Source organism: Salvia miltiorrhiza, chromosome 6 (assembly GCF_028751815.1).
Source record: "Salvia miltiorrhiza cultivar Shanhuang (shh) chromosome 6, IMPLAD_Smil_shh, whole genome shotgun sequence".
In the NCBI taxonomy this organism is placed as follows: Eukaryota; Viridiplantae; Streptophyta; class Magnoliopsida; order Lamiales; family Lamiaceae; genus Salvia; species Salvia miltiorrhiza.
The window spans coordinates 4,329,176-4,401,264 of NC_080392.1; the positions used below are offsets into that span (position 1 = coordinate 4,329,176).

The 72,089-nt window shown below is 37.2% G+C and overlaps 5 protein-coding genes and 3 long non-coding RNA genes across 8 annotated transcripts in view; 1 reads left to right on the forward strand and 7 right to left on the reverse strand.

Annotated features, from left to right (window-relative positions):
- Window positions 1–4,884: 4,884 nt before the first annotated feature.
- Window positions 4,885–6,053, reverse strand: LOC130990069 (uncharacterized). Its single transcript, XM_057914269.1, has 4 exons — window positions 5,934–6,053; window positions 5,715–5,822; window positions 5,458–5,628; window positions 4,885–5,359 (listed from the first exon to the last, which is right to left on the reverse strand). Exons 1-4 carry the CDS (start codon window positions 6,051–6,053, stop codon window positions 4,943–4,945), a joined length of 816 nt encoding a protein of 271 aa, XP_057770252.1. The 3' UTR covers window positions 4,885–4,942.
- On the reverse strand, window positions 5,881–7,052 carry LOC130988072 (uncharacterized). The gene is made up of 2 exons (XM_057911831.1): window positions 6,851–7,052; window positions 5,881–6,494 (listed from the first exon to the last, which is right to left on the reverse strand). The coding sequence occupies exon 2, from the start codon at window positions 6,444–6,446 to the stop codon at window positions 6,054–6,056; it is 393 nt and encodes a 130-aa protein (XP_057767814.1). The 5' UTR covers window positions 6,447–6,494; window positions 6,851–7,052; the 3' UTR covers window positions 5,881–6,053.
- A 15-nt stretch (window positions 7,053–7,067) lies between these two features.
- On the reverse strand, window positions 7,068–8,679 carry LOC130990070 (uncharacterized). Its single transcript, XM_057914270.1, has 2 exons — window positions 8,342–8,679; window positions 7,068–7,670 (listed from the first exon to the last, which is right to left on the reverse strand). The coding sequence occupies exons 1-2, from the start codon at window positions 8,357–8,359 to the stop codon at window positions 7,068–7,070; spliced, it is 621 nt and encodes a 206-aa protein (XP_057770253.1). The 5' UTR covers window positions 8,360–8,679.
- A 241-nt stretch (window positions 8,680–8,920) lies between these two features.
- Window positions 8,921–11,846, forward strand: LOC130988073 (uncharacterized). Its single transcript, XM_057911832.1, has 4 exons — window positions 8,921–9,024; window positions 9,114–9,289; window positions 10,501–10,565; window positions 11,534–11,846. The coding sequence occupies exons 2-4, from the start codon at window positions 9,145–9,147 to the stop codon at window positions 11,585–11,587; spliced, it is 264 nt and encodes an 87-aa protein (XP_057767815.1). The 5' UTR covers window positions 8,921–9,024; window positions 9,114–9,144; the 3' UTR covers window positions 11,588–11,846.
- Window positions 11,847–34,783: 22,937 nt separating this feature from the next.
- LOC130988075 (uncharacterized) lies at window positions 34,784–37,334 on the reverse strand. The gene is made up of 3 exons (XR_009089967.1): window positions 37,007–37,334; window positions 35,633–35,690; window positions 34,784–35,031 (listed from the first exon to the last, which is right to left on the reverse strand). It is a non-coding gene; the product is annotated as an uncharacterized LOC130988075 (long non-coding RNA).
- A 7,179-nt stretch (window positions 37,335–44,513) lies between these two features.
- LOC130988074 (uncharacterized) lies at window positions 44,514–46,889 on the reverse strand. Its single transcript, XR_009089966.1, has 3 exons — window positions 46,737–46,889; window positions 45,363–45,420; window positions 44,514–44,761 (listed from the first exon to the last, which is right to left on the reverse strand). It is a non-coding gene; the product is annotated as an uncharacterized LOC130988074 (long non-coding RNA).
- Window positions 46,890–70,725: 23,836 nt separating this feature from the next.
- Window positions 70,726–71,533, reverse strand: LOC130988076 (uncharacterized). The gene is made up of 3 exons (XR_009089968.1): window positions 71,426–71,533; window positions 71,169–71,339; window positions 70,726–71,070 (listed from the first exon to the last, which is right to left on the reverse strand). It is a non-coding gene; the product is annotated as an uncharacterized LOC130988076 (long non-coding RNA).
- A 287-nt stretch (window positions 71,534–71,820) lies between these two features.
- Window positions 71,821–72,089, reverse strand: part of LOC130990071 (uncharacterized) — a 2,144-nt gene continuing 1,875 nt past the window's right edge. Inside the window, exon 2 of the mRNA XM_057914271.1 lies at window positions 71,821–72,089. This exon is cut by the window's right edge and continues 115 nt beyond it. Coding sequence (XP_057770254.1) covers window positions 71,821–72,089 — 269 coding nt within the window.

Here is a 72,089-nt window from a genome sequence, read left to right on the forward strand (position 1 = left end):
GTCGATCGCGGGCCAGCCAGCGGCGACTCCGGGCAAGCCAACGGCGGCGGGAACTCCGAGCAAGACGAACGACCGAAGGCCAGATCCGTCGACCCCAGGCGAACAGCAGCAGCTCCAGCGGCTTCCAGTCGACGGTGCTCGCCGAGATCCAGTTGCAGCGGCGGCGGATCTGCCATGGAGGAGAGGCGGAGGCGACGGAGCGGCGGCGTGGTTGCGCTGCTGCGCCTGGTTCCAGCGGCCGAGGGAGCGAGGGAGTCGAGGGTGGCGACACCTGGTGGCTGGTCGCGGTGGCCGAAGGAGAGGAGGGGAGGAGGCGACGGCGAGGCGGCGCGCCGGAGGCGGCGCCGCCCTCAGCCGAACAGAGAGGGAAAGGCGAGAGAGAGAGGTCCGAGAGTTAGAGAGAGAGAGAAGCTTGAATGTGTGTGTTTGAGTGTTTGTGTGTGTATATTTAGGTTAGAAAAGGGAGCCGGGTTTGGGCCGGGTTTCAGCCGGGTTTGGGCCGGGTTTGAGCCGGGTTTGGGCCGAAAATATTGGGCTCCTTCTTGGGCCGATTTAATTAATTGTTTGGGGCTTATTCAAAGAAAAACATGATAGACTTAATTTATCTAATTAATTTGGGCTTATATCTATTTAAATTATTTGAGCTCTTAATTATTAATTTAAATTGAGCTTGATTAATTTAATTATATATATTGACCTTTAAATTAATTATTTAAATGGAGTTCTTTATTTCAAGTATTTATAAAGGGATTATAAAATAAAATATTTTGAGTTAAACTCTCATTTAAATTAATTCTTTTCAAACGACTTATTAATATGGATTATTTGAAAAGGATTAAATTGTTTTATGTATGAGAAAGCATGATCTATGATGATATAATTTATCTATGTAATATTATAGGTTTTGTTTTTAAATGACGGAATATTTGACTTGATGACATAAATAGAACGAGTTATGATTAATGCGCATGTTGATGTTCGAATAAATAGTTTCGAACCTAAATGATAGTTATGTGATAATGTTTTGAGTCTAAGGTTTTGACGAGATAAGATTAATATTAAAATTTACTAATTACTTTAAGGGTGATGATGGGCTCACTTATTGGGCTTCATGATTTTATTATCTTGGGCCTCATTTGTTGGGCTCTAGAATTTAATTGATGTTGGGCCTAATATTATTAATGCACTGGGCTTCGAATTTGTTCATTTGGGCTCGAATTAAATTCCTTTTGGGCCTAGTTTATTTTATTGGGCCGGAGATTAATTCAATTGGGCTTTGCTTATTTTATTTCCATTGGGCTAATATATATATTGTTTGGACTCTATTATTTTTATAAATGGGCTCTTATTATTTATTTTGATTGGGCTTCTATTAATTGTTAATAATGGATTTATTATTTTTATTAATTGAACTCCTACTATTTTAATTGATTAAGTTCAATGAAATTTATTAGTTAAGACCAATGAGATTTATTAATTTAGGCCCATTATTTAATCCTAATTATTTTAATTAGTGATAAATTTTAAGACTTACTAATTATTAATTAGTAAGTGAATTAGATTATTTTAAGATGAGTAGATTATTAAAGATTTATAATCCGACCTCATAAGACGAGATTTAATTCCTTAAATAGGATTAGCATCTCATAATTTAATTAAAGGAATATGAGTCATGCATAATCATTTCACGCATCCTCATTTATTGAGATTTTTCGAGAATTAGAATCTTATTTTATTTTCTCGGATTAAAGGTCAAGCACCAGAGTTAGAGCTAAACCGTGAGTCTGCTATTCAGGTAGGCTTTCTATGTATAAACTAAAATTATATATTAGAATTGTTAAGACTTTATGCTTATGAATTTAAATGATATTGTCAATGCCTAAATGCTTTATGTTTTATTATTAATTGCCTATCTGATGTTAATCGAATTCGGATTCTGGATGGGACCGCAAATCCCTTCAGAATTAGTGTACACCTTGTGATCGTGAGTCATCTAGCGGGTTGGCCGATCATAGTGTCCGTAGAGGGAGGCCTCCCTCTCGGCACGAGTTACTGATATGGTGATTAATGATATAAAATACCTGCGCGGGTTATTGATGAAAGAAATGATATTATGTTTGGTAAATACGAGTCTTTAAAGGAAAACCCTCGTATTTTACTACTGTTGAAAGGCTTGACAATAAAATATTATGCATATATGTAAATTTCGGCAAGTGTCCACTAAGTACTTTTGTACTTAGCCCTGCATGTATTTTTAAATGTGCAGGTTGAGCGGTGATCGAGGATGTAGTGTGCAAGCGGAGCTTTGTCAAACTAGGATGATTACCTCAGAGTAGAGTATATGTCTTCATACATATACTCAAATTGTTATTCCGCTGCGAACACTGATTATGTTAAGATATTATGTCAAACAATATGTATTATTTAATAATGTACTAAAACTATTGAGTACCCCGTTTTGGGATAATATTATGTACGGTCCCCTTGTGGCCTTCATTGATATCTAGATATTTCGATTGATTTCCTTATACAAGTCGAGTCATCAAGAAACCGAATATGCCCCTTTCTTACTCCCGTTCCTAAATTCCCTCCCTTAGTCGCGGTTTCCCCGAATTTGCTATCCTTAGCAAGTGCGGTCGTGACAGCTGAAGAAGCTAACTGTTGAATTGGAGAAATCAAGGAGATATGAGGTCGTTGCCATGTCACCAATTACTTTCAAGGTTAAGTATTCGAACAAAACATTCAAAATGAATCTAGAAACGCAGTCATGCAGTTGTGTGTAGTGGAATATGAACTTGTTACCATGCTCGCATGCAGTTGCCGCAATAAGGTAGTACATTAGTTTTTATATTTCATTGATCTAATAATGTCAAAAGTATAACTTATATATTGTCTCCAATTTTTCTATCTATCTATTTAGGTATGTAGGTGATGATATATCTAAGCACGTTGGGGATTATTATCAAGCTACAAAACTGTCAGGCGTACTCCTATCGAGTAAATTCAGTGCCGCCACTTACTTCATGGATGATTCCAGCTAATCTTCAAGGGCTAGCCATTGATCCTCCTAAAATCGGTCGACAATCTGGACGACCGAAGACTACGCGTCATCGAGGCCTAACTGAAAGAAGTGCACAAGCACCCAGAGCTACTGGATCTGAAAATGTTCCTTCAACTAGCACCAGTCGTGCCTCAAGTGCCAATCGTGCTCCAAGAACCTGTAGTTTGTGTGGATCCGAATCACACGTTAGAGACACATGTCCTTATTTGGTCAGCAACTACTGATATGTTGTTGGATGGTTGTTGTCATGAATTTCGAACAAGTTATCTGCATTTCACGTATTCGTAATATTGACATTTCTATATGACACTATGCTCAAATTTGAAACTATGCGCCTATATGACACTATGCGCATTTGCGCATTGAGCATTCATTTTAATGTAAAATTATGAAATTACTAGAACATTTATTATTTAGATATTTAGTCTATAATTATATAATGATATACTCCCTCCGTCCCGCTAAAGTTGGCAACATTCGTTTCGGCACGAAGATTAAGAAATTGAGTGTTATATGTTTTAATAGAGTGTGGCCTACAATTGTTGACTAAATTAGTGAGTAAATGTTGACTTAATTAAAGTAATTTTGACATTTTTAGAAAGTGGCCTACAATTGTTGACCAAATTAGTGAGTAATTGTTGACTTAATTAAAGTAAACTTTTGCCATTTTTAGAAAGTGGCCAACTTTAGTGGGACACCCAAAATAGAAATGTTGCCAACTTTAATGGGACGGAGGGAGTATTTCTTTTGCTCGTTTTTATAAATATATTTTTTTGTGCTCATTTATATATTTTTATAAATATATTTTTATAAATATATAATTATAAAAAATTATTGCTCATTTAGTTTAAAAATCTCTGCGCATTGAGCAATGCTTTTTTGTTGGAATATTTATACAACTATGCGCAAATTTGAAACTATGCGCCTATATGACACTATGCGCATTTGCGCATTGAGCATTCATTTTAATGTAAAATTATGAAATTACTAGAACATTTATTATTTAGATATTTAGTCTATAATTATATAATGATTTATTTCTTTTGCTCATTTTTATAAATATATTTTTTTGTGCTCATTTATATATTTTTATAAATATATAATTATAAAAAATTATTGCTCATTTAGTTTAAAAATCTCTGCGCATTGAGCAATGCTTGTTTGTTGGAATATTTATACAACTATGCGCAAATTTGAAACTATGCGCCTATATGACACTATGCGCATTTGCGCATTGAGCATTCATTTTAATGGAAAATTATGAAATTACTAGAACATTTATTATTTAGATATTTAGTCTGTAATTATATAATGATTTATTTCTTTTGCTCGTTTTTATAAATATATTTTTTTGTGCTCATTTATATATTTTTATAAATATATAATTATAAAAAATTATTGCTCATTTAGTTTAAAAATCTCTGCGCATTGAGCAATGCTTTTTTGTTGAAATTGATTTAATAAAATAAAGACTTGTAAAGAATTTTCGCATTGAAATTTAATGAAATTGATTTAAAGTAGAAAATTGTAATATTTATTTGAAATTACAAATATATGTATTTTTTAGATATTTAATAGTTATTAAATATATACAATTTATATAATGTTTTTTAGATTTTTAGTGATTTCTAGATATAGAAATTAGAAATAGGCCATGCGCATAGCATCAATACTATGGTTTTGCAAAATTTGACACTATGCGCCTAAATGCAGCTATGCGCAAATTTGCGCATATAGTAGGCAATGCACAATACTGCTCATAAATTACTAATAAATTGGAATCAAACCATTTGTAAAGCTCATTTAAAACTGTCCATGCACATCACAACAAATTTAGTTGACAAGTTCGTCATAATCCAAACAAAATCTCACATACAACATCTATTCAACTCCGCACATACTAAAAGCACTAGCAGCAATAATCTCCCTGTATTTTTTCACTCGTGTGTTGCCCCAAGTAATATTAGGAGCACCAGAGATTATGCGCTCCATCACCATGCAAGCAAAAGGACCACATGAACTATAATCCTTCTGACTAAATTGCTCGTCCGGTGCAGGGATATAGAGTGTCAATGGATGCATCTTCCTTTCCCATCCACACACATTCGACGTCCAATAGCCGGCATCTTCCAAAATCTTCCCGAATAAACTCAACAATGGTTGGATCTCGGCTCCATGCTTTGCTTTCGCGGCTTCATCCAAACCATAATATAGTGGATCGTGTAGCTTGGCCTCCAAACGTCCGAGGTATATTCTAACAACCACGTAATGTCCTTTAATCCAACATGGAACAACAACCTACATAGATAATTTATAATAGAACAATATTAGACCTTCAAATATGTCTACCTAGATAATTATAATCTACAACTATTCTAATATTAGAGATATAAGACCTGTGTGGCACTAAACCAATTTTGTGCCATTGACGACCCGCTCTCTCCTTTAACCATGGATAAGACGGATTTAGGGACATTCCAATCATGAAAGGAGTCATATGATCCAGGAATAGTATGGTTCAACTTTGTACTAAAGAAGCAGCAACTCCAATATTGATCACAAACTCGCTGTTCAAAAAAACAAAATAAATTTCATGACATATGCAAATGAAAACTACATGTGCACAATATTGAAGTTGCACAAAAGAACTTACATATAGATCAAAAGAGGCTACCACCGTGTTCTCAAATGTAACAAATGGAAGAATTGAAACCCGACGTATCAGCTTCGATTGACAGCTCAATATGAACAAATCAAGAACCTATGGCGATGGTGTAACATTATCAACACGAGGAAAATCGCCTTCCTCGGTGCCCTTGTCGGGTATATCATCACTCTGTCTTGCATCGGGTGCCGGTGTAGGTCGATGAACAGGAGAACGAACAACCGTAGCTCGGACACTCTTACAACTAAAAAAACCCTTCAACTCCTCGAAAAACCCCTTCAATGTCCCCTTGACCCGTTCATGTAAAGCATCGATGTGCCTTTTCATTCACTCCTCGTGTGCCTCATCCATCCTCCTCACAACTGTCTCCATAAATTCACGGTCTACACGCCGGTTAGCATGATCGCCGCTACTAGATGATGAAGATGTAGTAGGTGGCCGAACACGCTTTTCCCTAGCTCGTCTACGACGACCCTCTTCATGGGAAGATGAACTCCGCGCCCGTGTGTCCATCACTGTCGCAGCCAAATCATGCGCAGAAATAGGTATATCATGCAGAGCTCCTCCTTCCTCTTGTTCTTGCTCTTCAACATGAATGTCGTGTGAAGGCCCATGTGGGAAATCCTGATTAGGAGCTTCATCATGTTGTGCCCCCATATACACACGAGCTTCATCATGCTGTGCCCCCATATACACACCAATGGTAGATAAGTAGTACATAGTGCTGACTTCAAATTCGTCTGCGACCAACTCCAATATCTCTTGCTCCTACATAAAAATGAAAATATAAAGAATCATTTCTGTTTAAAAATTAAAAATAACTCCTAATTTAATTTGTAAATGGACTTGGTAATACATCATGACATTAAAATAAATCTCTAATTCAATTTCTTGAGTAATTTCGAATTTCTTATTTTAATTTCTAAACGAGGAATTCGCATTTCAAACATGAAATTTCAAGAATTTAAATGCCTCACATATTGCAAACATTATAATGGCCTTTTCTGTCAACTAAACAAAATAAATGTATTTATAAGAAAAATTAGTGTAATAAAATTCTATCTACAAATATTTAATCGCACAACAAATGATTACATAAATTAATAAAGAAAACATCTAAGTACCTCTTTCTCGAAGAAGGGCCGTAAATCCTTCGTAGTCGGTCTACTACGAAACTTCCACTTCAAACATCTAGGGTGCGCAAACTCAGCAACACAATTACCGACCACATTACCTAAATTGGGCACAATCTCAAGCGACCACACATGCAACGCCCAAACAGGTCCATACAATTTATACTGTTTTTTAGACTTGCAATTTGTCGTATAGTAACACAACAAATTATACGTATACGCCCCCCCACAGAAATTGGTTAAATGCATCAAGATCATCTACCAATGCCCAAACCCAATGCTCAATTGTTTTATCAGTCTCATAACCTACAAGCATGCCATATAGGACTATAATGTAGGCAATCCTCAAGTATAAACTACCATCCTCATCATCAATTTCAAAATTCTCAAAAAGATCAATGAGGGTTGATAGTTTCACATGAGACTCACCACAATTAAATTTATTAAACACTTCCACTCCACTCAAATCATGATTACGCGACATATCTACATTAAAATCACCAAAATTAAGACCAGTCACTAAAGCATAACCCCTCTTCGAAAAATGAACTCTCGTATTATTCAATAAAAAGAAAAGACCATCACGGCTTGACTTTATTTGGCGAGAGACTACTTGATGAACGGCCATTGCACATTTCGGACCAGGATTCCAATCCAATAAATGTCCAAAACAACCCCGTAAAAATCTATTTAACAATTGTTCACCACCTTTATCCTTTAAATTTTTCTTCACTTTGTCTAAATACTTGATTTTATAATAAGTGCCAACGTCCGAAGTTACATTAATAGTGCTTGGTCTCAATAGAGCCCCCTGTTACAAGCAAAAAAATATTTCAATAACAAAAATAACTTCGAAAACATTTCCAAAACAGAATTCAAAATAATGCGCAGACAATACTATTATGCGGAAACAAACAATGCGCATAAATTATTAACTATGCGGAAAAATTATTAACTATGCGGAAAAATTATTAACTATGCGGAAAAATTCGCAAAAATTATTACAGGGTTATGCGCATACAATCAATGCGGAAAAATGATTAACTATGCGAATTATGCGCATACAATCAATGCAGAAAAATTCAAAATAAATCAATTATTAACTATGCGCAATCTTCAAAACAAATCAAACTATGCGGTAAAATTAAAAACAAATAAATTATTTAACATTTATGCGCAAACAATCTTCGCCAAATTTGTTATAATAAAATCCCACAATTTAGCCAAACAATACGCAAAATGGCAAGGATTTGGGAATGGCTAAAAAGGTATTGACTAAAAAGAAAACAAAATCACAAACAATACGTAAAAAAATCACAATCTTCAACCCATTAGTAAAAAATTCACATTTTTTAATTGTTTAAAAATTCACAACACCCACTTGCGGAAATCATATACAATTTCTTTTGCCCATTTTTTCCTATGTAAAATTATAAAAAGAAAAAAAAATTCACAAAATAAGCATTCAACTAATTCACAAACCTCTTCAACTGCGGCCATAATCTCCAACGTCGTCTGAAATGAAAATAAGTCCGTTGCTCTAGGTTTCAAGGAAGCAAGAAATGAAATGGCAAGGATTTGGGAATGAAAGGGAAATTAAATCGCGCAAAACACCACAACTATGCGGACGAAATGGAATGAGCAATTTAGGGGCAATTCAAATTCAGACATAGTAATGACAAATCTATCTACCAACTACTGTTCCCAATAAAGCAGTCAAATGAGAATCAATATGTGTCAGTGTATTTCGTCCAGAAGGTGAATATAATTACATAAGTTGCGCAGTAATTGAAATTATGCGCAAATTCACAATGTATGCGCAAATTACATAAGTTCAAATTCAATGTATGCGCAAATTCACAATGTATGCGCAAATAAAAAAGTGTATGTGCATACTTTACTTATTATTTGATGGTCTTTGCGCAAATTCAATGTATGCGCAGTAGATTTGAGAAAAAATCAATCTATGCGCATAGTTCAAATTCAATGCTTGAGAAAAACTCAATCTATATATGCGCAAAAAAAGCAAATAAACAAGACAAAACTAACAATGATACCGGTAATCGGTTCCGATTAACCGATAAACCGGTTCGGTAATACCAATGATACATTTATTCCCTGAGCCATTTCTCCGCTTACAATAGTGGCGTCGTCTTTTAGCTCAAGTAAAATTTCTCTCAGATTTTCACTGCAATTCTTAGTCAATTTTGCGTAAACTGTAACCAATTAATCAAAATTTTGTTTACCGATGCAGAAATTCGACGGAAGGAAGCTGAAAATAACAAATGGCGTTAGGGCTGATATTGGGGATTGGGAGGACGTTCAGGAAGAAGCGAGCGTCGTCGCTAGATATTCTGACGTCGAAGAGGAGTCATAAAGGCTATTACAAGGGCAAAAATTGCAAGCCCACCGGTTTCCACACTCGAAAAGGTCAGCTTCTTCCACTTTATGCAAAATTACTCGTTGAGAATTTCATATCTTGTAGAGCTCAATTCTGAGTTTGAGGGTGTTGGTATAGGCAATTTCTACCTGTCTTTGTATGTCTATTGAGAATCGCACTAATCACTCTGTTTGGTAGGTGATGCTAATTGCTAGAGCCAGGAGAATACACTGGGCCACACTGGCTGCATTTGCATATATTAATATGTGTGTGTTTGTGTGTAATTGTGTGCAAAAGATGGTATACTGCAAATGCCTTGTTCTGGTGCTATAATTGTGTTTTATTTGGATGGGAATGGTAACCTATTATGGCTTATAGCTTGTTTGTCTATGTTTGTTGAAAGAGACTAGTTTTTATCGCTTGATCTGAAAATTGTCCATTGTGGCTTGGTCTATGACTCTGTGATGTGAGTGTTTGGAGATGATTTCTAGTGTGTTTCTGAAAAGGTTTGCGGAGTAACTTCTGCACTAATTTCAAATAATGTGCACAATTTTTCTTGTTTAAAATCTCAGGAGGCAAGCTCAGTGCGGTCTTTTTCTATATGTTAGTATTTGTTTAAATTGATTAACAAATGTTACCTTTATAAGTGAAGGTGAGATGCAAAGCTAAACTCAACATATATATTTGAAAATTTGATTCCCTGATTCCTCCAAACTTAAAAGTGGCCTCTATAAAATTTTCAAGCTCTTTGAACGTGTAACCAGATGTATGTGCTTCACCAAGAAAGTGTTGAGTTTACATCTTTTTATATGATGTATTATTAGACAATAAAGTTTCCATTAGAGCATATTTTATGCTTATGGGATCGGGATGTGCTTACTTTGATTATATTGGATGACTAGATTTTGTGTTATATTAGGCTAACTGGTAGGACTAAAAATGCTGGTTATTTTTATTGCAAACATAGTGAAAACTTGGGAATGGTTGATAGGTCATGAATTAAGAGTGTTCTGGAGATATAAGAATCTAACAGTATTTGTATCTCAGGATTGTTTCTAATCTACATCTAACTATGTGAAAGGAATATTTCAACTTAAAAGCAACAGTTACTTCGACATGTATGAACTTGTATTCTAAGCCAGGTTGCCTTATATCCTCATCCTCAAAAGTATAAATGCTAGATGCTCTGGGTTCTGATTTGTCGAGTTAAAGTTACAAGAGCCTATCTGAGCTAAAAATCTGGCTTGATATTTGTATGCAGGTGGTTATGTTGTGGTTCCTGAAAAGATACCAAACTACGTGGTGCCAGATTTGACGGGATTCAAGGTAAAGAAATTGATTTATTTCCTAAAGGTTTATCCAAAATATAAAAATTGCGACCGACCATGCATGCTGCTACTCTATATCTGGTGAAAGTACTAGACTTTAATATATTGCACTTGAAACCCTTAGGGTGTGTTTGCTTTGAGGTATAAGGATGGGATAAGCTACATTTACCACCTTATACCTCGTTTGCGTATGAAAAATCCGGGCAGATTGTATAATTTTTCGGGCAGCTCCTTATCCCTTGGAAAAAGGGATAATTTTATACCTAAGAAAGGGTGGTATAATTTTATACCACCTTATAAGGATTAAGGAGTGGATAAATATATTATCCTTTAAACCAAACAAGATATGAAAAATGTGGTCGCCACTTTAAGTGATAAATTTATACCTCATTATATTATCCCTACATTTAGAGGGATAAAAAGCAAACACACCCTTAAAGTTTAAGTATTATGAATGCAATATGCCAATAGATTATTAGTCTAGTTTGGGGTGAGTGTATTGGTAAGTTGTAATATAATGAGCTACCCACAAATGATGGGGCCAAAATTTGATGCATTCCATATGTAAATTAGCTGATATAGAATTTTGTTTCCTGATTTTTAGGTAGATTAGGCTAGGGGACTGACGACTGTCTATGAACAATTAGAGAAAATAGCCATCAAACAATAAGGTTGTCTACTTCAAATTTAAGGAGTGATATAGAAAAATATTCTTGTGTTTGCTAACAAAAGATATCATGTAACATGTTTGTGCACATTAATGATATGTGCTTCATTGGAAAATAGTAGCATTGTGACGGACATTTACTTTGGTTGATAGATTAGATTGACAATACAGATGATCGAGTATTTGAAGGATCAAACGATCAATCAAGCTCAATATTGTTCAGTCCATATAAATACGTGGTGGATTTAGACTGTACTGTTTTTTGATTGTTCATGTTCTTGTTTTTCTCTTGTTTTCAGCTAAAGCCGTACGTATCACAGTGTGGAATACAGGCTTTCGAGTCATCTAAATGAACGTGCTCGGCTTAGTCTCCTTGCGATGCTGCTGCTCAGTCTGATATGTTTAAACTAATAACTGAAAAAAAAATATTTCATTTTCCCTCCGAAAGTACACCTTTATGATTTAAACTGAAATGGACTAAATGGTGATATTTTCACTTTCAGATATTACTTTTCATGGATTATAGACTAGTGAAAGTTTGAGTTTGGTATAGTTTAGATTTATTGTGGCCCATTTTGTTTTAATTGCAAAGGATTTTGTTTAGGAATACAATTGTTGGGAAAAACTTGAGGACGAAGGTTTAAAACTACCAGACCCTTCGTCCTCATAAAAAGCATCCCGTCCTTATAAAGTAGTTGAATTTGTTGTCAGTAGAATAAGGTTTCACTTTATTGTGAGTAGAAGTAAAAAATAGATTGGATATATTTTATATGAACGGACGAAAATGTAATTGGATACATTTTATGAGAACTGAGGGAGTAATATTTTTATTCAAAAGTGCATAAATAGAAACACTAATTGGTAATAAATAAATTTATCTTAGTTGATTTCTTTGTATTATATACTAGGAGAGGGCTAGAAGTGTAGTTTAGTGAAAATTTTTGACATCGTAAAGCACAACATGAGATAACCAACATTTGAATAAGTTGACATCGTAAACTAACGAACTTTTAAGTAAATGCTAGAAATTGGTAAACCACCATCAAAATATATTCTAGAAGCATTTCCGCTTGAGCATAAAAAAAATTATATGTGCATTAATTGTAAGGGTTAATGGCATGTAAATTACTAAACTATAGTCCAATTCTGATCTGTGTACCGCAATTCAAAGTGTATCATGAAAATTCCTACACTATTAATTTGATCTGATTTAGTTACTCCGGCCAATTTCCGGCAAGGGTATTTTGGGTATTCTACATACGTGTCTATTTAAAGTTGTGTTGGAATCATGTTGGCGTCCATGTGTCATCCAACTGGATCAAAGCTACACATGGCGTCCATGTGTTTATTTCAGCCCAACTTTTTCTCTCTCTAGCTAGCACGCCACCCCACTCACCCGCTGCCTGGCACAAACTCCGCTGCGCCGCCGCCCAAGAATCCCAACTCCACGCTAATCAACGGCGGCAGAAAATCCCCGCCGTCCGTCTATGAAGAAACAGTCAAAGAAGTCCTTTCCGAGACCCCGTCATCCCCAAACAACGATTACTGCATATTCCAAGATTCCATGAGAGTGACAGGATGCTCCACCAAAACGACCTTGCCGCAAAGAAGCCCTCCGACTACGGGGTCTCTCTTCTCTTATACGAAAAATTCACAAGTCATAAATTTTACTGCCTCAAGAACTCAAGGCAGCTAAGAACAACAGATTTTGTACCAGCCGCACACCTCAACTTCCAAAGGTTCATTCTCTTTTTTTTTGTATAATAGAGGTACTTCTTCATACATTCCTTTACGGGAAGTGGGTGTTAGGATGTTGAATGTGTTGGCTTTGAAAAGTTGAGGGCGACGGACGGTGGTTGAGATAACTTGGGGAAGAGAGACCTCGTCGTCTTTAGCCGGAGTACGGAGAGAACTTGGGGAAGAGGGGGGGAGAAAGACCAGTGGCGGCGGTGAGCTGTTGTCGCTGGAGATCAGAGAGAAACATGGGAATCAGGGGTGTCGTGAGTAGAGGGAGGCGGCGGCGTCTTTGCCGTCGCCGAGGAAAGAGGCGGCGCTTCGTGGGGCGGCGCCTTCACCCAGATCTGAGAGTTGCAGGACAGAGGGTGTTCAGGCGGCGCCGCTGGTGTTGGGTGCGATTCAGAGAGGGAGAGAGTCGAGCGGACTCTGTTCATATGAGGGTCTCGCGCTTGGGGTTGAGTCGGGGAGTGAGTTGGTGGCGGCGGTTCGCCGCTGCTGTAGTCCCCGGAGAAGCGAGCCGAGAAGGAAGAGAGTGATAAGTGTGGACAGCGTGAACGTGGAGAGAGAGAGAGAGATACTTGAGAGGCGACAGGGAGGAGAGCCGACGCCGTCCGGCCTCGCCGGAGATTGAGGGGCGGCGGCGATTGGTTGAGGAAAGAGGCATCTGAGAAGTGTGCGTGAGTGTTGAAGGAAGAGAGAGAGAGAGAGTAATGGAGGTAGGGCTGAGAACGATAACTGCAAATTAAATAAAAAACGACAACGTTTTTATTTGGGGCGAATTCTATTCTACCCACCTTCCTCAAACCACATTTTAAAAATACCCACTTTTTGAGATACATTCAAGCCATAACCATTTCATTATTTTAATATTTGTTTGGTTCCCAAAAGATGTGCAGGCAATCATTAGGAGTCAGGTAATGATTGAGATCGAGTGTACCCGCTTTTGTTTTCCGTGTTAAATATAAGTTCTATTTCTTGTACTTTGTTTCAGGTTTTTCAAAATACGGAAATTGCGCATAATGTGCGCATTGTATATGTTAATTACCGCATTTATCTCCTAATGTGCGCATTTTATTGGATCCCCGAATTTGCGCATTGTATATGTTCTTAATTCCATAATTTGCGCATTGTATGTCCTTATGTGCGCATTTTATTTAATTTCCTACTTTGCGCATTCTATTTCCTATGAATTAAATGCACATTTTATAAGATTAAGAGTAATATTGTATATTAAATGCGAATTAAATGCGCATTCTATTTCATATTTCCTATGAATTAAATGCTCATTTTATAGAATTGGCTCCTTCTATTAATAGCTTAAGCGAAGGTTCTATTTGTGAAATAGGAAATAGAATGCCCACTTTATTTAAGCGCATTTTATTAAACCTTATAGAACCCCACTTTATTAAACCTTATAGAACCCCACAATTTTTTACATGAATGCGCATTTTATAAGGTTCTATTAAACCCCACTTTATTAAACCTTATAGAATCCCACAGCTATCCAAGGTTCTATTAAATGCGCACTTTATTTTATTTCCTTATTTCCTATTAAATGCGCATTCTATGTACCTTGCTTTTGATTTTCTTTACTCGTGAAGATGTACTATAGCTTACACTATTTATCTTGTGAATGAATTGTCCACATCAACAAGTACACTTATCTCACGGGTGAGGTATTTCATGCTTTCATATATTGGTTTGGTGGTGGGTATGGGAGACAACCTCGTTCTTTTGAAACATAATAAATGATCTGAACTTTTGTCCGAAACGTTCGAAACACAACAAATTTGAAGTTTCTACCTTTGACGAAGTGAAGAGATTTGGTGAAGAGGTGACTGTAATTTAATTTAGTGGTTATTAAGCAAGCAAATGTTGTTTTTTAAATGACGCTCGTTTCATTTATTTTTATTTGATTTTACCATGCTCGTTTTTTTTTATGTGCGATGAGGATACATGTTTTTATTTTTCACATAGTGTGGATACATGTTTTGCATGTGGATAAATGTTCCTTGCCAAGTAAAAATGTTATTAGAATTTTTGTAAATAATTTGGACACAATTTAATCGATTTGAAATCAGTCTACGAATTTGCGCAGTCATTTGTATAAAACTATGCGCAAGTAGAAAATACAATGCTTTTAGAACCAATCTCCGGCAATTTGAGCATTTGAATCTAAATATCTCAACCAATTTGCGCAATCATTGTAGTTTATGTTTGTTAAATTTGTGCACTATTTGATTGTAGTAGATTTTAGATAAAACTTTGCTATATTTAATTTTGTACCTTTTAATGCGCATAAATGTTGTAGTACATTTTAATTATTCGCATAATCAATTTTGATGGTAATTGTCATGTTATTTTCGTAGATGACGGAGTGGAAGAATATTATTGTGAATTATGGAGGATATTGGAATGATATTCTTTATAATGGTGGGAGTGCGACCTATTGCTATGTTCGAGCTGATAATATAAATCTTTTGGAGTTAAGACAAAGTATCAATTATTATTTGGTTGCGAACTTGTCACGACCGGACTTAATTAAGGATAATTAACCCAGGAAACCATGACTAAGGAAGGGAGATAAGAAGCGGGAGTAGAAAAGGGGAGTGAATAAATAGAGAAGGATCGTACTTTTCATTAATAATGAAGGAAACATCTAATATATATAACGAAGGTTTAGTTGCAATGATTCGATTGAACTAGTGAGTTCGGATATCTCCGACTTAGCCAAAATAACATAAGACTTCTTTGAGTACGCAGCGGAAGTAATAAGGTTTCTGATTACATGTATGAAGACATGTACCCAAGAGTTTTTCAAAACATATAACATCGAGACAAAAGAAGATCCTGCTCGTCACTTCATCACCATCGGCTACTGCTCAACCTGCACATTTATAAATACATGCAGGGCTGAGTACAAAGGTACTCAGTGGGCACATAAGCCTATAATGAAATATAACATGCTTCGTAAAGTTGTAAATTGTCATGCCATCATAAACAGTACAGCAAGGGGGTTTTTCGCTAAAAGGCCCAAGCTTACTAAATTCATTTGTGATTCTTAAAGTTCGTCTGATCAGACTAAGTTCTCTTGTAATCTATCATATCTGGAATTTAGTGCCGGAGAGGTGGCCACCTCTCACGGACACTTGACCGGCCAACCCGCTCGATGACTCACGGTCACACGTGTACACTAGCCCTGGCAGGATAGCTATCAACTGCTCAGGACCCGAATTCGATTACATATCACATCAGATAGATATCATACTAAAATTTAAACATTTATAGCAAGACAATAATTGAATTAATTTACAGTTCAAATATTTGTAACGAAATAACTGTTCAAATGCAACATTAAACTCATTTTGATATATATGAAAGTAAACCCACCTGATAGAAACTTTCTGTGGTACAGTAGCTCCTTGACTGATTATTAATCTCGTGCCTGACCTTTATTACGAGAATATAAATAAGATACTGCTCGAGCAAAATCCTCAAATAATGAGAATACGGAATTAACGATGCATGATCCTTTTATGCATGAATTATTATTCTAAAATAATAATCAGGGAAATTCTATTGTTAATCCAGGCTATCGGATTTAAACAAAAGCTAAGTCTCGTCTTATGAAGCCGGATAATTAACTAAAATTTATCCGTTCTCTGCAGGGTGTTCTAATCCGCCGATTAAATAAACCCCGCTCCTCGTAGTCGATAGAAAAGAACAAATAAATACTTCGACTTACTCGCCTTAACCTCGTAAAACTCAATCGGGCTTAATAAATAGGAACAAGTAATACTATAAGTTTAAATAATTAAAAGGCTCAACATAAGGCAGCCTAATAATTAATTAAGTAGAAGTAGGCTTGAATGATTAATATGAAATGCTCAATTGAAATAATTTATTAGGCCCAACTGAATCTCTCTCTCTTAATCAGTCGAGCTCTCGCTCCCTCTCTCTCTCAGAACAGTCGAGCTCTCTCTCTCAAACATCAGTCGACTTCTCGCTTTCAGTCGAGGTTGCAGCCGCCGCCTCTGCTCCGACCGGCGTCGGCTACCGCCGATCCTAGGTCCGGCGCGACCGCACCCGTCTCTCTCTCCTCTCTCCTGCTGACAGTTCGTCCGGGGCGAGAGGGCGTGCCCTAATTTCCCTTTTCTGATTTCGATCCGCCTCCCTCTGCTCGGCGCCGCGGCGTTCTGTAAACCCGGCGATTTACAGTCGCCGTCCAGTTCTCCATCCATTAACCGGTGAATCGACGTCGTCTCGCCCTCTCCTCCGAAATTGCCGCTGTCGTCGCCTCTCAAAATCAGGGGAGGTCGCCCCAAGATTTGAGCCCTAATCCTCTTTCTCTGTCCGTCGAACTCCGGCAAGCAGCTGGGTCCTGCCCCGTCGGGCCATCGTCTGTGAGTTGCCGGTTAGCGTGTCGTCTCGATCCTGGTGTCCGGTAGTCCGCCACCACTCAACCTAAAGCTAAGTTAAAACTCGACCCTCTTTCTATCGGCTCTCAACGCGAATTAACTACAAGGCGTAATCTCTTGTTGTTTGTATAAACTCAGTTATGCACATCTAAACTACATATAAACTGTCATTTGCTCATGAGAGTATATTTGGTGATTCTGCTAAGTTCTAGAGCGTGAAGTAACCATGAATGAATCATGATGTAGTTGGTGTTTGTACTATAAAGAATGCAGCTTTTGCTAAGTCCATTATGTCTACAATGGTTTTCTATCATTAGAAACTGATCATGCTTTGGTATGCTAGATGCGTATGTTAAGAGGGTGACTGAGATAGTGTAAATACCTTGATGTATAAAGGTTGGTTGGCTGTTGTTGCTGAGTTAAAAGAACTGGAACTGCTGAACTGAAATAAATTGAACTTGTTCCTTTAAAACTGTAAGTTGCAAGTGGAAGGTGATGATGAATCAAGGCTACTCTTACCTTAAAGTGTGGCAGAGAAATGAATGAATGTTTTAACTTGCTTTTCGGATACAGCGTGTCGAATGAACTGGAACTGAAAATTGGTGTTGTTGTTTCAGTAATTGCAGGTGATCAATGGAAGAAGGTAGGGCATTAAAGCAAGGCTTACCTTGAGAACTTGGCTGAACGAAGTGGACGCTTCTATGCTCTTTGGAGAAAGCTCTTGGTGGCAGCAAAGTGATAGAGAATGTGGTGTTGTTTGGCTGGAGTCGAGACTAAGAGAATGGGGAGTTGTTGCTGCACACTTGAGTATGCTAGCTAAGAGGGTGTAGAGATAGGGTGGCTGAGTATGGGGTGGATTGGATGGGGCAGACATAGGGAAGGTGGCTGAATGACTGCACACTTGAGTGTGCTAGCCAAAAGGTGCAAAATAGGCGGCTGGAGCAGGAGGAAGGAGTGCAGTGGGGAGGCAGCCCACGTTTCCTTTCCTTTTCTTTTCTTCCCTTTGTTTACTTGTTAGCTCATGGTGTAGTTAGGAATATAGAAATGAGAGTTGATTGTGAGTAGAAAGTTTGTAAAATATGATAATGAGATTGTGGTGAATAAATGAAGTATATATATATTCCTATGTCTCGGTGATTCTGTAACTGTAACATGAATCGCGTGCTCGTATCTGCTTGATACTGTTTATTTAAATAAATCTCGTGTTTCGACATATGATTTCCCGCCTTGCTAGAATTGACAGGTTGTAAGATGAATCTAAATTAAATCCGTAGATTTAATTCATTCGTTGTTCTGATATCTAAATTAAATCCGCAGATTTAATTAACTTCTTGAGTCGGAAATAATTCACGACCTGAGTAAATATAAAAAAATAAATTCTAGTTCCATCTCGCTTAAATAACTAACGTGACTTTGCTAAGTCAGTCATAACTCTGAATTAATATCATTGACTGCTTTAATAATATAAATTCAGGATCATAAGCTGAATTCATATCAGGATAATAACCGGTTTCATTCACTGATGAAAAACTAATAAACACGCATTACTGGATTTAATATATATAAAAGAGCGGGTCACTACATACTACCCCTCTTAACAAAAATTTCGTCCCGAAATTTGCATATCTCTGCTAAAACAGTTCGGGGTATTTCTCCTTCATCTTGTCTTCAAGTTCCCACGTGGCTTCTTCTTGTCCGTGATGTCTCCATAAGACTTTCACTGATGTGATTGCCTTATTTCTGAGTTGTTGCACTTTCCGGTCTAGAATGGCTTCAGGTCTTTCTTCATAGCTCAAGTCTGGGCTAAGGATCATCTCTTCTTGGTGGATTACGTGCTTTGGATCGAAAACGTATTTTCTGAGTTGTGATACGTGGAAAATGTTGTGAACGTTTCCAAAACATGGCGGTAACGCCAACCTATAGGCTATTGGGCCTACCCTTTCCAAAATCTCATAAGGTCCTACAAACCGAGGTCTGAGCTTTCCCTTGACACTAAACCTAGTTATCCCCTTGGAAGGAGATACCTTTAGGAAGACATTGTCTCCTATCTCAAAATGTAACTCGGTTCGGCGTGTATCAGCGTAAGATTTCTGTCTATCATGTGCCTCCTTTATTCGTCCTCTTATCTGACGGACTATCTCAATCATCTCGCTGACTGTGTCCGGTCCTAAGATTTTTCTTTCGCCCACTTCATCCCAGTAAAGTGGTGATCTGCATTTTCTTCCATACAACGCCTCGTAAGGTGCCATGTCAATGGTCGCCTGGTAGCTATTGTTGTAGGCAAACTCGATCAGCGGCAACACTAATTCCCAACTTCCACCTCTGTCTAACACCACTGTTCTCAACATATCTTCGAGAGTCTGAATTGTCCTTTCCGATTGCCCATCTGTCTGCGGGTGGAAGGCGGTGCTAAAATTTAGTCTTGTGCCTAACTCTTTCTGCAAATTCATCCAAAATCTAGATGTAAACTTTGAGTCTCGGTCTGAAGTAATCGACACGGGTACGCCGTGTTAGCGTACAATCTCTCGCACATACAACTGAGCTAGCTTGTCTGATCCGTGTGTGATCGGTATTGGTATAAAATTAGCACACTTTGTGAGTCGATCCACTATTACCCAAATGGCAGTGTTTTCTCTCTTCGTTTTGGGTAGACTGGTCACAAAATCCATTGCGATGTGCTCCCACTTCCATTCTGGAATTTCCAACGGTTGTAGTTTTCCGTATGGTCTCTGGTGTAAGGCCTTCACCTGTTGGCATGCCAGGCATCTCTCTACGAATGACGTTATGTCTCTCTTCATGCCTTCCCACCAAAAATGTTTCTTTAGGTCCTGATACATCTTAGTACTTCCGGGGTGGGCAGTATAAGGGGTATCGTGAGCCTCGCTCATGATTTTATCCTTAAGCTCATCATCGTGGGGGATGCATATCCTTCCCTCCAATAAGATTGCATTATCCGATGCTTCTTGGTAATTCTTGAGGTCTCCTTTCCTTACCGCTTCTCGTAGCTTCTCCATTTTCTCGTCCTTTCTTTGTGCTTCTACAATCATCTTTCTCAAGCTAGGTATCGTTGCAACAACGCTTGCTATCGTCCCTGGTGGTCTAACCACTTCTATGCTCATTTTGCTAAATTCCCTTATGAGCTCCGTCTCTCGAGTGATGAGAGATCCCAATTTAGATTGAGTCTTACGACTCAATGCATCAGCCACTACGTTGGCCTTGCCTGGGTGGTAGTTAATACCGCAGTCATAGTCTTTCACTAGTTCGAGCCATCTCCTCTGTCTCATGTTGAGGTCCTTTTGCTCGAAAAAGTATTTCAAGCTTTTGTGGTCTGTGAATATCTCGCACCTAACTCCATATAGGTGGTGTCTCCAAATCTTCCGTGCGTGCACAACTGCAGCTAACTCCAGATCATGAGTCGGGTAATTCAGTTCATGTGGCCTAAGCTGTCGTGACGCGTATGCTATCACTTTTCCTTCTTGCATAAGTACACAACCGAGTCCATTTTTGGACGCGTCCGTGTAGATCACATATTCCTTGTCGGCTGTTGGGACTGCTAACACTGGCGCAGTAGTTAACTTCTCCTTAAGTTCTTGGAAATTCTTCTCGCACTCTTCTGTCCAAGAAAACTTTATCCCTTTTCTGAGTAATTGCGTCATTGGTCTTGCGATTTTGGAAAATCCTTCTATGAACCTCCGATAGTAACCTGCTAATCCCAAGAAACTTCTTATCTCATTAGGGTTAGTAGGCGATCTCCAATCGCGCACCGCTTGCACTTTCTCAGGATCCACTTTAATCTCTTCTGATGACACAATATGCCCTAAAAACATGACTTCGCTAAGCCAAAATTCGCACTTGCTGAACTTGGCATACAGGCGCTCCGTCCTCAACGTTTCTAGGACAATTCTCAGATGTTCCTTATGGTCCTTCTCGTTCTTCGAGTATATCAAGATGTCATCTATGAATACTAAGACAAATTTGTCTAAGTATGGATGGAAAACTCGATTCATGAGGTCCATAAATACGGTTGGTGCGTTGGTTAGCCCGAATGGCACAACCACAAACTCATAGTGGACATATCTAGTTCGAAAGGCCGTCTTAGGTACGTCTTCTGGACGAATTTTCAACTGGTGGTAACCAGATCGCAAATCTATCTTTGAGAATACACTCGCTCCCTTGAGCTGGTCGAATAGATCGTCTATCCTTGGCAAATGATACTTGTTCTTAAGTGTCACTTTATTCAGTTCTCTGTAGTCTATGCACATTCGTAATGTGCCATCCTTCTTCTTTACGAACAGTACGGGTGCGCCCCAAGGTGATACACTTGGCCTAATAAATCCAAGGTCCAGAAGTTCTTGAAGTTGTATCTTGAGTTCCTCCAGCTTCTTAGGGGCCATCCGGTACGGTGCCTTTGAAATGGGGGCTGCCCCGGGCTCCAAATCAATGGTAAACTCAATTTGTCTGTCCGGTGGTGGCCCTGGCAGAATATCTGGAAATACGTCTAAAAAGTCCCGTACAACTGCTACATCTTCTATGCTCTTCTCGGTTCCCGGTTCTCCGTGCAAGTATACGAGGTAAGCTGGGCATCCTTTCTTCATCAATTTCGTTGCTTGTAGTGCGGAGATGATCATTTTTCTTCTTCCCATGCCGATCCCGTGGAAATGTGTCGGTTCCCTGCCTGGGGGTCGAAAGGATATCCGTCTTTCATTGCACAAGATGGTGGCATAGTTTTCAGCTAGCCAGTCCATCCCTAGGATTATGTCCACATCTCCCATCGGTATAACATAAGAGTTGTTCACTACAATCTGGAGTGACCCTATGTTCAGTTCTAGGTTCAAGCACACATGATCTACTGTCGTCATTCCTCCTATTGGTGATGATATACTCAACTCCCGATCAGCTTTTTCAGTTCTTAGCCTTAAGGTGTTAACACATGCACTTGCAATGAAAGTATGTGATGCGCCCGTATCAAACAGAAGTACGACAGGGGTATTGAGTAGTATGCCCATACCTGCCAGGTTTCCCTGGTTGTTCTCGGGCTGCTTCTGCCTCATAGCATAAGCTCTAGCATGATGAGGCCCTCCTTTTTGTTTCTGTTGTCGACGAGGCTGTTGCTGAAACGGTTGTTGCTGTTGTGGCTGATACTGCTGTAACTGCTGGAACTGGGGCTGCTGATACTGTTGCGGTTGCTGCCCTGGGTTTGGTTGAGGATAAGCTTGGATCGCTCGCAGGTGCGGAGCCTGAATCGGTGGGTTCGGCTTTGAACCCATTCCGTGTTGCTTATTCGGGCACCGATTGGCGTAGTGCCCTTTTTGGTTGCAGTTATAGCAGCTATCACTCCCAGCCTTACAGATTCCCTCGTGATTTTTGTTACACTTGGGGCAAGGTAGGGTCCTCTGTTGGTTATTTCCCATCTGTTTCGGTGCGCCCTGGCTTCCATAGCCCTGTGACTGGAAGTTCTATCCCTGCCATGGCCTCTTCTCGGCTTGGTTCGGGTTACTGTTGTCCCATCTCCTCTTTCCTTTGAAATTCTGATTATGATTTTGATCATGTGGAGGTGCTGGCGCAGGTACAGTTGCAGGTCTTTCTCCTGGCATGGCTGCCTCAATGTCTAACGCTCGGCTGAGCGACTCAGTGTAGGACAATCCTCCGTGGCTTGCCAAAGCCATCCTAATCTCGTGCCTCAGACCGACACAAAACTTTTCAGCCATCTTCTCATCTGTGTCAACTTGTTCTGGCGCATACCTAGACATATCGCAGAACATCCTGTCGTATTGAGTTACCGACATCTTCCCTTGCTTCAGAGTGTAAAATTTAGCTTCCTTCTTCTTGCGGTAGCTCTTGGGTATATATTTGTCATATATACCAGTTTTGAATTGTTCCCAAGTCAAGTTTTCTAACTGCTCTGCTGTCATCGTTTTCATCCTTGCTTCCCACCAGAAATCAGCTGACCCAGTCAACTGAAAGGACATACAAGTCAGGCGCTCTTGATCAGTGCAGCGCAGGAAGTTGAAAATGCGCTCAATAGCGCGTACCCAAGTCTCAGCTTCTGCCGGGTCTCCTGTCCCATTGAAGGTAGGTGGGTTATGTCGCAAGAATAGCTCCTCAATCCTTCGTTCTGGCTGTACCGGTGGTTGAACTATTTCAGGTTCTGGCCCTGCTTCTGGGCCTCTCTCATCATTCCGAGGAATCCTTCCCCCTCCTCTCGGACGCCCTCGTTTCGGTGGCATTCTAATGAGTCAATACACAAGGTGCTAGCGCACTAAACATAATCAAAACGTTCAATCATTACTAACGTCGTTCTTATTCCTCGAACTCTACTCATGCTCAAACTTAAGTAAACATTTGGATAACATAATGGAATGACTTGCCGCAACTAGTACTAACTAGGGTTTTGAAAAGAGGTAACTCCGCTATGCCGCAACATTCAAACTATGTAAGGCACTCTCATTGCTATGAATAAACCGATTCGGTGTTAATTGGTTAAGGCAATAGTCGATTCGGTGTTCCACCTCGCGTGAATAATCCGAACGAAGATCTACGCCCGTGTCACTATCTCGCGTGTGTGACACCTTTCTTTACTCCACATTGTATTTTGTTTGTCGATTTCTCGTTTGATTTCCCTTTCTTGTAGCTTACATATCACTTCAACCTGCAGAGAAAAGTAACTGTGTTTTTGCTAGTTTGTTTTCCTTGTAGAGCATGGCGATGTGATGAAGTGTTGAGCTTTTGTCGACTGACTCTTCCATACTAGTAATCATACTAGAAAAAATTAGTTAACTCTTGAGTTCAGAGCAAATGAACTGCTCTGATACCACTCTGTCACGACCGGACTTAATTAAGGATAATTAACCCAGGAAACCATGACTAAGGAAGGGAGATAAGAAGCGGGAGTAGAAAAGGGGAGTGAATAAATAGAGAATGATCGTACTTTTCATTAATAATGAAGGAAACATCTAATATATATAACGAAGGTTTAGTTGCAATGATTCGATTGAACTAGTGAGTTCGGATATCTCCGGCTTAGCCAAAATAACATAAGACTTCTTTGAGTACGCAGCGGAAGTAATAAGGTTTCTGATTACATGTATGAAGACATGTACCCAAGAGTTTTTCAAAACATATAACATCGAGACAAAAGAAGATCCTGCTCGTCACTTCATCACCATCGGCTACTGCTCAACCTGCACATTTATAAATACATGCAGGGCTGAGTACAAAGGTACTCAGTGGGCACATAAGCCTATAATGAAATATAACATGCTTCGTAAAGTTGTAAATTGTCATGCCATCATAAACAGTACATCAAGGGGGTTTTTCGCTAAAAGGCCCAAGCTTACTAAACTCATTTGTGATTCTTAAAGTTCGTCTGATCAGACTAAGTTCTCTTGTAATCTATCATATCTGGAATTTAGTGCCGGAGAGGTGGCCACCTCTCACGGACACTTGACCGGCCAACCCGCTCGATGACTCACGGTCACACGTGTACACTAGCCCTGGCAGGATAGCTATCAACTGCTCAGGACCCGAATTCGATTACATATCACATCATATAGATATCATACTAAAATTTAAACATTTATAGCAAGACAATAATTGAATTAATTTACAGTTCAAATATTTGTAACGAAATAACTGTTCAAATGCAACATTAAACTCATTTTGATATATATGAAAGTAAACCCACCTGATAGAAACTTTCTGTGGTACAGTAGCTCCTTGACTGATTATTAATCTCGTGCCTGACCTTTATTACGAGAATATAAATAAGATACTGCTCGAGCAAAATCCTCAAATAATGAGAATACGGAATTAACGATGCATGATCCTTTTATGCATGAATTATTATTCTAAAATAATAATCAGGGAAATTCTATTGTTAATCCAGGCTATCGGATTTAAACAAAAGCTAAGTCTCGTCTTATGAAGCCGGATAATTAACTAAAATTTATTCGTTCTCTGCAGGGTGTTCTAATCCGCCGATTAAATAAACCCCGCTCCTCGTAGTCGATAGAAAAGAACAAATAAATACTTCGACTTACTCGCCTTAACCTCGTAAAACTCAATCGGGCTTAATAAATAGGAACAAGTAATACTATAAGTTTAAATAATTAAAAGGCTCAACATAAGGCAGCCTAATAATTAATTAAGTAGAAGTAGGCTTGATTGATTAATATGAAATGCTCAATTGAAATAATTTATTGGCTCAAGTAATTAAATAAATCTTGGCCCAATGAATAAATAATTGATTAGTTGGGCTCAAATAAATCAATCAATCAAAGCCCAGCTCAGATAATACAACAGCCCAATAAAAATGCAGTTGGGCTTTAATCTAAATAAACTCGGCCCAAAGAAATAATGTAATAGGGGCCATCTGAATAAATAACACAAGGCCCAACTGAAATAAAATAGAACAGGGCCCAAAATAATAAAGCAAGGCCCATTTCTCCTCAAATTAATCGGCCCAATTGAAAAATAAAATAAGTTAGGCCCAACTGAATCTCTCTCTCTTAATCAGTCGAGCTCTCGCTCCCTCTCTCTCTCAGAACAGTTGAGCTCTCTCTCTCAAACATCAGTCGACTTCTCGCTTTCAGTCGAGGTTGCAGCCGCCGCCTCTGCTCCGACCGGCGTCGGCTACCGCCGATCCTAGGTCCGGCGCGACCGCACCCGTCTCTCTCTCCTCTCTCCTGCTGACAGTTCGTCCGGGGCGAGAGGGCGTGCCCTAATTTCCCTTTTCTGATTTCGATCCGCCTCCCTCTGCTCGGCGCCGCGGCGTTCTGTAAACCCGGCGATTTACAGTCGCCGTCCAGTTCTCCATCCATTAACCGGTGAATCGACGTCGTCTCGCCCTCTCCTCCGAAATTGCCGCTGTCGTCGCCTCTCAAAATCAGGGGAGGTCGCCCCAAGATTTGAGCCCTAATCCTCTTTCTCTGTCCGTCGAACTCTGGCAAGCAGCTGGGTCCTGCCCCGTCGGGCCATCGTCTGTGAGTTGCCGGTTAGCGTGTCGTCTCGATCCTGGTGTCCGGTAGTCCGCCACCACTCAACCTAAAGCTAAGTTAAAACTCGACCCTCTTTCTATCGGCTCTCAACGCGAATTAACTACAAGGCGTAATCTCTTGTTGTTTGTATAAACTCAGTTATGCACATCTAAACTACATATAAACTGTCATTTGCTCATGAGAGTATATTTGGTGATTCTGCTAAGTTCTAGAGCGTGAAGTAACCATGAATGAATCATGATGTAGTTGGTGTTTGTACTATAAAGAATGCAGCTTTTGCTAAGTCCATTATGTCTACAATGGTTTTCTATCATTAGAAACTGATCATGCTTTGGTATGCTAGATGCGTATGTTAAGAGGGTGACTGAGATAGTGTAAATACCTTGATGTATAAAGGTTGGTTGGCTGTTGTTGCTGAGTTAAAAGAACTGGAACTGCTGAACTGAAATAAATTGAACTTGTTCCTTTAAAACTGTAAGTTGCAAGTGGAAGGTGATGATGAATCAAGGCTACTCTTACCTTAAAGTGTGGCAGAGAAATGAATGAATGTTTTAACTTGCTTTTCGGATACAGCGTGTCGAATGAACTGGAACTGAAAATTGGTGTTGTTGTTTCAGTAATTGCAGGTGATCAATGGAAGAAGGTAGGGCATTAAAGCAAGGCTTACCTTGAGAACTTGGCTGAACGAAGTGGACGCTTCTATGCTCTTTGGAGAAAGCTCTTGGTGGCAGCAAAGTGATAGAGAATGTGGTGTTGTTTGGCTGGAGTCGAGACTAAGAGAATGGGGAGTTGTTGCTGCACACTTGAGTATGCTAGCTAAGAGGGTGTAGAGATAGGGTGGCTGAGTATGGGGTGGATTGGATGGGGCAGACATAGGGAAGGTGGCTGAATGACTGCACACTTGAGTGTGCTAGCCAAAAGGTGCAAAATAGGCGGCTGGAGCAGGAGGAAGGAGTGCAGTGGGGAGGCAGCCCACGTTTCCTTTCCTTTTCTTTTCTTCCCTTTGTTTACTTGTTAGCTCATGGTGTAGTTAGGAATATAGAAATGAGAGTTGATTGTGAGTAGAAAGTTTGTAAAATATGATAATGAGATTGTGGTGAATAAATGAAGTATATATATATTCCTATGTCTCGGTGATTCTGTAACTGTAACATGAATCGCGTGCTCGTATCTGCTTGATACTGTTTATTTAAATAAATCTCGTGTTTCGACATATGATTTCCCGCCTTGCTAGAATTGACAGGTTGTAAGATGAATCTAAATTAAATCCGTAGATTTAATTCATTCGTTGTTCTGATATCTAAATTAAATCCGCAGATTTAATTAACTTCTTGAGTCGGAAATAATTCACGACCTGAGTTAATATAAAAAAATAAATTCTAGTTCCATCTCGCTTAAATAACTAACGTGACTTTTGTAATGACCCGACTTTTAATTGAAGATTTAAAATCTTCTAATGACAGATTAAGGATTTATTATGACAATTAGGGTTCGGCATCCATTAATAAAATACGGACTTATATGAATTTGAGGATTTATATACGTGATGATTTATTTTTATTTTTATTTTCAGTGGACGATGCACTCAAAATATATTTTGAGTCCATTAATTTATTAATGAGGATTTAACATTGAAGTGTTAAATATGAATTTTTATTAATTACTAAAGTTGATCCATGTGGTTAGTTAAATTATTAAATTGACAAGCCCAAATGGATTTTATACTTCAAATAAGAATTAGTCTTGTATGTGTTAAATTATTTAATTGAGTTTGGAACCATATGATTAATGTATTAATCCATTAGATATTTTAATGATTAAATTCGAATAAATCCTAAGCATGCTGAAGAATTATTATAGTCATAGCGCATGCTGAAGAATTTATTTCAATCATACGCATGCTGAAGAATTTATTTCAGTCATACGCATGCTGAAGAATTATTTTAGTCATAGCGCATGCTGAAGAATTTATTTCAGTCATAGAATTTTACTTCTATTAAACCAACCCCACCACTTCACAATTTTCCCACCTCTGCAGCAAGTTTCACCCCAACAAATTACAAGGTAATAGAGCAAGATAATTCATCCCATTCAATTCTTCTTCACAACAATTCTAACTTATGTGATATACCAAATCTGCAGAGACAAGCAACATTCACCACCAATCCAAGGTTTTCCCTATTCCACTTTTACAGGGAATTACCAATTCATACACGCCTGTTTGATGTTTCACAACAAGTTTACATATGTACATATGAACTGAAATTTCTACACTGAGTGTTTTATTGCAAGAAAAGAATTTCAGATTTTATAAGCATTACAGTACATGATATTTATAATTTCATATTTACAGTGTATGACTTTGCAGTATATGTTTTTGCACAAAAACCCTATGCTAAGTGTTTGAATGAAATCTGGGGTGAGCCCCTGTATTGTGTGAGATCCGAGAGAGACGGCAGCCGCGGTGGCTGCCGATGGTCGACGGAAGGCGGCGGAGCCGTGGTTCCGATCTGCCAAAGAGAGGAAGAGAGGGAAAGGTTTTAAGCTTTTAATTGAAAAGTGGAGGAAGGTAGAAAAATCAGAATTGGAAAAAGGGAAATTAGGACCTACCTTAGGCTGCTGGATGACGGAATCGGCGGCGGTGGTGGCTCGGGCCGTTCTGCTGGGAAAGATGAATCAGGCGGTGGCAGCGCACCGCGGTGGTTGCGTCTGTTGTACCCTGTTCCGGCAGATCGAGGAAAGAGATGGAGAGAGACAGGGCGTGTAGTTAGAGATAGAAGAGAGGGAGATGGAGATGGAGATGGCGGCCGTGTGGCCGGAGAGGAGAACCAGGCGGCGGCGCATCGTGGAAGGTGGCTGTCTGCCGCCTTGTTCCGACAGTCTTGAGAGCGAGAGATGAACGATAGAGGCGAGAGAGATAGAGGAGAAGAGAGGGGGAATGAGTTCAGGGAGAGAGGAGAGGGGCCGACGCCGGCCTCCGTCCGGCGAGCATCCCGGCGAGGCGCGGCGGAGAGGGCAGAGGCGAGAGAGAGAAGTGAGGCGCAGCTTAGTGTGTGTGTTTGAATGTGAAATAGTGTGTGTGGAGATAGGTTAAAGGATGAAGGATGGGCTTTGGGCCGGGCTTTGGGCCGGGTTTTGGGCCGGGTTTTGGGCCGTTTTTAATAAGTATTTGGGCTTGTTTTTATAGGGCCATGTTCTATTTATTTATAATGGGCTTATTTCATTTAAAAGTTTTGGGCCTATTTTAATTTAAATGTTTGGGCTCTTGGTTAATAAAAAAATTGAATGGATCTAATTTATCTAATTAATTTGGGCTTATATCTATTTAAATTATTTGAGCTCTTAATTATTAATTTAAATTGAGCTTGATTAATTTAATTATATATTGACCTTTAAATTAATTATTTAAATGGAGTTCTTTTATTTCAAGTATTTTTACAAATGGACTTTAAAATAAAATATTTTGAGTTAAACTCTTATTTAAATTAATTCTTTTCAAATGACTTATTAATATGGATTATTTGAAAATGATTAAATTATTTTAAGTATGAGAAAGAATGATCTATGATGATTTAATTTGTCTATGTGATATTATAAGATTTGTTATTAAATGACGGAATATTTAACTTGATGGCGTGAGTAGAACGAGTTATGATTGATGCGCATGATGATGTTCAAAAAAATAGTTTCGAACCTAAATGATAGTTATGTGATAGATGTTTTGAGTTTAAGGTTTTGAACGAGACAAGATTAATATGGATGCTAGAACCCTAAAATCATTAAAAAGGAGATAGTTTAGTTTAGAGACCTATCTTCCTTTCTTACACGACTTTCTTCTCGAACTTATCGACTCTTCGTCAATAAAGGTCCAGACGGGAAGTGAAAGCTAAAGAAGGAGGTAACTCTACGCCCCTAGTGGGAACGGAATGAGGTGGGCTTTCTTAAAACACGTATATAGAGATCCCCTGGATACAGGCCTCTTATACGAAATGAAATGATATAACTGTGATATTTCAAATGATGAATGATTATTATGAAATGAAATGTTTATGGAAATGATTAATTGATGAATGGTTCTTATGAAAGGAAAGGTAAATGTTTATGAAATGATTGTCTGCCAAAAATGTTTATGTTTTATGTATGTATCCTATCTGTGTTGGTTCGCCAACTATAAAGGAAATCGAATTCGGACCCTACGCTAGACGAAGGTTTGCTAGTAAGGGTTAACGTGTACACCCATGGAGACTGTGTGTCGCTTGCGACCGGTCTCAGCGTCCGTGGAAGGAGGCCTCCTTCCCGGCGCGTAAAAGGAACAGATATGGATCATATAGACTGAAAATGGGATGCGCATCCAACTTTATGAAATGAAAGAAAATGTTTAGTAAGCACAGGTCCTTCAAGTAAAACCCTGTGTGTTACTGTTGGCAGTACAATAAATGATAAAATGTTATATTCCCGGCATATGTTCACTGAGTATTTTTACTCAGCCCTGCATGTTGTTTTCCCTAATGTGCAGATTGAGCGGGTGATGGAATGGAATGGAGTTGAGCGGATGTACCCTTGTGACGTAAAATAATAATGTAACCTTGAGTATACATCTTCATATGTATAACTCACACGTATTTCCGCTAAAAGATACTCTGATTATGTTAAGGTTTTTATTTTAAGTGTAATACTCTTTTGTTGGTAATCCACTTCGACGGGCCTTCCCGAACAAACGTCTTGTATTTGCCCAAGTGATCAGTTATGATCCTAGTGTGATTTAATAAATGTCTCTTTTCGTAAAATATTTGATTGTTAAGTAAATGCCCCTTTCTTTCCCCGCTTCTTAACCCCCTTCCCGAGTCATAACCCCGGTTAAACCATCCTTAGGGATTGCGGGCTGTGACAGAGTGGTATCAGAGCAGTTCGTTTGCTCTGGACCCTAAAAGTTCCTTTCAAAGTAAAGCCTAGATCGAGTCACTATACTTATATGGGTTCATACGACACCGCTCAACACTCCATTGCATCGTGCTCAATCAAGGAAAAAGGTAACTGCAATTACAACGTTTTAAAGATGTTATTGTTCTAAACTGTTTCATGAAGATGTTTATGTAAAGAGCATGCTATGATGAAATGTTGAATGTTTTGCCTTTCATTAAAATGTTGAATGTTTTGCCTTCCATGGCATATCATTACAGTTATGATGATATAATAAGAAGGATGATAGAGAACTGACACGTGCTTTCCCCAGAAAACATAGATTGCTATAAGTTGCATGATCACGATTCTAAAAGAACATAGACTGCTGGATTAGTAGGATATCTCTACAATCTAGATTCTTGAAGTAATGATTTAGAAGAATGATAGAGAACTTAGAGCATTTCAGCTTCCACAAGAAAACAATGGTTCTTTTGAACTACAAAGAGGAATGAAAAGACATGTACGCGTTGAAGGAAAAGCACGGAATGATGATACAAGATGAATTCAAGGCAAACGTTGCATCAAGGGTTTAAGCATAAGTCTCTACGTTCGAATGATTACCCACGATGAAACATCGAATCGACTTATGTTACACGATAGATTATAAAAAGGGCGTGAATTGATTGTCTGCGGGTTATATATATATTTGTGACATACATGGGAAATGGGATCCGAGTCCACTAGAATAGAAGACCTTAAAATAAGTTTAGTTGTCTTAATGAAACTTATGTTTTGTTATGCGTAGTATGTTCATAACCGTGTACCTTTAAGAGTTTTGCGTCTACTTACGTATAAGAAGACTCAGACTTGCCCTTATCTATTAAAGATAGTTAAGTTCAGGCTTATTCCAATGGTTAGGAGAGCTCCGTGTTTGACCCCAGCAGAGACTACCCGGGCATATCAGGATTTTAGTATAGCTTTTGACGACGACATAAGAGTTGTTATAGCTCAGTATACACGCCTTTGGACTGTTGCTCATGTCTTTAGGACTACAAGTTATATAAGAAAATATGGTTCGACTGTCTGTATGTAGACCTTGGGGAATAAGAGTCTAGTTTAATAGGACTAGAACCTTAAGTTTGAGCTTTAAGCTGCCACTACGAACTTGAGTTTTATTATGAATAGTTGTCCACGGCTTTCTAAGTTCGGGACGATGTTTTCCGTGTGACTGGGAGGTGATGATGTTGGACCTGGCCAGTCCACATGATCCAGATCTCAGTAGACGTCTTTTGAGTTTATAAACCCCTGTATTTCAACTTCAGTTTAAAAATCAGATGGGTTCTCACTCTAGGTCATTTTGTTCGACCTGGTAGTTACTCCTTTCTACCCTCTGGTTATTTATTTGAGTCTCTTGAACAAATTTTCTACAACACTTTATTCTGATATCATTTGAGATTTGAGTTTTTACAACTTTTGAGTTGCCCTAGTAGATTCTTTTGAGGTATACGACTAAGAAGTGTTAGTATATTGACTTAGTAAGTCACCCAAACTATAGCTTGGTTAACTGTCCATCAGTTTGTGTCTAAAATTAGTTGACATTAGTTCTTCTCCTATGATTATTATCAACCATACATTTTGTTAGCAATTTATAGTACAAACCGTAAGGTTTGAGAATAAGGACTTGAGTTATTTTGTCTATGCTGATTTCACGAGGGAATCATGGAAAAGTGTTACGCATGTGATATGAGAAAAGGAATGTATTGATGATCGTTTTTCTTTGAAAAATAGAATGTCTGGTAGATGAGAAGCTAGAAACGAGATGGGGACAAAAATGAACCATTACGAAAGATGGATGAACTTTTTCTCGAGTAAAGCTTGTTATAGCTATGAAACCAAGAATCCAGTTGAGGGTAAACTCTAGATTAAGACGATGAAGAAAACCTTTGATTTTCTTTGTACCGCACAAGAAAGACTTCATGTGTTGCGTTCCAGTTGACTAGATTTACAGATTTTGGTGGGAGGCCAAAAGAAAAGCAATGACTCAAGAATGTGGTTAGCAAACTTATCTTAGAAAGACTTTAAGACGGACACATATTACATATATTTTTTTTTTCTTTCCAATATCTGCGATAGGAGGAGAGAAACGAAAATGTTCAATCTAAAGCAAAACAGGATATCTATGACCGAGTATGACCACATTTGTTGTGGCATGTCCGTTATGCCCCACAATAGGTGGACACCAATGAAAAAAAAAAAAAAAAACTCCCGAAGAAGTTTCGCCTTGGCCTAAAGTATGAGATAAGAATGGCACTCGCCAACCACGGTGAGTTTACGTACTTTGAATTGCTCAACAAAACTCTAAACGCCAAGGTAGTTATGCTCGGGGATCACCCGACACAAATTCAAACTGAACAAAGTGGTCAAGACATGAAAAACTTTTCACCCGTAGAAGGGACAACGATAGTGACACGTAGTTATATGAACCTATAATTGAATATAGGATCACTTAAGGTGGTAGCGAATAACTTGATGTTATACCAATATGGAACGTAGATGTAACCCTAGGAATGGACTGGTTAGCTGAGAACTATATGCTACGATTTATGCATTAAATGGGAAATCTCATTCAAACCTTCAAGAATAGACGCATTAAGTTTTCAAGAGATAAGTATAAGGAGAGAATATCAGTTATTTCATACATACAAGCCATGAAGGTGATAAATAAGAAACATTACCAAGTTTTCCTTGTATACCTAAACGGAGGAGCTAGAACAGAAAGGACAGTCGAGGACGTAAAAGTTATACGTGAATTCCATTATGATTATCCGGAGAACTTACCAAGACTGCCACCCAATAGACAATTAGAAATTACCATCGACCTAGTACCAAGATCGACACGTGTATCAAAAGCATCGAACAAGATGACTCCAAAGGAGTTGGAGAACCTAAAGATCCAATTGCAGAAAACGACTAGACCTAAGTTTGATAATGTCTAGTGCATTCCCATCAGGAGCGCATATTTTGTATGTTATGAAGAAGTATGGTACTTTAAAAAGGCGCACAGACAATAGAGCGTGGAACAAACTAATACTCATGAATGAATATCCTTTACCGAGGGTAGATGAATTGTTCGACCAACTCAAGGATGCAAGTGTGTTTTTCCAAAATCGATTTTAGGATCGAGTATCATTAGCTAAAAGTCATACAAGAAAGTATACTCAAGACAACTTTTAGAACGGGTTATGACCACTACAAGTTTGTAGTTGTGCCATTCAGGCTAACAAATGCCCAAATATATTCATGGGCATCATTGATAGAGTATTCCACCTTCACCTAGATAAGTTCGTCTTAATGACTCCAAGAATGAAGATGAACATAAGGAACATTTAGGGACCATGTATGTCACGACCGGACCTAATTAAGGATAATTAAGTCGGGGAAACCATGACTAAGGGAGGGAGATTAGAAGCGGGAAAAGAAAGGGGTGAATAAATAATGAAGGCTCGAAATCAAATCATTGTTAAGGAGGGACAATCATAAGATAACTGTTGTTTAGTCGCAAGGACTCGATTAACTCGTAAGTTCGGATGAACCCGACTTAGCTTAAAGACATATTACTTGAGAGTATGCAGCGGAATAACATAATCTGATTACATGTATGGAGACATGTATCCAAGAGTCCATTTATTAAACTTATGACAAAAGCTCCGCTCATCACTTCATCTTCATCAGCCATTGCTCAACCTGCACATTTAGAAATATATGCAGGGCTGAGTACAAAAGTACTCAGTGGGCACGTATGCCTAAGTATAAAAATACATGCTTCAAAACTGTAAATTGTCATGCCATCATAAACAGTACAGCAAGGGAGTTTTTCGCTAAAAGGCCCAAGCTTACTAAATTCATTTGTGATTCTTAAAGTTGGTCTGCAGACTAAGTTCTCTTGTAATCTATCATATCTGGAACTGTGTGCCGGAGAGGTGGCCACCTCTCACGGTCACTTGACCGGCCAACCCGCTAGATGACTCACGGTCATTGGTGTACACTAGCCCTGGCAGGATAGCTATCAACTGCTCAGGACCCGAATTCGATTGCATCATTGGCAAAGCCAAAGCAGATAGATATCATACTAAAATTTAAACATTTTATGGCAAGACAATACTTGAAATAACTTTAACTCAAATATTTTGTAACGAAATAACTTGCTCAAATGTAACATTAAACTCATTTGATAGATATATGTAAAACTGAAATTAACAGTTAAATCATCTCATGCATTCATTCGTATAAGAGGCCTACGACACGCAGGGGATCTCTATATACGTATAGTAAAAGTAATGCCCACCTGGTATGCTTAATGAAGTAGAGATCCTTGCTTGTTTACTTTATAAAGCCACTCGAACCTTCATTATAATGAGGTCCCCACGTAAGATTGGATAATAAGTAAGTAAATAGAAAGTAAATCTTGAATGAACCTTCTATCACTTGAAAGTTGCATCCTCTAATCTGAGTATTCTACTTATATGGACTTAACTAAAAGCAAAATAGTAACATCACATCTCTTGGGATATCTCAAATTGAGAAAAGCTTAAGAGTAACCTAATCCATTCTATATAGATTAGCTTACAATTAATAACTAAACATCAATCACTTAGCATAGTTCTATTAATAACTTGCTCAAGTAAGAAATCTCAAATATGTAATCATATATGAATCTCAACTTTGTAATATCATATAAAATCAACCTCTTTAAAAAAAAAAAAATACAAACTTTACATTTTTAGAAATCTCTCAGAGTCTATTTTTATTAGAAAGTTACAAAAATACAATATCTCAAGTGTATATGAAATTATCTCACAAAAGGCAAAATCTGCCACTGAACTTCGCTGCTTCGCGCAGTACATTTCAGAAACTCGTTTGACACATCTAATGGTCTCGGATTTAGCTGAAATTTTGCAGAAACGTACTACTCATGATAAAGTTATTACAGTAAAAATTTCAACTCATTTGGACTATGGGAACATCATTAAAATCATCCCCCAAGACACTGCTCTGCCAAGTTAAAAACTGACATCAATGTATTCTTTGTTTCAATTCAACATATAACTCATACTTTGGCCAAATAAAATGTGTAGACTCAAATACACGATCATAATACATACTAGAATGCTTTAACTTCAAACTTAACTCATGTTTAACACAACAAAGCCAACAAGTTACAACATAACAATTCTTATAACAATTTTCCACACATTAGGGCTGTTCTAATTTCCATATATTTGATAAAATCACATCATAATATATCTACATCCATCAATAAATAGCATATAAACCTTCTTATCTCAAAAGCCCCAATTTTCATTAAACTAACAAACTCAATCTCACATCCTATATGGTGTAAACTCGTAATTTACTCATATATGACATAATTCCAACTCAAGAACACATATATGAGTCCAATTATTCAAGAACATAATCAGAACTCTCAACCTCAAACCTAGGGTTCATACTAACTTGAGTAAACTCGAAATCAAGTAAGAATTAATACAATTAACCACCATAATCATGCTTAGGAACATCAAAAACATAATATATCTCAATATTAAGATCATACTTCAACTCTAGCATTAAACCCCCAATTTTCGAAAATAATCAAGAAAATAAAGTAAATATTTCCTCGATTTTAGACCATAGAAATCTTGCCAAAGTATGTTCTTACCTCAATCTGTGATCTATGAATGATATTTGAGATTTTAGAGGCTAAGATTTGAGCTTGCAAATAAAAAGAATGGAGGTTTGATGGGGAAGGGGTTGGACGTCTGCCAGGGGAAGAAGAAAAATGGGCTTTCTTCCCTTATAAGCCAATATATATATATATATATATATCTTATTAGGTTTAGTAAAAGTAAGTAATAAAATGTTACTAGTATGTGTGGGTTTAAAATTCTACATTTTAACTAACTCACAAAATAATTCAACATTTTCTTTCATAATTTAATAATATAAAACCTCACTTGAATAACTTAAAAAAAATCTCAATAATTAAGAAATAATAGTAAATCTCATATTCATGGTTTAATAATAAATCATCACTATTAAAATAAGAAAGCTCATATATAAATAATTAAATATCCATCACTTCAATTAGTCGAGCGATAAATCGACTAATAATACTTCGTACTTATCACCATTCTCATCTCTGAAAATAATAAAATAATCCCTTTACTATGAATTATAAACTTGCTTCCAAGAATAAAATTTAATAAAAGATGCAAGAATACTTAATTATTCAAATTAAAAGCTCACTGAATTAAAAGCTCAGGCCATTATAATAATATCTCATCTCATCTCATCTCATCTCAGTGATTCTACTTCTCTTTCTTCTTTTAGATTAGAAAATAATAATAATAATAATAATAATAATAATAATATAAACTGTAGTGAAAATGCCGGGTGTTACATCCTCTCCCCCTTAAAGAAATTTCGTCCTCGAAATTTGACTACGTTAGAAAATAATTCTAGATACTTGTTTTTCACATCGATCTTGTGCACTCTTGGAATGCGTAACATTGAGAAAAACTTCATCCTCTACAAAAAGTTTATGTTGCTCTTGAGGTTCCTTGAGCAGTTGTCGATTTTGTCGGATAAGCGTAATCATTTATTCAACCGCATCAGGTCCTGTCACTTTTCTTTCACTTACCTCATGTCAATAGAGTGGAGATCAATATTTCTTTCCACAATAAGCTCCACATGGTGTCATATCAATTGTTGCCCAAAAATTATTATTGTAGGCAAATTCAATGAGTAGCAAAAGCTTTTTCCCAATTCATCCTTCGTTCTAGTGCATAATGCGGCTTCTGAGTACGCATGATGCACCTTGAGATGGTCGTCTCCTGCCCTCTGTAGGCGGGGAATTCACTCCTACCGTGCTAGGGAAAAGACAAATCATTTTTGAAAAGAGAGTTTTGGAACCCGGATTCACCCACGATTGTCAGCGTCCCTTCTGCTAAAGCCGCCGCTTCTTCGCTCTAGTACAATAATCTATATCACATCTTCCAAGGTTTAAAGATTTCTCTCAAATTGCTCATCTATTGTTGGATGAAAGGCTATTTTAAAATATGGCCGAATTCTCAAAGTTGAAAGACCATATAAAATCGGTCCTCTGTATCAAAGATGGACTTGGTTATGCATTGTTGCAAAGTGAAAGAGTTATTGTTAATGGGTCATGAAAATTTAGACCGCAAGAACTGAATTGCTCAACATAACTTGGAGCTAGCAACAATAGTATTATGAAACGAGATGTGGAATTGATACACCTCATAAAAGTTTAAAATACTTATTCGAGCATTAAGATCTAAGTATAAGGCAAAGAATATAGCTCGAATTAATAAGGGACTATGATTGTAGAATAATTTGTCACCCACGCAAAGCGAATATAGTAGTGGATGCCTTGAGTAGAAAAACTCAAGTTAACTAAGGATTTCTCCTTACCCATGAAGAAAATTGATCAAGGAATTCGAAAGGTTGAATTTAGATGTGGTTTTACCACCACAAACCATAGAAGCTGTAATTGCAATTTCAACAGTAACTCCTGATTTGAGAATCAGAATTGTTACAATACAAAGGAAATATGAAAAGTTAGAAAAATTACGGGTAAGGATTATGATAGAAGAGATCAATACTTGCCCAAAAGCTAGGGGTACTGCTATCATGTTTGAGAAAAGTTGTGTACCCAATACTGAACGGTTGAGAGTAAAGCTCATGATACGCTATATAGTGCCCACCAAAGAAGCACTAAATTATATCAAGATCTCAAACAAAAGTTTGGTGGGAAGAAATGGAAATGAGATATATCTTCATTAGTTGAAGGAATGTTTGGCTAGCCAACAAGCAAGGGCACTACATCAAAACTCTATGAGAAGTTACAACTACTATATGTGTCAACCTTCTAAGGCGCATATCGAGATATGTCACATAATTCTCAATCATATTCAACCATGGTCTTCTTTCCTTGCTTTAAATTGTTAAATTACGTCTCCTTTTTGCTGACGACGACTTATGAAAACATATTCTTCATAGAAATTTCTGTGAACTGGCCCCAAATAAGATTCTCTAATTGCTCGAGGGTATATATCTTCTGCTTCGTCTCCCACTAATAAGTCGATCCTTGTAGTTGAAATAACATACAAGAAGGCGCTCTTGATCATTGTATCTAAGCAAGCGAAACTCGCAAAACTCTACTGCTTCTTTGAAACTCTACCGCTTAACTCGCAATAAAGGGATTTTGACAATGAAAAACTTCTGCTATTCTTCTTTCAAGTTGATGGGGACGAGTAGTTCTTTAAATTATTCACATGGCGGATAGCAGATTTTCATTGCTTCTTTGAGACATCATGCCGAGTAAATACACAAAATTCTCAAAATCGAGCTTTCATCCCATCAGTAAAGCAATCGCTGTTAATTAGCTATAAATCAACTAAGTTATAAAACTTATACACAAAAATTCAACCATCTAAGCAATTAAAGCTCAACGGCCTAGTAAATGACTACTTTGATCATTTCATAGCATGGGAAAATTTGCCTCATTGATTTCTCATACAAAAGATGAGAATATACGTTGCAAAAATGATCTTAGTACGTACTAATTGTGATGCAGTAACTGTATAACGTCGCTTACTAGTACTAGGTTACAGTGCCACTGACATAACTCGCTACTGTATCATCAAACTGTCTATATCTACATCCATCCAATGTATAGATATACGTACACACCATCATCTAAAAGATTTTCATTGCTATGCAACAAATGAAAATCCCCCACATATCAAGATACAAATATTAAAATATGAACAACACTTTATCCGTTCAAGAAGTTCATATTAGTAGAGGATACTCATAAATAGACCATGTTATTCATATTCACCCACTTGTAAACATGTAAACTTCTCCAAATACTAGTTTCTTGCAAAATTGCAATATTAATAACTTTCTTGCAAAGTTGCAATATAAATTTGTTGCAGTGGTTAGTAGGCGATCACTATTTGTGTACAACTTGTTGTCAGGACCCACTCTGATCCCTTCTCATGAGATAATATGTCCCAAAAATGTGACTTCATTGAGCCAAAATTCGCATTTGTTGGACTTGGCATAGAGACGCTATGTTTACAACATTTTTAAGACAATTCTCAAGTGTTTCTCATGGTCTTTCTTGTTTTTCGAGTAGATCAAAACATCATCTCTGAAAATTATGTCAAATTTGTCTAAGGATAGATGAAACACTCGGTTTATGAGATCCATGAACACGACTGGTGCATTAGTCAATCCGAATGACACCACTACGAACTCATAATGGCTATATCTAATTCGGAAGGCCATCTTAGGTACATCCTTTGACCAAAACTTTAGTTGATGATACCCAATCCTTAGGTCTATCTTTAAGAATACAGTCACTCCTCTGACCTGATCGAAAAGGTCATTTATCCTCGACAAGGGTACTTGTTCTTGAATGTCTCCTTGTTCAACTCTTTATAGTTTATACACATTCTCAATGTGCCAATTTTCCTCTTTCGAAAAGAATGGTTGCACATCGGCGAGATATTAAGGAAACATCAAGAAATTCTCATTCGATGGTCACATCTCTGATGCTTTTCTCGGTTCTTTGTTCTCCATGAAAAATACACAAGGTAGTCCGAATATTCTTTCCTTATCATCTTTATTGCGTCGAGGGTGGAGATGATTGCCTTCCTCTTGCTCATGCTAATTCCATGGAAAAGTGTCAGTTCATTTCCAAGGGTCGAAAAGAAATTTGTCTTTTGTTGCAAATGATGGTAGTTTGGTTCACAGTTAGCTAATCCACTCCTAAGATTACATCAATGTCTCCCATCGGTATAACATACGAGTTATTCACCATGACTTTGAGTGAATTTATGCTCAGCTTTAAGCTCAAGCACACATGTGTTATTGTTGTTGTTGTTGTTGGCGTGGTTACTACTCTTGGTGTGGTGGGGCAAAACATGGATTGCTTGCAGATACGGAGCCTGGACAAGCAAGTTCAGCATAGACCCGTCCCTTGTTCCTTATTTAAACAACGGTTTGCATAATGCCCTTCTGGCTACTGTGTAACAACCTTCACTTCCACTCTTCCATTATTGTAGCATCTACCATGGTTCTTGTTACAATTTGGGCAGGGCAAGATTCTTTGTTGGTTATCTCCTATCTGTCTAGGAGTACCCTTTTGGCTTTTGTAGCCTTATTGCTGGGATGATTGCCCCTGCCATGGTGTCTTTTTCGCTTGACAACTGTTACTGTTGTCCTCTTTTCTTCTTCCTCAAATGTTCTGAGTTTGTGCCTGTGAAGGTGTTGGCATAGGCGTCGTTACTGGTCTTTCTCTCGACATATCACAGAACATCCTATCGTATTGAGTAACGGTCATTATTCCCCTACTTTAGATTGTAAAATCCACTTTTCTTCTTCTTGCGATAGCTTTGGGGTATATACTTATCATATATTTCTGTTTAGAATGATCCCACGTAAAATTTTCTAATTGTTCAACTGTCATCATTTTTTTCTCTGTGCTTTCCTTCCTGGTCTGTAAAACGCAAATGAAATTGAAAATGCACTCAATAGCTCTTACCCAAGTCTCAGCTTTTGCTGGATCTCATGTCCTACTGAAGGCAGGTGAGTTTTGTCGTGAAATAGTTCATCTATTCTATGTTCTAGTTATATGGGTGATGGGGCTATTTTTTTTATTTTTTTTTTTTTTTCCTAGCCCTAGTACCTTCATTACCTTAGGGAATTCTTCTCCCTCTTCTTGGATGCCCTTGTTTTGGTGGCATACTAATGAGTCGACATACAATCATCAAAACATACAGTTGTATATCATCACTTCTGTAAACCATTTCTTGATTCTCAAATCTTGCTCACACTCTTTCTCATGAAAGTATATAAATAACATAGCGGAAGTGACTTGCCGCAAAAGACTGATAGGGTTGTTACATAGACACGGGAAAATTAATATCAATGAGGACTATTTCAACAACATTTGAATATAGATATGGTGATCTATCCAAGCATTATACATGATGAACTGGCTATCTTGCAAGGTCATCATGAAAGGGCTCAGTTCCGAAATGCCCTATGAACCAGCGTTTCCGTACTAATACTAGTCAAAATAACTAAGCCAACATAGGGCATACAAAAGCATCGAAATGATCGTCGTTTTCGAAATACACAAATAATGTCCTACTAAATGCACAAGAGATTGTCTGATGCATTACGTGCTTGACCCTTGGGTTGAAGCATACGTGTTTGACTGATTTAATCTGATGAGGATCTGTTTATCCTTGGTCACAAAAAATCTACCAACAGTTAGTAGATCACAATGATTCAAATCACAAATGGCAATTAGACAAAGTGTTTCAATAATTTGCCAAACAATTGAAAATGAATAACCATAGGGTAGAAATGAATTGACTGAAAGGTCGAAGCAAAATGACCTAATAGTCTGAACCCGTTTGGCTTTTCAGATGAAGGTTTAAAATATAAAGGTTTAAAGACCCATATATGACGACTACTGAGATTTTGGCCATGTGGACTGGCCAGGTCCGACACAACTACTTCTCAGTCACTCGGAAATACTTTTCCGAACTTGGTAACTCTTGTTCATTGGCTGCAAAAGGTATACTTGGTCTAAAATCACCACTTTCATTTAAACATCTTGAACATGTCCTTGACAATATTCTAGAGCTTCTCAAACTTAGAGTCTGCCTCCTAATTTAATGCAATCCCTAAACATCTTCTATAGGCGAAATAAGGTAGGCTCAACCTTACTCAACAATCTTTCACTACATGATTTTAAATGTAGTACTTCTAGTACTTAGTGTTCCTTCACATAGCGCTTGAAATGCAACCATATAATTTGAAGCACTCTTCCGTGTCATTGCAAAAGACCTTCTGAATCATCACGCCTTTAATAAGGAAATAGATTTTGCTCCTCTGAGCATCTTTACAGGGTATGCGTCACCATACGTAATCCTAAGTCATGGAATGACCTTAGTCAATGCTCTCACTCCGGCTACTAAACTAAATGCCTAATCCAAGACGTTCTAAGTGAGGCGATGTCCTTGATAGGTTAAGGTATGTATATTTATCTTGAGTATATCCTTAGGGTCTCATTAGAATCTTAATTCATTTATTTCAGCATTAATCCACTGTCGGCGCTTCTAGCTATTATTAAACTCTGAACCATCTTCGAGAACTTCTCTCGTCTTACACACTTGCGTAAACTTTTATGATCAATCATAATGGTTGGTAATTGCTAGTACTCATATCACATCTCGTCTTTCCAATTCGTAGTAGGTGATCGTAATCAATAGGGATTCTCAGTCATGTCCTCATCTATTGCGATAGGTACTGTAAGTAGAATGGTTCCGAATATCTGAAACTATAAGCTGATAGCTTTAATCGTAATATTATAACATTATATACAAAGCATTTTGACCCCTCGTAAGTCTAACTCTGAAGTTCATACATGAATCATGAAGGTTATCCTCAAGCCATAGCTAGTGATAATCGAGGCTAGAAGCGAGTCTCAACTTATTAGGGATTAGCTAACTGATTACATAAGTCGCACTCATCGCTATAAGCAATATCATACTTAAACTATCATCGAATAAGGCAATAGTCGATTAGGTGCTCCGTCTCGCGTGAACAACCTGAATGAAGAACTATGTCTGCGTCAGTGATTTGTGCGTGGCACTCCGCTTGCACTGCTTTCATTGGATTATCTTTCTCTTTCTTAGCTCTTCACCATGGCTATAGTGAAATATAACTGAGTTTCTAGCTTCTATTGTTCTTCTCGTAACAGTGATCATGCATTCTTAACGCATCTAAGTTCATTGAGATATCTAATCAATCACTAAAGCATAAAACTTGAATGTAAGCATCAGTACATTTATATAGAACGTGAACTTCTCAATGTTTTAAAATCATTACCACCTTCTTTCTTGCTGAGCATGACGATGTGATGAAGCGCTGAGCTTTTGTCGACTGACTCTTTTATACAATAACTAATCTAGGACTAATTGGGTAACTCTTGGATTCAGAGCAAACGAACGGCTCTGATACCATTCTGTCACGACCGGACCTAATTAAGGATAATTAAGTCGGGGAAACCATGACTAAGGGAGGGAGATTAGAAGCGGGAAAAGAAAGGGGTGAATAAATAATGAAGGCTCGAAATCAAATCATTGTTAAGGAGGGACAATCATAAGATAACTGTTGTTTAGTCGCAAGGACTCGATTAACTCGTAAGTTCGGATGAACCCGACTTAGCTTAAAGACATATTACTTGAGAGTATGCAGCGGAATAACATAATCTGATTACATGTATGGAGACATGTATCCAAGAGTCCATTTATTAAACTTATGACAAAAGCTCCGCTCATCACTTCATCTTCATCAGCCATTGCTCAACCTGCACATTTAGAAATATATGCAGGGCTGAGTACAAAAGTACTCAGTGGGCACGTATGCCTAAGTATAAAAATACATGCTTCAAAACTGTAAATTGTCATGCCATCATAAACAGTACAGCAAGGGAGTTTTTCGCTAAAAGGCCCAAGCTTACTAAATTCATTTGTGATTCTTAAAGTTGGTCTGCAGACTAAGTTCTCTTGTAATCTATCATATCTGGAACTGTGTGCCGGAGAGGTGGCCACCTCTCACGGTCACTTGACCGGCCAACCCGCTAGATGACTCACGGTCATTGGTGTACACTAGCCCTGGCAGGATAGCTATCAACTGCTCAGGACCCGAATTCGATTGCATCATTGGCAAAGCCAAAGCAGATAGATATCATACTAAAATTTAAACATTTTATGGCAAGACAATACTTGAAATAACTTTAACTCAAATATTTTGTAACGAAATAACTTGCTCAAATGTAACATTAAACTCATTTGATAGATATATGTAAAACTGAAATTAACAGTTAAATCATCTCATGCATTCATTCGTATAAGAGGCCTACGACACGCAGGGGATCTCTATATACGTATAGTAAAAGTAATGCCCACCTGGTATGCTTAATGAAGTAGAGATCCTTGCTTGTTTACTTTATAAAGCCACTCGAACCTTCATTATAATGAGGTCCCCACGTAAGATTGGATAATAAGTAAGTAAATAGAAAGTAAATCTTGAATGAACCTTCTATCACTTGAAAGTTGCATCCTCTAATCTGAGTATTCTACTTATATGGACTTAACTAAAAGCAAAATAGTAACATCACATCTCTTGGGATATCTCAAATTGAGAAAAGCTTAAGAGTAACCTAATCCATTCTATATAGATTAGCTTACAATTAATAACTAAACATCAATCACTTAGCATAGTTCTATTAATAACTTGCTCAAGTAAGAAATCTCAAATATGTAATCATATATGAATCTCAACTTTGTAATATCATATAAAATCAACCTCTTTAAAAAAAAAAAAATACAAACTTTACATTTTTAGAAATCTCTCAGAGTCTATTTTTATTAGAAAGTTACAAAAATACAATATCTCAAGTGTATATGAAATTATCTCACAAAAGGCAAAATCTGCCACTGAACTTCGCTGCTTCGCGCAGTACATTTCAGAAACTCGTTTGACACATCTAATGGTCTCGGATTTAGCTGAAATTTTGCAGAAACGTACTACTCATGATAAAGTTATTACAGTAAAAATTTCAACTCATTTGGACTATGGGAACATCATTAAAATCATCCCCCAAGACACTGCTCTGCCAAGTTAAAAACTGACATCAATGTATTCTTTGTTTCAATTCAACATATAACTCATACTTTGGCCAAATAAAATGTGTAGACTCAAATACACGATCATAATACATACTAGAATGCTTTAACTTCAAACTTAACTCATGTTTAACACAACAAAGCCAACAAGTTACAACATAACAATTCTTATAACAATTTTCCACACATTAGGGCTGTTCTAATTTCCATATATTTGATAAAATCACATCATAATATATCTACATCCATCAATAAATAGCATATAAACCTTCTTATCTCAAAAGCCCCAATTTTCATTAAACTAACAAACTCAATCTCACATCCTATATGGTGTAAACTCGTAATTTACTCATATATGACATAATTCCAACTCAAGAACACATATATGAGTCCAATTATTCAAGAACATAATCAGAACTCTCAACCTCAAACCTAGGGTTCATACTAACTTGAGTAAACTCGAAATCAAGTAAGAATTAATACAATTAACCACCATAATCATGCTTAGGAACATCAAAAACATAATATATCTCAATATTAAGATCATACTTCAACTCTAGCATTAAACCCCCAATTTTCGAAAATAATCAAGAAAATAAAGTAAATATTTCCTCGATTTTAGACCATAGAAATCTTGCCAAAGTATGTTCTTACCTCAATCTGTGATCTATGAATGATATTTGAGATTTTAGAGGCTAAGATTTGAGCTTGCAAATAAAAAGAATGGAGGTTTGATGGGGAAGGGGTTGGACGTCTGCCAGGGGAAGAAGAAAAATGGGCTTTCTTCCCTTATAAGCCAATATATATATATATATATATATATCTTATTAGGTTTAGTAAAAGTAAGTAATAAAATGTTACTAGTATGTGTGGGTTTAAAATTCTACATTTTAACTAACTCACAAAATAATTCAACATTTTCTTTCATAATTTAATAATATAAAACCTCACTTGAATAACTTAAAAAAAAATCTCAATAATTAAGAAATAATAGTAAATCTCATATTCATGGTTTAATAATAAATCATCACTATTAAAATAAGAAAGCTCATATATAAATAATTAAATATCCATCACTTCAATTAGTCGAGCGATAAATCGACTAATAATACTTCGTACTTATCACCATTCTCATCTCTGAAAATAATAAAATAATCCCTTTACTATGAATTATAAACTTGCTTCCAAGAATAAAATTTAATAAAAGATGCAAGAATACTTAATTATTCAAATTAAAAGCTCACTGAATTAAAAGCTCAGGCCATTATAATAATATCTCATCTCATCTCATCTCATCTCAGTGATTCTACTTCTCTTTCTTCTTTTAGATTAGAAAATAATAATAATAATAATAATAATAATAATAATATAAACTGTAGTGAAAATGCCGGGTGTTACAATGTACACAAGTACTATTGGGTGAACGAATTTATGCCAAATCAGTAGGTGTGAGTTTTGCTCAAGAAAGTGGCATTTTCTGGAACATATTGAATGATTTGAGTTTATATATGTGTTTATATTTATTAAATATTGCACGTATAATTTACTTAGATTAATTTGAACACCAAGGTTCAAATTTGATGAAGGCCGTGAGATATAAAGGCCAAAGACGAGCGATGCTCGATTTTAGTTGAGATATTTTGAGCATGCCAATGTGTTTAGAATAATTAAAAATATTTGTATTTAAATTTTTGGAATTTATTTCCATTAAATACAAATTTTCTAACTATTCGATGATTTATTAAGTTGAGATATGTGGAGTATGTGAAGTCATGTAAGTGAACTAGCAGTGCATATGAGTTAATGCTATGTTAGTAAGACTATATGAATTATTTGAGTATTTATAAGATGAGCATGATTAGTAAGTTATTGAGCTTTTTGAATTGCATGAGAAATGCATATAAAATGGCTAAGTATGAGAAATTAGTATGGATGAGATTTATTAGTTTAAATGAGATAAATAAATTAGAGAAACATGTTAATTAATTATAGTTGGAATTTAATATTTAATTACAAAGTCCGAGATTTAATCGAGAACTATGAGCATGATAAATTGTTAAGATATAATTTATTATTTGAGTCTGATATCGATTATGTGTCTAAATGGAGTGAGTGTGAGAGTTATGATTAACGCACATAAATGTTGGTATCTGACACTCGAACAATTGGTGTCGAGTATAAATGATAGTTTAATGATAAAGAGTTTTGATGATTTTGAATTGTAGTGCTAGAGATTCTAAAACCTGATAAGGAATTTGTAGTAGCTGATGGGACAAAGAGGATGGGTTGAGCCCGTAAAGAATTATGATTTTGGTATTAACCATCACATGGACAAGACCAATGTAGTAGATGATATAGTGAGCCGGAAGGCCTCGTCTAAGATATGATAAGATGATGATAGAAGTGATTAAACCACCCAGCTTGAGGAAAATTGTGGTAGGAGCACGAAGGAAGGATGAGAAGTTAAGAGTAAGAATAAGGATAAGAAATTTCAAGAATTACCACGAGGAATCAAATAATGCTATCTTCTTTGAAAGGAAGATATGCATCTCCATGACAATGAACTTAAGAATAAGATAAAGCCATGGCACCCATATACTGTCACCAGGAAGTACTAAGATATATTAAGATCTAGAAAAATTCTAGTTAGGAGAAATGAAACGAGATGTAACCTCATTTGTTGAAATATGTCTTGCGTGCTAGCAAGTGAAGGTTTTACAACATATCATATCGTTACTTTGAGTCTTCGAGCTCATAAAGTCAAGCTTAATGTCGTGTTTGGGACAAACCGAGCCCTTAACGAACCAATGGATTTCTTTGTCAAGATGGATTTTTCGAACCCTTCAGACTTAAGCAAAGATTGTCACGAAAGGGGGCAGTGAATGCCCACATGACTCGAGATTCCATCGATGAATGAATAAAAGTTTATAACGGCGTTTTAGACTGACTGCCTACATACTCGAAATTATTGGTCTCCTTACACACTGTTTAAGTTGCCTTAAGAATGCTTTAGAGATATTAGTCGTTATAGTTCCACTTAAACAAAATAGAAATGACTGATAATGTACCAATGTTTAACAAGATGTGTTCTAATGGAGAAGCAATGTCTCGTGATTAAGAAGTACCAAAGGCCTTAGGATGAGTTACAACCTCTGAAATACATAAATGGAAGTTGGATGATATAGAAACAAACTACGTTACAGGACTATCAACATCGTAATGAGCAACACAGCTATATGGGTCATTATTGACTGGCTTACGAAGTGTAAGTATCTTATACCAAATTCAATCACTTACGGATCCGATAAGTTAGTCCAACTTTAGGTCAGAAGGATTGTACGTTTGCACGAAGTGCCAAGCTCATTTATATCAGATAGATATTTCAAGTTTACATCCAAATTGAGGATAAGCTCACAACAAGAAGGAAAACAAGGTTGAGTTTTAGTATAGTTTTTCACCCATAGACAGATAGTCAAATCTTAAGGAATAATTCCAGCAATATAAGGTATGTGGAGGATGACCGAGCTAAACCGGGGTGAAAGCTGAGAACATGTTTTTGCCACTCATTGTGAGACATATAATACCAGTTATCAATCGACTATCGATAGGTTGGTAAATGAGGCGTTATACGCGAGGAAATATAGATCACCACTTTGTTGGGATGAAATGACAAGATGATTGAAATCATCCGTCAAAATTTGATAGTGAATAAAAGAGGGCCATAATTGACAGAGTCATATGTTGACAAATGACAAATTGACCTATGATGTGAAAGTGGAGAGATAATTTCCATAAAAGTTTCTCCATCAAGAGAAATCATTGGACTCAATGTGAAGGGTAAACCTAAACCCGTTTTATAGGCTCATACGAGATTGTAGAAAGGATAGGCCCAATAACTTACTGTTTGGCGTTAGCGCTAAGCTTTGAGAATGTGCGTAATGTATCCCATGTGTCGCAATTGAAGAAGAATGTTTACGATTCAAAGCATATGATCCATAAGAACGACATTGTTACAAGTCAATTTTTGAGCTACGAAGGAAGATCCAAATCTATCTTACATCGGGAACTAAGGACTAAGTCAATACAGATGGTAAGGCACCTATGAATATATCATGGTCAAGAATAGACTACGGTCTAACAGGAAAATGAAGTACTCAGAGTTATTTTCTGCGGTACAAATTTCGGGACGAAATTTCTTTTAAGGGGGATAGTATGTAATGACCCGACTTTTAATTGAAGATTTAAAATCTTCTAATGACAGATTAAGGATTTATTATGACAATTAGGGTTCGGCATCCATTAATAAAATACGGACTTATATGAATTTGAGGATTTATATACGTGATGATTTATTTTTATTTTTATTTTCAGTGGACGATGCACTCAAAATATATTTTGAGTCCATTAATTTATTAATGAGGATTTAACATTGAAGTGTTAAATATGAATTTTTATTAATTACTAAAGTTGATCCATGTGGTTAGTTAAATTATTAAATTGACAAGCCCAAATGGATTTTATACTTCAAATAAGAATTAGTCTTGTATGTGTTAAATTATTTAATTGAGTTTGGAACCATATGATTAATGTATTAATCCATTAGATATTTTAATGATTAAATTCGAATAAATCCTAAGCATGCTGAAGAATTATTATAGTCATAGCGCATGCTGAAGAATTTATTTCAATCATACGCATGCTGAAGAATTTATTTCAGTCATACGCATGCTGAAGAATTATTTTAGTCATAGCGCATGCTGAAGAATTTATTTCAGTCATAGAATTTTACTTCTATTAAACCAACCCCACCACTTCACAATTTTCCCACCTCTGCAGCAAGTTTCACCCCAACAAATTACAAGGTAATAGAGCAAGATAATTCATCCCATTCAATTCTTCTTCACAACAATTCTAACTTATGTGATATACCAAATCTGCAGAGACAAGCAACATTCACCACCAATCCAAGGTTTTCCCTATTCCACTTTTACAGGGAATTACCAATTCATACACGCCTGTTTGATGTTTCACAACAAGTTTACATATGTACATATGAACTGAAATTTCTACACTGAGTGTTTTATTGCAAGAAAAGAATTTCAGATTTTATAAGCATTACAGTACATGATATTTATAATTTCATATTTACAGTGTATGACTTTGCAGTATATGTTTTTGCACAAAAACCCTATGCTAAGTGTTTGAATGAAATCTGGGGTGAGCCCCTGTATTGTGTGAGATCCGAGAGAGACGGCAGCCGCGGTGGCTGCCGATGGTCGACGGAAGGCGGCGGAGCCGTGGTTCCGATCTGCCAAAGAGAGGAAGAGAGGGAAAGGTTTTAAGCTTTTAATTGAAAAGTGGAGGAAGGTAGAAAAATCAGAATTGGAAAAAGGGAAATTAGGACCTACCTTAGGCTGCTGGATGACGGAATCGGCGGCGGTGGTGGCTCGGGCCGTTCTGCTGGGAAAGATGAATCAGGCGGTGGCAGCGCACCGCGGTGGTTGCGTCTGTTGTACCCTGTTCCGGCAGATCGAGGAAAGAGATGGAGAGAGACAGGGCGTGTAGTTAGAGATAGAAGAGAGGGAGATGGAGATGGAGATGGCGGCCGTGTGGCCGGAGAGGAGAACCAGGCGGCGGCGCATCGTGGAAGGTGGCTGTCTGCCGCCTTGTTCCGACAGTCTTGAGAGCGAGAGATGAACGATAGAGGCGAGAGAGATAGAGGAGAAGAGAGGGGGAATGAGTTCAGGGAGAGAGGAGAGGGGCCGACGCCGGCCTCCGTCCGGCGAGCATCCCGGCGAGGCGCGGCGGAGAGGGCAGAGGCGAGAGAGAGAAGTGAGGCGCAGCTTAGTGTGTGTGTTTGAATGTGAAATAGTGTGTGTGGAGATAGGTTAAAGGATGAAGGATGGGCTTTGGGCCGGGCTTTGGGCCGGGTTTTGGGCCGGGTTTTGGGCCGTTTTTAATAAGTATTTGGGCTTGTTTTTATAGGGCCATGTTCTATTTATTTATAATGGGCTTATTTCATTTAAAAGTTTTGGGCCTATTTTAATTTAAATGTTTGGGCTCTTGGTTAATAAAAAAATTGAATGGATCTAATTTATCTAATTAATTTGGGCTTATATCTATTTAAATTATTTGAGCTCTTAATTATTAATTTAAATTGAGCTTGATTAATTTAATTATATATTGACCTTTAAATTAATTATTTAAATGGAGTTCTTTTATTTCAAGTATTTTTACAAATGGACTTTAAAATAAAATATTTTGAGTTAAACTCTTATTTAAATTAATTCTTTTCAAATGACTTATTAATATGGATTATTTGAAAATGATTAAATTATTTTAAGTATGAGAAAGAATGATCTATGATGATTTAATTTGTCTATGTGATATTATAAGATTTGTTATTAAATGACGGAATATTTAACTTGATGGCGTGAGTAGAACGAGTTATGATTGATGCGCATGATGATGTTCAAAAAAATAGTTTCGAACCTAAATGATAGTTATGTGATAGATGTTTTGAGTTTAAGGTTTTGAACGAGACAAGATTAATATGGATGCTAGAACCCTAAAATCATTAAAAAGGAGATAGTTTAGTTTAGAGACCTATCTTCCTTTCTTACACGACTTTCTTCTCGAACTTATCGACTCTTCGTCAATAAAGGTCCAGACGGGAAGTGAAAGCTAAAGAAGGAGGTAACTCTACGCCCCTAGTGGGAACGGAATGAGGTGGGCTTTCTTAAAACACGTATATAGAGATCCCCTGGATACAGGCCTCTTATACGAAATGAAATGATATAACTGTGATATTTCAAATGATGAATGATTATTATGAAATGAAATGTTTATGGAAATGATTAATTGATGAATGGTTCTTATGAAAGGAAAGGTAAATGTTTATGAAATGATTGTCTGCCAAAAATGTTTATGTTTTATGTATGTATCCTATCTGTGTTGGTTCGCCAACTATAAAGGAAATCGAATTCGGACCCTACGCTAGACGAAGGTTTGCTAGTAAGGGTTAACGTGTACACCCATGGAGACTGTGTGTCGCTTGCGACCGGTCTCAGCGTCCGTGGAAGGAGGCCTCCTTCCCGGCGCGTAAAAGGAACAGATATGGATCATATAGACTGAAAATGGGATGCGCATCCAACTTTATGAAATGAAAGAAAATGTTTAGTAAGCACAGGTCCTTCAAGTAAAACCCTGTGTGTTACTGTTGGCAGTACAATAAATGATAAAATGTTATATTTCCGGCATATGTTCACTGAGTATTTTTACTCAGCCCTGCATGTTGTTTTCCCTAATGTGCAGATTGAGCGGGTGATGGAATGGAATGGAGTTGAGCGGATGTACCCTTGTGACGTAAAATAATAATGTAACCTTGAGTATACATCTTCATATGTATAACTCACACGTATTTCCGCTAAAAGATACTCTGATTATGTTAAGGTTTTTATTTTAAGTGTAATACTCTTTTGTTGGTAATCCACTTCGACGGGCCTTCCCGAACAAACGTCTTGTATTTGCCCAAGTGATCAGTTATGATCCTAGTGTGATTTAATAAATGTCTCTTTTCGTAAAATATTTGATTGTTAAGTAAATGCCCCTTTCTTTCCCCGCTTCTTAACCCCCTTCCCGAGTCATAACCCCGGTTAAACCATCCTTAGGGATTGCGGGCTGTGACAACTTTGCTAAGTCAGTCATAACTCTGAATTAATATCATTGACTGCTTTAATAATATAAATTCAGGATCATAAGCTGAATTCATATCAGGATAATAACCGGTTTCATTCACTGATGAAAAACTAATAAACACGCATTACTGGATTTAATATATATAAAAGAGCGGGTCACTACAGAACTCCTTCAATCCAAACTACGATCTGTATTATTTGTCAAGAACCCGAAGTGGTCGCATGATTCGCTCTTTGTTAAGTACCGATGATCAACTTCGCCGATTATGCATTAATGAGGTTGAGCCACAAGTTTTTGTGATTGAGAACGGAAGGAATTGTGCACCGCAAGCAGGTGTTTACCGACCTTCAATGGATATACCTACTTCGTCCACCTTTGAGCAGACTCCAGCACCTGGTTCTTTTGATGAGTCCATCGCACACCAGATGAGCGAATTTGATTGGTTAGCAGATTCAAGACATAATTCGGACCTGAATTATGATGCTCCACGAGCGTTTGCTGAAGATGACATTGAGGATGACGAATACGTCCCATCAACAGAATCCGATGGGGATGACGAGGAGAAAGAAGAAGAAGCCGATGAGCGGGAGTCTGTTCGAGTTGATTATGGCACTTTTGCAGAGCATATTGCGTGGATACGCCGAGAGGGGCGAATTGGCGAGCTTATGGCTATGATAATGCAAACAAACCCAAGAGGTCTAGCTGCAGATTTAGGGGAAGAAACTGCGCAGGAGATGAGCAATTGGTTAGTTCCTGTTATTCCAGAAGATTTTTCAGAGAACTTGTTTGCCGGTAAGCTTGATGAAATACCAGATCCTGATGAGCTAAGCGAAGGTTCTATTTTTGAAAGTAAAGAATTGCTCAAAATAGCTGTGGGGTTGTGGCATTTGCAACGTCGAGCAGAATTTGTCATCCCTCGATCTGACTTGGATAGGATTAGCTTCAAATGTAAATATCAAACTAGTTGTCCTTTTCAGATTAGAGCATGTCACAGCCCGCAACCATTAATGACAAATTTAGCCGGGAATATGACTTGGGATGAGAATTAATGAGTGGGAACGGATATGGACAATTACTTAACATTAAAGTATATGGAAATGTCACTCATAGATAAAATGCTAGGATCATATATGATCATTTGGATACTTATAAAACATACACATAAAGGAGAACTGATTAAGGTGGGTTACCCAATAACACGTGTCACAACTTCATAACATAGAGTTATTCTAATTAAAGTGTTTTGCAGCGGAAAACGTGTGAGATATACATATGAAGATGTATACTCAAGGTTACATTTCTTGAAATGTCAAAGGAACACCCGCTCAACATCATTCCATTCCATCAGCTGCTCAACCTGCATATTTAGAAATACATGCAGGGCTGAGTATAAAAATACTCAGTGGGCACATATGCCTACTATGAAATATAACATGCTTCGTAAAGATTTAAATTGTCATGCCATCATAAGCAGTACAGCAAGGGGTTTTTCGCTAAAAAGGCCCAAGCTTACTAAATTCAGTTGTGATTCTTAAAGTTCGACTGCAGTCTAAGTTCTCTTGTAATCTATCATATCTGGAACTGTGTGCCGGAGAGGTGGCCACCTCTCACGGTCACTTGACCGGCCAACCCGCTAGATGACTCACGGTCACTGGTGTACACTAGTCCTGGCAGGATAGCTATCAACTGCTCAAGACCCGAATTCGATTGCATCATTGGCAAAGCCAAAGTAGATAGATATCATACTAAAATTTAAACATTTTATGGCAAGACAATACTTGAAATAACTTTAACTCAAAGATTTTGTCATGAAATAACTTGCTTGAACGTAACATTTAAACTCATTTGATATATATATGAAACTGAAATTAACAGTTAGATCATCTCATGCATTCATTCGTATAAGAGGCCTACGACACGCAGGGGATCTTTATATACGTATAGTAAAAGTAATGCCCACCTGATTGCAGTGTTTTGCTACTTAAGACAATGATTCTCTTTCCTTAGCGCGATAGGTTACTCAGACGCTTTTGTTTATTTGAACCTTTAATAACACGAAAACATGTGTTCGAGTGAATAATAGAAAAGATAACAACAAATGCAGTGAATCACTATTCACTCATTTCTCTAACAACCCATATTTCCTTAAACGACTATATCTAACTCATATACAATCGTTCTTCCTTTATCAAAATACTTCATGTACCTTTGAGGATGTAGGAAATTCCATTTTATATTATTCATTTATTTATCTATTATAAATAAAGAATAATTCTATAAACATAAAACGTTTTCCTTTTCCCCATTTAATAATGTCAATCACCAATATATATATATATATATATACACATCAATAGCTCATTTATAAACTAAAAGTCATATTTTATCAACAATAAAACTTTAAAATTCTTAATAGGAATTATTTTGAATCATTTCCATCTCAACAAAACTGTATAGATTCAACTTCAACTAATAAACTGCTTTTACTCCGAACTCGTATGGAGTCGAATTTTATATCAATAGAAACCTCTTTGAGTCTAGTTTAATTGAAAAAAAAGTATGTTGAAAAACTCCAAGTAGTTTAAGAGATATAGCGATTTTCCCATCGCCTACCAGATTCGGCAGTTTCTGCCAACTGAAAGTCCAGATTTTTGAAAAAATAGCAAACGTTACCGGAATAACCTCAAATTTTATATGAAGATAGCGAACACATATATCTTCATACAATAAAAATGTGAGAGCTAAATATCAACATATGGTTACTGAAATAATTAACCTAATCATCTGCCTCACGACAGTTTCAACAGATACGGGCAGTAGACTTCTCAAATTTTAAAAGGGTGGTAAACGAAGTTCAAATAACATGAAACTTTGTACAAATATTCACCACACTCCCATCTATACCCCAGAATTTTCCCATAATATAATAGAAACGGGAATGCATCGAAATAAGGGCGTCAACTTACCCTTGTCCAAGTGAGCACTAATGGAAGTTGTTCGTCGGGGGTTTTCTGGTCGTCGTTCCGCTATGGTGTTTAGCCGCGAAGGTCTACGACTTAGTCTTCCTCGTGCGAGGTAGATCAGGCTACACAACGGTGGTTTCTCGATCCTTTTTCGTCGTAAGGATAGTGAGAAACGAAGGCTGTAAGTTGGCCGGTGGCTAAGTCGGGAATTCGACGTTGGCCTCCGAAGGATATTGTGGCCTTTGGTCGGGAAAATATAGAGAAGGTTTCGGCCTTTCGATTGTTGGGTTTGGTAACCTGAAGATGGAGGAACGAGTACACGTTCTCGGTTCAGAGCCTAGTGACCGGTCGGCGAATAAACGGTCCGGCGAAGGGAGCTCACTTGAGCTCTTGCAAGTAAGAAATTTAAAATTTTCTCTTGTTTTACCTCACACCTCTCGCACTTCTGCACTTCTTCCTTCTGCAGAACTCACCTCAATTTATAGAGAGGTTGAGGTGGTTGGTGGCAGCAAATGTTGAAGAAATATTGCTGCCATTTTTGAACACTTTGGTCTCGGCGTGATATCTTCTCCTGCCATCTTTGAAAATTTTGCTCTCGGCGTGATCATCTTCTCCTGAAATTGGGGCTTTTTGGGTGTGATGGATTGCATGAAAGATATTGCAGCTGTGAAAATTGTGGATTTTGTCGTGATTTTCCCCTGCTGAAATCTTGACTATTTGGATGAGATTGACTGCGGAAAAATGCAGTTTTGAAGATGGTATGTACTCATTTACTGATTGTGTTCTCTTTCAATAGCATGTGTTGTCGTTATAACCATTATTCGTCTAAATTGATTTTGCAAAAGATGGTGGAATTACTGGAATGCTAGATAACATGTGCCTGTTTGCATCATGCTCATTATGCTTATACTTGAAATGTATTCATAATAATAGTATCGATGTATGCTTTTGATTGCTCATACTGTTGGGCTCTTTTGTAGTTAAAGAATTGCAGGAGTTTGGAGCTAGGATTTACGAGGGAAGTACTGCACATATTTATGGGAAAGGGAAAGGAGAGTAAGTTTTATACTCTATTGAGACGCCTTATAATTCAACACTAACATCATCTCGTTTTAACTTAATGACTATGATTGATATGAACATTTGGCAGTAAACTACGTGGTGCACGAGTTGGTGCAGCTGATTTAAGAGGTGGGATATCATTAGTATTAGCCGGTTTAGCTGCTCAAGGAGTTAATCAGGTTAGCAGAATTTCATATATTGACCGAGGTTGAATAGTTGTGGTAATGATATATGTTGGAGGGGTTGGTGTAATAGTGTAGTGATTCGACTATTTATCGTGATCTAATTTCTCATAGTTCGTACTTATTTCTGTAATAATTCTCCAATTCTCGATGATTAAATACTCGTCGTATTTATCTAAATTAAATCCTCAGACTAGGGATTTAATACTTGAAAGTCGGAATTAATTCACGACTTAATATTTACTCATATAGTGTGAAGTAAATAAAATTATTATTCGCATGTGCTCAAGTTATAATTCTATCAACTTGATCTAAGTAACACGATTTTTTTTTTTAAAATCGGTTATAAGCCTGGAATTTCTAATAATATTGATTGAATCCATCAATAGGTAAAATAAAGTCTCAAACATGTAACTAAACCAATAAATTTAATTATTGGTTTGATTCATGGCTGAATATTAAATCGCAGCTCTGTATCTCTTATACAGACTTTTGCTGAAATAATATTATCTGAATAAAATAGTCACAATAAATAATTAAAAGAATTTTATAACTAATGCACATGTTTAATCTAATATATATTTAAAAGAGCGGGGCATTACATACTACCCCCCTTAAAATAAATTTCGTCCCGAAATTTGCGTACCTGGTATTCTAGCTTGTGATACTAGTCATTCGTTTCATTAATCTCTTTTGTAGCCTTTTCCATCCTGTGATGGTTCCACTACATGACGAGAACAATATTATTGCCTCGTAACACTTGAACCTTGCAATCTAGTCACTAAACTGATTTCTCTTCATAACTTAAGCCCTGAGCTTGGACTATCTCATCTTTCTTAATCACATACTTTCTTAACTGCGAGACGTAATATTCAGTGTATACATCCACAATCCTCCACTAACCATTAGTGCACTATTCCTGACTTTCGTGAATCCTTTCGTTTTTCTTATTCTTGAGGCGAGACACATTTTCTCACCAATATCCATTTTCATTTCGTGCTTTCATAATCCTTTCTTGCAATTCACACTTAACTATTGATGCAACTACACAGCTTGATATTGTCTCCGGATGGTGAACAATTACTAAACCGAATAAGGCAATCACCAATCAGTACTTCATATTTAGTGGTGAAACATCTTATCTTAATTTCCAATTGATAGTACCATCATAATTCTTCACTAATTCGAATCGTCTCTGTTGTCTTACATTGAAATCTCTTTGCTCGAACAAGCACTTCAAATTCTTGTCAGCTATAAGGACCTCACACTTAACTCCGTAGAGATAGTATCTCCAAATTTCCAACACGTGCACAACCACAACGAGTTCTAAGTCATAAGTCAAGTAATTCAACTTTGGGGCTAATGAGACATAGTGCTCAAGTTCTCTGAAGTTTAAAACAAATACTTGCTTCCTTTGAACATTCCTATTGATGGAGCTTTTGATACTATAGCCGAAACAATCACCCTTCTAGTGTGAGGTTGTTGGCTCTGAGGCTGGGTTAGATCTTAAGTCTTATTCTAAAGTTCTTTTTCTATTCTCGAATTTTCTGTTGTTTTCTTCATTCCATTTTCTTTCCTTCACCACATCTTGAGGTGGTGTATATCCAGATTGTGTCGGAGTCTTCCCATTCTCCCTTGGTAGCAGTGATTCGATGGTGAGAGTCTTGCTCGTTGGTTGTTCCTACGTAATATTTCTTTGGCTTGGTAGGGGAATTGAATATCTCATGACGCCATTCGTTTGCGAACTCCTTCACGCGTTTCTTATAAGTGTCCACCATATTTGGAGCACGTCCTGACATTTTGTTGAAAACTCTATCATACTAGTTATCTGCCCTGGTTCTCCACTTGGGATTCCAGAAGTTGCTTTGTTTCTACCGACTATCGGTCAAAAGATAGGTTGATGCTTAGTGTATCTTTCTAACTGTGAGAATATCACCTTCTAGTACTTCGAGAACTGACAGCAAACTAAGTCATTCTAGTCATTACTGTGCTTATCGTGGTAAAATAAGATGTTATTGTGACAACTACATAGTGTGAGTCTATACATTGGGATGACGCCCTACTCAGGATCAAAATCCTAATTGACAATCACCGAGATCTTAGTTATATGGGCTGATCAGACCTAGCACGATGAATCACTCAGTCAAATGGGAGTTTCGCCCCCAATCATGTCAACTTCTTATCTCTTATAAAGCTCTAAGTCAACTTCTAACTTAAAGCACTTACTAATAAGTACTTCATCATAAGTTACTGATACCATGAAAGTCCATTCTATGTTGTTCTAGCCAAGCTATCACGACTAACATCATAATCATAAGCAACATAAGTTCTTATGTGAAAAACTTAATCTCACTGCTATTGAAATAGCTCAAGTGAATCCTTAGTCTTAAAGCATTGGCTCTATGTTGTAACATCTCTATGTTAAACATTTCTATCTTACCAGTCTTTACTTAAATCGATCAAGCGGTGCTATCACGATTAACATTCTCAAAGCATTCTTGGGTGGTACTCAAACGGTTTGTAAGAGGACCCATCATTCTAATCGTATAGGCAGCTAGCCTAAAACGACAACATAAAACTTTCTCATTCTTTCATACATACATACTTCTGTTTCTTTTGAAACCTTAACATATATGGACATTTAATGTCCCTTTCATGAAAACTTTGCTTATGCCGGAAAGATTCAAGGAATCTAACTCGACCATACATACATACATACATTGATTCGTTAAGGGCTCGGGTTGTCCCAAACACGAAATACATTCATTGAGTTGTTATGGGTTCGGGTAGTCCCAAACACGACAAAAAGCATTCACATAGCATCGTAAACATAAGGCGCACATTTTCTTGAAAAACTTTCATAACGTCTGAAATACATATATGTATATTTTTGAAACTATTATCGTACCTTTGTTGCGGCAGTGTGACGGCGAGCTGAGGGTTACTGACATTCTTAGAAGTCTAGAGATACTATTCTAGAATCGACATCAAAAACTTATGATTATCAGAGACATGAAAGGAAACTTATGCTCTATCTCATATTCTATCTCCTTACTCAACTCTATATAAACTCTCCACTCATCTCAAATCCTTAAGTTCAAGGATAGGTTTCAAGAAAATCATGGTTCCAAGTCTCGATTTGTCTCTCATATAAGGCTCGTCTAATCTCATTCAAACACATAGACAACACAATCACCTAAGGCCCATAAGAAAACACAATCAAACATTATCAAAACATGCTCTGTTTTTATACTGACTCAACTTCAAAATCTAACCTGTTCTGACTCCGACACCTCCTGGACTCGAGACTCATACCAAAAGAAAGGTCTTCGAGTCTAGTTTCATATAAAAAAAAGTAGAGTCAAAAACTCCAAGTATTGTAGGAGATATAACTGTTTTACTACAGTCTACCATATTCGGCAATTTTGAGCAATCGAAAACTTGGATTTTTTAAAAAACAAATAGTAAACGTTGTCAAACTGGGCTCAACTTTGGTGGATATCTAGCTAACACTATAAGGTTAATATCATAAAAATTTTGAAATCTAGATCACACAGTAAGCTACTGAAATGAATGACTCTTTCTCCTGTTCTCTGAAATTCTCGGTAGTAATGTGCAGTTTAGGTTTTGTATTTTATAAAAATAGTAAACGAAGTCCAAAAGACTTAAAATTTTACCGGTGTGCTTAAGACTCATGTAGGGATTTGCTATAAAATTTTCAAAGCTATTAGACATCTAAAAACCGTCGATCACAGTAGGTCAGTAGGCCTACGAAATTCACCAAAATCTCATCTCAAACTCTTAAATGCTCAACCCAACATCCCTTCAATGAAAACCAATCAAAGCTCATTTTAAACACATATAGCACTTGAAAACATTCAAGCACATTATAATACTCATCATACTCAATCTTGACTCTCTTCTTACATCATAACCTCAAATCTTAAGTAAAACATTTCAACGAACGCATCATTAAAATTCTCTTCTCATTTTCGTGCTCAAAATTACTCAAATACTCAAACATGATCTCATTTATCATATAAATCATTATACACATATAGATTCCTTTTTATCATGTAAACTAAACTCTAATGAAACTTCATGTATCATCATAAAACTCTTAATAAAACATGACAAACTTTCACATAATGGTCATAAAGCAATTAGACCTCATTTTATCAATCATCGACTTCTCAAAATATGAAAACTCAAAAACTCATACTAACTAAACTAAGTCAAAATTTCTTAGCCAACAAAAGACTTACTCAAACATAATTATACACTAATATCATGCTCAAATACATATATCTTAAGCCAAAATCACTTAAATAACACATAGGCAAAAAGTCCTGATTTTTATTAAAGTAAACTTTTTGAAATTTAATAAACACACATGATACCTTAATCCATTCATAGATCTATCAATCTTAGCCAATTAATCTCACATATAACCCATCAATTTACAAATTAGAGCATAGATACACATATCCCTAATTTTACTAAACTAACTCATATCAAAATCATCAATTGACATCATATACTCAATTTACTCCATCAATCATCATCATATACATCTCATGGACTCATCTTCATCATCTATTAATCATCTTAACCATTGACTCAAAAGTTCCCAATTTTGGGTAAACTAAACTCCATCGAACTTTCACATCTCAAGGCATATACTTCACACATAACATCATACAATCTAGATCTATAAAAATAAGAATCACTTAAAACTATCGTAGACCAATTAACTTAAGTCCTCGTACTCGAACACTATATTACGATCTTAGCTTGAACTCTGAATTTCTATCATAATGAGTGGTCGATATCATTTATAGGACAAAGACTAATCTCAACTAATTACAATGAGACACAATTATACGAAGCCATAATTTGGGTAGTATACTACGTCAGTAGACTAACACTTCTTAGTCTTATCAATCAAGGGGATCTTATTATGACAACTCACGAGTTGCAAGGCTCAAACTCAACACAACATCAAAGCAAGGTGTTGTAGAAATTGTTCAAGAGAATCAAAAGAATGACCAGAGGGTATGAAATGATTAACTACTAGGTCGAACAAAATGACCTCGAGTATGAACCCATCTGGCTTTTCAACCGAAAGTTGAAACACATGGATTTTCAACCCAAAAGACGTCTACTGAGATTTGGATCATGTGGACTGGCCAGGTCCAACATCATCACCTCCCAGTCACACGGGAAACATCGTCCCGAACTTGGAGAGCCATGAACATACTATACATAACAAAACATAAGCTCATCATGACAACTAAACTTATCTTAAGGTTCTCTATCCTATTGATCTCAAACCCCAAACCTCTCTTAAGACATATACACACAGACATACGTACACAGGCGAAACACACTATTCTTAAAATCTATCGTATAGCAAAAGTCGATTCGATGTTCCGTCGCACTTGAACATTCGAACGTAGAGACTATGGTTCAACCTTTGATGCAACGTTTACCTTGAATTCGTCGCGTATCGTCATTCTGTGTTTTTCCTTTACCTCGTACATATCTTTTCATTCCTCTTTGTAGTTCAAAAGAATCATTGTTTTCTTGAGGGAGCTGAAATGCTCTAAGTTCTCTTTCATTCTTCTACATCATCACCTTAAGAATCTAGATTGTAGAGATATCCTACTAACCTAGTAGTCTATGTTCTTTTTGAAATTGTGATCATGCAACTTATAGCAATCTATGTTCTCTGGGAAAACATATGTAAATTTTTCTATTATTCGTCTGATCATAACATCATAGATTGCGAAAATATGCCATGAAAGACAAAACATTCAACATTTCATCATAGCATGCTCTTTACATAAACATATTCATAAAACATCTTAGAACAATAACATCCTTAACACGTTGAACTACAGTTACCTTCTTTCCTTGATTGAGCACGATGCAATGGAGTGTTGAGCGGTGCCGTATAAACCCATGTAAGTCTAAAGAATCAAACTAGACTCGACTCTTTTAGAATAAGGTTTCTAGGGCCAGAGCGAACGAACCGCTCTGATACCATTCTGTCACAGCCCGCAACCATTAATGACAAATTTAGCCGGGATTATGACTTGGGATGAGAATTAATGAGTGGGAACGGATATGGACAATTACTTAACATTAAAGTATATGGAAATGTCACTCATAGATAAAATGCTAGGATCATATATGATCATTTGGATACTTATAAAACATACACATAAAGGAGAACTGATTAAGGTGGGTTACCCAATAACACGTGTCACAACTTCATAACATAGAGTTATTCTAATTAAAGTGTTTTGCAGCGGAAAACGTGTGAGATATACATATGAAGATGTATACTCAAGGTTACATTTCTTGAAATGTCAAAGGAACACCCGCTCAACATCATTCCATTCCATCAGCTGCTCAACCTGCATATTTAGAAATACATGCAGGGCTGAGTATAAAAATACTCAGTGGGCACATATGCCTACTATGAAATATAACATGCTTCGTAAAGATTTAAATTGTCATGCCATCATAAGCAGTACAGCAAGGGGTTTTTCGCTAAAAAGGCCCAAGCTTACTAAATTCAGTTGTGATTCTTAAAGTTCGACTGCAGTCTAAGTTCTCTTGTAATCTATCATATCTGGAACTGTGTGCCGGAGAGGTGGCCACCTCTCACGGTCACTTGACCGGCCAACCCGCTAGATGACTCACGGTCACTGGTGTACACTAGTCCTGGCAGGATAGCTATCAACTGCTCAAGACCCGAATTCGATTGCATCATTGGCAAAGCCAAAGTAGATAGATATCATACTAAAATTTAAACATTTTATGGCAAGACAATACTTGAAATAACTTTAACTCAAAGATTTTGTCATGAAATAACTTGCTTGAACGTAACATTTAAACTCATTTGATATATATATGAAACTGAAATTAACAGTTAGATCATCTCATGCATTCATTCGTATAAGAGGCCTACGACACGCAGGAGATCTCTATATACGTATAGTAAAAGTAATGCCCACCTGATTGCAGTGTTTTGCTACTTAAGACAATGATTCTCTTTCCTTAGCGCGATAGGTTACTCAGACGCTTTTGTTTATTTGAACCTTTAATAACACGAAAACATGTGTTCGAGTGAATAATAGAAAAGATAACAACAAATGCAGTGAATCACTATTCACTCATTTCTCTAACTACCCATATTTCCTTAAACGACTATATCTAACTCATATACAATCGTTCTTCCTTTATCAAAATACTTCATGTACCTTTGAGGATGTAGGAAATTCCATTTTATATTATTCATTTATTTATCTATTATAAATAAAGAATAATTCTATAAACATAAAACGTTTTCCTTTTCCCCATTTAATAATGTCAATCACCAATATATATATATATATATATATATATACACATCAATAGCTCATTTATAAACTAAAAGTCATATTTTATCAACAATAAAACTTTAAAATTCTTAATAGGAATTATTTTGAATCATTTCCATCTCAACAAAACTGTATAGATTCAACTTCAACTAATAAACTGCTTTTACTCCGAACTCGTATGGAGTCGAATTTTATATCAATAGAAACCTCTTTGAGTCTAGTTTAATTGAAAAAAAAGTATGTTGAAAAACTCCAAGTAGTTTAAGAGATATAGCGATTTTCCCATCGCCTACCAGATTCGGCAGTTTCTGCCAACTGAAAGTCCAGATTTTTGAAAAAATAGCAAACGTTACCGGAATAACCTCAAATGTTATATGAAGATAGATAACACATATATATTCATACAATAAAAATTTGAGAGCTAAATATCGACATATGGTTACTGAAATAATTAACCTAATCATCTGCCTCACGACAGTTTCAACAAATACGGGCAGTAGACTTCTCAAATTTTAAAAGGGTGGTAACGAAGTTCAAATAACATGAAACTTTGTACAAATATTCACCACACTCCCATCTATACCCCAGAATTTTCCCATAATATAATAGAAACGGGAATGCATCGAAATAAGGGCGTCAACTTACCCTTGTCCAAGTGAGCACTAATGGAAGTTGTTCGTCGGGGGTTTTCTGGTCGTCGTTCCGCTATGGTGTTTAGCCGCGAAGGTCTACGACTTAGTCTTCCTCGTGCGAGGTAGATCAGGCTACACAACAGTGGTTTCTCGATCCTTTTTCGTCGTAAGGATAGTGAGAAACGAAGGCCGTAAGTTGGCCGGTGGCTAAGTCGGGAATTCGACGTTGGCCTCCGAAGGATATTGTGGCCTTTGGTCGGGAAAATATAGAGAAGGTTTCGGCCTTTCGATTGTTGGGTTTGGTAACCTGAAGATGGAGGAACGAGTACACGTTCTCGGTTCAGAGCCTAGTGACCGGTCGGCGAATAAACGGTCCGGCGAAGGGAGCTCACTTGAGCTCTTGCAAGTAAGAAATTTAAAATTTTCTCTTGTTTTACCTCACACCTCTCGCACTTCTGCACTTCTTCCTTCTGCAGAACTCACCTCAATTTATAGAGAGGTTGAGGTGGTTGGTGGCAGCAAATGTTGAAGAAATATTGCTGCCATTTTTGAACACTTTGGTCTCGGCGTGATATCTTCTCCTGCCATCTTTGAAAATTTTGCTCTCGGCGTGATCATCTTCTCCTGAAATTGGGGCTTTTTGGGTGTGATGGATTGCATGAAAGATATTGCAGCTGTGAAAATTGTGGATTTTGTCGTGATTTTCCCCTGCTGAAATCTTGACTATTTGGATGAGATTGACTGCGGAAAAATGCAGTTTTGAAGATGGTATGTACTCATTTACTGATTGTGTTCTCTTTCAATAGCATGTGTTGTCGTTATAACCATTATTCGTCTAAATTGATTTTGCAAAAGATGGTGGAATTACTGGAATGCTAGATAACATGTGCCTGTTTGCATCATGCTCATTATGCTTATACTTGAAATGTATTCATAATAATAGTATCGATGTATGCTTTTGATTGCTCATACTGTTGGGCTCTTTTGTAGTTAAAGAATTGCAGGAGTTTGGAGCTAGGATTTACGAGGGAAGTACTGCACATATTTATGGGAAAGGGAAAGGAGAGTAAGTTTTATACTCTATTGAGACGCCTTATAATTCAACACTAACATCATCTCGTTTTAACTTAATGACTATGATTGATATGAACATTTGGCAGTAAACTACGTGGTGCACGAGTTGGTGCAACTGATTTAAGAGGTGGGATATCATTAGTATTAGCCGGTTTAGCTGCTCAAGGAGTTAATCAGGTTAGCAGAATTTCATATATTGACCGAGGTTGAATAGTTGTGGTAATGATATATGTTGGAGGGGTTGGTGTAATAGTGTAGTGATTCGACTATTTATCGTGATCTAATTTCTCATAGTTCGTACTTATTTCTGTAATAATTCTCCAATTCTCGATGATTAAATACTCGTCGTATTTATCTAAATTAAATCCTCAGACTAGGGATTTAATACTTGAAAGTCGGAATTAATTCACGACTTAATATTTACTCATATAGTGTGAAGTAAATAAAATTATTATTCGCATGTGCTCAAGTTATACTTCTATCAACTTGATCTAAGTAACACGATTTTTTTTTAAAATCGGTTATAAGCCTGGAATTTCTAATAATATTGATTGAATCCATCAATAGGTAAAATAAAGTCTCAAACATGTAACTAAACCAATAAATTTAATTATTGGTTTGATTCATGGCTGAATATTAAATCGCAGCTCTGTATCTCTTATACAGACTTTTGCTGAAATAATATTATCTGAATAAAATAGTCACAATAAATAATTAAAAGAATTTTATAACTAATGCACATGTTTAATCTAATATATATTTAAAAGAGCGGGGCATTACAGAGCAACTCAACAGGAATCTTTTTGGTTTATTCGCAAGTTTGGCCCGGCGCACACTTGCATTGGGGACTTGGTAAATACCGGCATGCGAAAGGTAAATGCTCGAGTCATTGCAGCGCACATTGCAAAGAAAATGCGCGAGGATGGTGAAATTGTGAAGCCGAAGTCTATTATAGCCGACCTACAGAGGGAATATGGTGTGAAGACCAGTTATAGTGTGGCACTACGTGCCCGTAATGGTGCTGTGGAGATGATTTATGGGGGGCATAAGGAATCTTATCAATTACTCCCCGGGTATTTGCACATGTTGCGGACGTGCAATCCAGGCTCGTTGACGGACTTGGAAACTGATTCAAATGGTCGGTTCAAGCACCTTTTTGTGGCACTCGGTTCATGTAGAGTTGCATACACTATGTGCTTAAGGCCAATCATTGTGGTGGATGGCACACATTTGAAGTGTCGTAACAAAGGTATCTTATTTGTTGCAGTCACGAAGGATGGCAACGAACAAATCTTCCCATTGGCATTCGGCGTGGGTCCTATAGAGAATGATGAATCATGGTCTTGACTTTTGTCTCGGGTAAAGACGACTTATGGTCAGAATGCTGAGACGTTGATTGTTTCTGATGCACATATTAGCATACAAAATGCTGTAAATGCGGTATTTCCTGGTGCAGCACATGGTTTGTGCTACTACCATCTACTGAACAAACTCACTCGGTTTGGCAAGGCAGCAGTTGCTCTATATCAGAAAGCCGCTTTTGCATATAGAGACACTGAGTTTGATGCTGCGGTGGCAAGTTTAAAAGCTCTTAAGGAAGAAGGTGGAGCTTATAGCAAATTGATGCAGGTAGGGCCGGAGAAATGGGCAAGGTGTAAGTGCCATGTTCGACGATATAGTTTTTTGACATCAAATGTTGTTGAATCATTCAATTCTCGTTTATTGTGGGCAAGAAGGTTGCCGATATGCTCAATGGTTAAGGCCATCCGGCACATCATAGAGAAATGGTTCGATGAACGACATGAAGCTGCCAAGTCATGTTCTGCTGATGTTACACCGGAAGCGCTGAAGAAGCTAACTGTTGAATTGGAGAAATCAAGGAGATATGAGGTCGTTGCCATGTCACCAATTACTTTCAAGGTTAAGTATTCGAACAAAACATTCAAAGTGAATCTAGAAATGCAATCATGCAGTTGTGTGGAGTGGAATATGAACTTGTTACCATGCTCGCATGCAGTTGCCGCAATAAGGTAGTACATTAGTTTTTATATTTCATTGATCTAATAATGTCAAAAGTATAACTTATATATTGTCTCCAATTTTTCTATCTATCTATGTAGGTATGTAGGTGATGATATATCTAAGCACGTTGGAGATTATTATCAAGCTACAAAACTTTGTCAGGCGTATTCCTATCGAGTAAATTCAGTGCCGCCACTTACGTCATGGATGATTCCAGCTAATCTTCAAGGGCTAGCCATTGATCCTCCTAAAATCGGTCGACAATCTGGACGACCGAAGACTACGCGTCATCGAGGCCCAACTGAAAGAAGTGCACAAGCACCCAGAGCTACTGGATCTGAAAATGTTCCTTCAACTAGCACCAGTCGTGCCTCAAGTGCCAATCGTGCTCCAAGAACCTGTAGTTTGTGTGGATACGAATCACACGTTAGAGACACATGTCCTTATTTGGTCAGCAACTACTGATATGTTGTTGGATGGTTGTTGTCATGAATTTCGAACAAGTTATCTGCATTTCACGTATTCGTAATATTGACATTTCTATATGACACTATGCTCAAATTTGAAACTATGCGCCTATATGACACTATGCGCATTTGCGCATTGAGCATTCATTTTAATGTAAAATTATGAAATTACTAGAACATTTATTATTTAGATATTTAGTTTATAATTATATAATGATTTATTTCTTTTGCTCGTTTTTATAAATATATTTTTTTGTGCTCATTTATATATTTTTATAAATATATTTTTATAAATATATAATTATAAAAAATTATTGCTCATTTAGTTTAAAAATCTCTGCGCATTGAGCAATTCTTTTTTGTTGGAATATTTATACAACTATGCGCAAATTTGAAACTATGCGCCTATATGACACTATGCGCATTTGCGCATTGAGCATTCATTTTAATGGAAAATTATGAAATTACTAGAACATTTATTATTTAGATATTTAGTCTGTAATTATATAATGATTTATTTCTTTTGCTCGTTTTTATAAATATATTTTTTTGTGCTCATTTATATATTTTTATAAATATATAATTATAAAAAAATTATTGCTCATTTAGTTTAAAAATCTCTGCGCATTGAGCAATGCTTTTTTGTTGAAATTGATTTAATAAAATAAAGACTTGTAAAGAATTTTCGCATTGAAATTTAATGAAATTGATTTAAAGTAGAAAATTGTAATATTTATTTGAAATTACAAATATATGTATTTTTTAGATATTTAATAGTTATTAAATATATACAATTTATATAATGTTTTTTAGATTTTTAGTGATTTCTAGATATAGAAATTAGAAATAGGCCATGCGCATAGCATCAATACCATGGTTTTGCAAAATTTGACACTATGCGCCTAAATGCAGCTATGCGCAAATTTGCGCATATAGTAGGCAATGCACAATACTGCTCATAAATTACTAATAAATTGGAATCAAACCATTTGTAAAGCTCATTTAAAACTGTCCATGCACATCACAACAAATTTAGTTGACAAGTTCGTCATAATCCAAACAAAATCTCACATACAACATCTATTCAACTCCGCACATACTAAAAGCACCAGCAGCAATAATCTTCCTGTATTTTTTCACTCGTGTGTTGCCCCAAGTAATACTAGGAGCACTGGAGATTATGCGCTCCATCACCATGCAAGCAAAAGGACCACATGAACTATAATCCTTCTAACTAAATTGCTCGTCCGGTGCAGGGATATAGAGTGTCAATGGATGCGTCTTCCTTTCCCATCCACACACATTCGACGTCCAATAGCCGGCATCTTCCAAAATCTTCCCGAATAAACTCAACAATGGTTGGATCTCGGCTCCACGCTTTGCTTTCGCGGCTTCATCCAAACCATAATATAGTGGATCGTGTAGCTCGGCCTCCCAACGTCCGAGGTATATTCTAACAACCACGTAATGTCCTTTAATCCAACATGGAACAACGACCTACATAGATAATTTATAATAGAACAATATTAGACCTTGAAATATGTCTACCTAGATAATTATAATCTACAACTATTCTAATATTAGAGATATAAGACCTGTGTGGCACTAAACCAATTTTGTGCCATTGACGACCCGCTCTCTCCTTTAACCATGGATAAGACGGATTTAGGGACATTCCAATCATGAAAGGAGTCATATGATCCAGGAATAGTATGGTTCAACTTTGTACTAAAGAAGCAGCAACTCCAATATTGATCACAAACTCGCTGTTCAAAAAAACAAAATAAATTTCATGACATATGCAAATGAAAACTACATGTGCACAATATTGAAGTTGCACAAAAGAACTTACATATAGATCAAAAGAGGCTACCACCGTGTTCTCAAATGTAACAAATGGAAGAATTGAAACCCGACGTATCAGCTTCGATTGACAGCTCAATATGAACAAATCAAGAACCTATGGCGATGGTGTAACATTATCAACACGAGGAACATCGCCTTCCTCGGTGCCCTCGTCGGGTATATCATCACTCTGTCTTGCATCGGGTGCCGGTGTAGGTCGATGAACAGGAGAACGAACATCCGTAGCTCGGACATTCTTATAACTAAAAAAACCCTTCAACTCCTCGAAAAACCCCTTCAATGTCCCCTTGACCCGTTCATGTAAAGCATCGCTGTGCCTTTTCATTCTCTCCTCGTGTGCCTCATCCATCCTCCTCACAACTGTCTCCATAAATTCACGGTCTACACGCCGGTTAGCATGATCGCCGCTACTAGATGTGAAGATGTAGTAGGTGGCCGAACACGCTTTTCCCTAGCTCGTCTACGACGACCCTCTTCATGGGAAGATGAACTCCGTGCCCGTGTGTCCATCACTGTCGCAGCCAAATCATGCGCAGAAATAGGTATATCATGCAGAGCTCCTCCTTCCTCTTGTTCTTGCTCTTCAACATGAATGTCGTGTGAAGGCCCATATGGGAAATCCTGATTAGGAGCTTCATCATGTTGTGCCC

Excerpts from the sequence above, each read along its gene's own strand:
- LOC130988072 (XM_057911831.1), bottom strand. The coding sequence starts at position 6,446 with ATGTACTACTTATCTACCATTGGTGTGTATATGGGGGCACAGCATGAT.
- LOC130990069 (XM_057914269.1), bottom strand. The coding sequence starts at position 6,053 with ATGAAAAGGCACATCGATGCTTTACATGAACGGGTCAAGGGGACATTG. Across the intron at positions 5,823-5,933 it reads CTACGGTTGTTCGTTCTCCT|GTTCTTGATTTGTTCATATT; the intron begins GTTCATCGACCT and ends CCATCGCCATAG. Across the intron at positions 5,360-5,457 it reads ATTGGTTTAGTGCCACACAG|GTTGTTGTTCCATGTTGGAT; the intron begins GTCTTATATCTC and ends TTATCTATGTAG.
- LOC130988073 (XM_057911832.1), top strand. The coding sequence starts at position 9,145 with ATGGCGTTAGGGCTGATATTGGGGATTGGGAGGACGTTCAGGAAGAAG. Across the intron at positions 9,290-10,500 it reads CGGTTTCCACACTCGAAAAG|GTGGTTATGTTGTGGTTCCT; the intron begins GTCAGCTTCTTC and ends ATTTGTATGCAG. Across the intron at positions 10,566-11,533 it reads CAGATTTGACGGGATTCAAG|CTAAAGCCGTACGTATCACA; the intron begins GTAAAGAAATTG and ends TCTTGTTTTCAG.